At 39.6% G+C, this 72,089-nt stretch overlaps 1 protein-coding gene across 1 annotated transcript; it reads left to right on the top strand.

Annotated features, from left to right (window-relative positions):
* The first annotated feature begins 35,410 nt into the window (after positions 1–35,410).
* SNX2 (sorting nexin 2) lies at positions 35,411–71,745 on the top strand. Its single transcript, XM_074166916.1, has 15 exons — positions 35,411–35,567; positions 44,319–44,436; positions 53,850–54,013; positions 55,326–55,392; positions 55,603–55,646; positions 55,733–55,874; positions 59,222–59,300; positions 62,528–62,603; positions 63,910–64,023; positions 64,251–64,344; positions 66,178–66,383; positions 67,390–67,533; positions 70,197–70,277; positions 70,385–70,456; positions 71,236–71,745. The coding sequence occupies exons 1-15, from the start codon at positions 35,460–35,462 to the stop codon at positions 71,284–71,286; spliced, it is 1,560 nt and encodes a 519-aa protein (XP_074023017.1). The 5' UTR covers positions 35,411–35,459; the 3' UTR covers positions 71,287–71,745.
* Positions 71,746–72,089: the final 344 nt, after the last annotated feature.

Here is a 72,089-nt window from a genome sequence, read left to right as displayed (position 1 = left end):
GAAGAAACGTTTATTGACTTCAGAGAGATTTAGAGTTTATATGTCTGGGAACACTCAAAAAAACTAATTCAAAGTAACTAAAGGTGTGAATTTAAAGTTGTGATTACTTTAACTGCATTGTGTGCACATTCTCATTCAAAATTAAAGTGGCCCTAATTCCATGTAACTACATTTACTTCCGAAGTAAATTAATACATTCTAAATGAGAGTTGGCTACACAGAAATTTAATGTGGTTTAGCCAATCCATTTTTAAAGTTAATTCAGATTGATTTTTCTGCATGTTCTAGACAAAACCATCAGCTCTTAAATCAGCTCCGAAATAGAATGTGAAATCCTATTTCATTTAGGTGTGTAGTCTAAAATGTTACTTGCTAGCTCCTCTAAGGATTATTCTGCATGTCTGCAGCCTATGCTTTATACCTAAATATATTTTTTAGGAATCAAAATACTGCTTTTGTCATTGGAAGGGTTTCTACATTACAATTCCTTTGCAATAGAGGATTCCTACAGGAATGCCACTCAACTTCCTTGGACCTTGGATCAGTAACTATTGAGTGTTTTTAAAATGTATGTTTTCATGTCAAGCTTTGAGAGCTGTTATAACTCTTCAGAAGGAAGAAAAATTAACAAATTATAATTATATCATAAACCAGTGCAGAACAGAACTCTGGGCCGTAAAGAGTATGTGCATAAAGGAAGGCATACCAGGCTGACTTAGAGAAGTTATTCTGAAGTTAATACAGCATACACACATACAAATCAAAGCTCTTTCTAAATTAAAAATTAATGGTTGTGTCCTATAATGTGTAACACCAAAGATCCACATTAACTGCTGGGCCACTGTCAGAATGTCACACACTTTTTTGCTGACTCTCCTAGCAGCAGAATGAAATGTAGCAAGAAAGATGATCACAGGTGATTCTTGATAACAACCACCTCTATTAATACACAGTTAGTTAATGGTATTTTCTTAGAGCATGTTATCATGTAGTATGTTTCACCTCAAATTCAGAGCAGGAGAGGAATTATTATTTTTTACAAAGCTGAAGCATGCTTTATTCTTCCAGGGAGAACTGTTAGTATACCATTAGTTCATCATTAGCTCAAACAACCCCATTTGTTGATGGATTGATAGATGGACAGAACAATATTTATTATACGTATAACCTGTAAAGATAAGTTAGAGGAAGACTTATGAAGTGCCTCAATGAGTTAGTATAACAAATTTTACTGGCAGTCAATAAAGATTTGTGCTCCTAACCTTCTTAGTGATTTTGATGAGAAAGTAAAGATATATCTGCCTAGGAAAGTGCAATTGCACCACATCCTAGTATACCGCTTCTAATCTAATTAAGCGTCCCTTGAGAGTTTCTTTTCTGATAGCACACACTAAGACTGTGCTGCTGCAGTGACTGTTGCTGTTATCAGTGCTTGCTCTATGAGGCTGGTGTGGATAAAGTATCACATGTTACAGTCATACCTTCATTTTGTTGTGTAGATGAACCTGAAGAGAATAAAGTCTCTTTGAAGAATAGATTCCTGTCTAAATTAGGTTAAAAAAATTAAAAATAGGGACTGTGAAAGTTAGGGGTAGAAAGAATTTTAGGATTTTTAAAGTTTGAATTATTAAATGTGGGAAAGATTATTCTTCTGGTGTTCAGCTTGTATGAATACTTGATTTCATTTGCAGCTAGAATAATTTAAATACTTAGATTTAGTTTACAGGTATGAATGTATTTAGGGTTAATACTTTCACAATTTTAACATCTGCTTTAAAACCTTGTCTTTTTTTTTCAGACTATTTGGTATTTCAAAGATCTAGAGGTACTAAAGCTTCCAAAAATCAAATACGTAAATGCCTGGCAAAGTGCCACATGTTTAGATCTAAAGCAATCTAAATCTTATTGTTCAGCACCAGCCTGTTAAGCTCTCAGTTTAAAATTTAAGCTCTCAGTGTGTGCACCAGCTGCACTCAGAAACCAAAGCCAGTAACTGTGGTCTCAGCACGGCATTTTCAAACTTATTTGTGGCTATCTATGGAAGAGACATTCAATATTTAAGGAACTTCCTACCATCCCTTCCAAAGTCTTATAGGAATAGGAAAAATGAAACTATGTATGAAAAATAATGTACAGGTGATAAACCTGTTATTTACATTCGAGTCATATTTTGTGTCCTATCCCAAAGCACCTCATGGTATATATGCTTTCTCCAGAATTCATTCTTATGTTGATAAGATGAGGATAATTTAATACACGATGTAACACACTAAACAAATGAAAGAGCTTTAATTAACTATGGAGTAAATTGATCCAATTTTCTGTGTTTGGTAAAGGCTATTTAATATTCCTCCCTGAACATACCAAGATTTCTCTGGGACTGCTGAAAGAAAATATTGATAAGTAGAGCGCACTCACTGAAATGTCTAAACAGCACTCCCAACTCCATGACATAGAAGGTTTATTTAAAGTACTGCTGGTTACTTGGTCTGCCAAGTATATGGCTGTATGAGCAGTCAGCATGGTCTGGAACAAACACGTTTGCAAGCCTTATACCTAACATATACTGTATGTGTGTAAGCTGCAGTTAAGCTTCAATAAAGCTGTACAAAAAGAGGTTGGCATTAGAGCTCCATTTGTGAAACCATGCCTGCAGTTCTGACATGGAGAGCACAAAGAGGTCGGGGCTGGCAGACCTCCCATGGGCAGCTGGCAGCTCAATGGTGGCAAAAAGGGCTCCCTGAGCTCTCCCTGAACAGCATCTTACTTAATGTTTAGACCCTGCTTCGATGCAAGGGTGTTAATTTAGACCACTGCCAAATACAGTGATTTATCAGATTAGCACATATCATGGGACTGAGCTCAAGCTGACATTGCATCCCTGCGGGACAGGAATGAACGGTTACCTCTTCTGTGGTGATGGCATGGAGTAAAACTATCTTACGTGACTTGTGAAGTCTAACAACAGAGTAAGCCATTAGCAATGACAAATTAAGAATGAGGAACCCATTCCCATTAGGATCAGTGGAAAAAAGGTACAGATACTGAACTTTGAACTCCTTCTAGATTTTGTGACTTGACCTATTATAAAAAAGGAAATGAAGATGTATTCATTCCTCCTATCTCTGGCATCTATAAATAAAATTTAGGCCTAATTATCATTCTTCTTCAAAGAGAATTAATCAGTGGGATAAAGCTTGTTTACATCCAATTGTATTGCAAGCAATAATTTGCTCCATTTGTGTCATCTTAAACATCTTAAACACTGAACTCAACAATTTCCTACTTTTTGAATCATAAGTGGATTTGGAGGAAACTCCATGAAACAAGCAATTCTTTTTAAGGTCACTGCTCCCTTAGTCATCTGGGAAGCATGCATATACATTGCACCACCAAGGAGTACTCTTTAATAGCAGCTGTAGATGCTCTGTCTTGCAGCTCCCTGGCTTTTGGCCCCGTGAAGAGTCTGTCCCTTCCTGGCAGGTTCTCACCACATTTCTCTGCTGCTACTGCAGCTGCTCTGAGTTCCTGGCCCACTGACAGAAAAGGTTTGGGGATCTTACCTTCCAAACTTCAAAAGCACATTTTATTTTTTACCTCCGAGGGGACATAGCAAGTAACTTCTGATGGGTCCACTTGCTCCTCAGCATGCTCTTTCCTGCTGAACCTCCTTTCTCTATATCTTGTGTGTACATCCCAAGTTCTTCTCCGGTATAGCCAAAATTAAAAAAAAAAATGTTCAAGAGGGTATTTCTAGACTGCTCCACAGCACCCAGCCTCCCTAAGAACCTTTTATTATGGGATCCTTCTCCAGGCAAATACTTTACTCTATTTCAGAGGGTTTCATTCCTGTACTAAATAACAGAATCATAGAACCATCTAGTTTGGAAAAGACCCTGGGGATCATCGAGTCTAACCATCTACCCTACTCTACAAAGTTCTCCCCTACACCATATCCCCCAACACCACATCTAAGCGACCCTTAAACTCATCCAAGGATGGTGACTCAACCACCTCCCTGGGCAGCCTATTCCAGTGTCTGATCACTCTTACTGTGAAGAATTTCCTCCTAATGTCCAGTCTAAACCTACCCTGTTGCAGCTTGAATCCATTCCCTTTTGTTCTATCACTATTCTTCTCACTTGTGAGAAGAGACCAGCACCAACCTCTCTACAATGTCCTTTCAAGTAGTTATAGAGAGTGATGAGGTCTCCCCTCAGTCTCCTCTTCCTCAAACTAAACAGTTCCAGCTCCCTCGATCGTTCTTCGTACGATTTATGCTCCAGGCCCTTCACCAGCTTCATTGCCCTCCTCTGTACCCACTCCAGCACCTCGATATCTCTCTTGTATTGAGGTGCCCAAAACTGGACACAATACTCCAGGTGTGGCCTCACCAGTGCTGAGTACAAGCATAGCATCGTATGTTCTTCTCCTCCAGTAGAAACCACAGCATCTTGCTGGGTTTCAAGCTCATTTTTCAAATCCTAAAGTTGGCAGCAGATTAGTTTTGGTTAGCCTTTTTGCTCCTTTTCAGGATGGAGGGAGTCATTACCATAATGTAGTACGGTAGTCCTTCTGATAGCAGGTTCTGTAACAATCAGGTATCTTCTATCTGAGTCACAGCAAATCTTCCACAAAGGTATCTTATAGAACTTAGGGTGCCCAATCATAGATAGCAAGTCACAGCTCTTTTGGCACTGGATGAGTACATACAGCACAGAAAGACATCCACTACCCTTAGATATTTATAGTTTAAGACAATAAACAATAGGTAGTTTAAACAAATAGAAAAGACTAATGAAATGGTACACTAAACCTGTAGTCATGAAACATTAAAACAGAAATAGAAACATTAAAACTCTGTTTTTCTGAAGGTCTTTGTGACATCAAAAAAACCTCTGGATAGTGTCAAGAGGCTAATGTTGCAGCTTACATAATTCCTGGCTAAAGAAATGGTAGAGGGTCAGCTCTGTGGAAGAGCGGACTTCATTAAACATGAGGCTTCATTTAGGATACTGTAGCTGCACTCTCTAGCTTCCCTTCTCTTAAGAAGTCTGATTTTCGCTCTACCACCTTTCAATCATTCACATACAAATTCCTAAACACCAAGAATGAAAACTTCCCTGTATTGATTTTTAGTATGATTCAAAACTCATTCATTGTATTTACACAAACAAGCACCAGTAGGAAATCAGATTTAAATAATAGTCTCTAACAGTTGTTTCACATATACACAGAAATTTTTTAATATGACAGCTCTACTGATCAAAATAGAATTTTATCTGAGCGTTGAAAGAGACTACTGAAGCTTAAAAGATGTTCCTATGCTAGATATACATTTTCTGACTTCTTCGTCAGTGTTAAAGCTGGTAGGAAAGAACACTCAAGTGTTTTCTCTAACGTAGCAGTGGAAATACAATTTTATTTTATTCTTCTTAAAAGTGCATCTATTAATTTTGTTCAAATTTCCAAGAAAAACTTACTACTCATAAGAGAATGGCGTATTTCAGCCTAAAAGGTAAGAATTTTATATTGTTACAGGGAAAATACCTCTCCAATTAAAGACTGCTAGGGAGTTTATTTGTCTTAGAAGAATTCCTTCTCCAAGACGTTTGCAGATGGGGAAACATATATTTGCATGTGTTGTATATAGCACAGGCTTGGAAGGTTAGCTATGTCATTTCAAGGACTAGACAGTCAGGTCTAAATCTTTGACTGTGGCTGAAGAACATACCCAGTGGTTCAAAGGAGCTGGTGGTCTCTACACTTTTGCATGTTGGACCAGGCACTTAACAGTATTCTTTCCTGGTATTTCTTGAAGCTGAATAGCTCCTAGCAGACCTTATGGTTGAAGACAGTAAGACAAAGATTGTGGGCACAAACACTGGGCAACTTTGTGGGCATCAGTCATCCAGAGGCTGTCACCAGAGTTTCTCCACTCTGCTCTGTGCTGCCAGATCATGCTTACACTGGAGCACCCCACTCACAACAGAAAAATTTGCCTTTAGGAAGCCATCTGCACTGGGAGTAGAGCAATGAGGACATCCACTGTAAAGGAGAAATGACACTTGTCTCTAATACTGCTTTTGTTCAGAGTTATGCAGCAAGTTTAGAAGGCGTAGAGTTATATGGGAGTTTGACAGCCTCAAAAAAGCCCTCTCTGGCTCAGTCTTGTTCACTTAGACTGTAAGGCCTTTTGGATGGAGCCAAAACATATGGTGTTTGTACAGGACCTAACCCAGTGGGCTCCTAGTTGATGACGTGAGCTCATATATGCTATTGCATTACAAAATACTGAGAAGCTATTTGGTTATATTATTATTATTCAGTGGGTGCCAGAAAGAGCAAATGGTGCTTTTGAAAAGCCCCCAAAAAGTTAATCTAGCTCTGCAGTGTTGCAGTGCAATGAATAGTCACTTTCCAGCTAGTCAGAAGTCTAATTACAGCAGATTGCAAGCAGACAAATGAATTTATCTGTGGCCTCAGTTTGCAGTGCAGGCACATACATGCACATTGAAGTGCATGATGAATGATGATGAAACCATGATCCCCTTCTATATTCCCTTCTCAAAGCATGGGATTTGATATCTGTTCAAAGCACAAAACAGGATAAACAAGCATCAGTCATTTTTAACAAGAGAAGTTCAGTAAAGGGAAGCAAACAAAATCTATCTTCAAGTCAAGCTACCCATAAAAGAAACAAATTCAAATGTTGAGCTTTTGAGAGAAAGCAATGAGAAAAAAAAAACCCTTAAGTATAAAAAAAAACCCAAACAAAACAAAACAACCAAAAAACCCACTGCATCTTGACAGAGTCATTTTGGAGAGAAAAAAAGGGAAAAATAGATGAAGGAGACAATCACTTTGGTGTATCCTCCCCAAACAGACATAGATAAAATGGCCTCTTAACTCCTAAAACCACCTCTCTCTGGTCTGGAGAGGGAAGTCCTGTTGATATCAGAATGACCCTTGTGAGTATGGGGGGAATGACCTCGCTGCCCAGCAACTTCACCCGGTGAGATGCATTCCAGAGGCGGCTGCCTAATGCCAGGCTTACTCCTCACCCAGTAGCAGCCAGTGCGTTCAGGCTGAAGTGTTTTGACAGGTAGAAGGATACCGTGGCACAAAGCCATAGTACCAGCGCTGAAGAGAGAGGGGAGAGGCCTTGCCAAAATATACTCCCTCAAAGCTAGCTGCTTACTGTAATCGCACATCATTTATTGAATATGAAAGACAGTGTGATACAGCCAGGGTGCAATGACCTTGCAATTTATTTCACTTTTCTTTGTCACAGACAAGACACAGCTGTGTCAGACTGAGGTTCTTATCCTCTCTCTGACCAATATATGCTTTTTTTCCTCCCCTAACATTAGTTTTCTTTACACAGACCAATTAGAAGAAATTCCTCTTCAGAAGTTAGCAGCTCAGATACAGTGCAGGTGTTTACACTGACCCAGCTCAACTGCTCACTGCCAAATCTGTCCAGAGCACTATCCTGTATCTCAGTGGTCTCCAGATACCGTAGGGGCCTGCCTTGCTGACCTTGCCAGTGGTTGTCCACGGCGGGAGGGGAGATCACCAGGACTCCTCCCACAGCCATTGTAAATAGCACTTGTCCTTGCATGGTGCATCCTGACACTTACCAGCTCAGACTGCCAGAAAAACAGCGTTGAGGTTTTTTCAGATAACATTTTTGGGAACATCTTATGATATCACTCTGAGTTTCTCGCTACTGGAATGTATAGCCCTTATTAAATATGTCAGTGCAATTCCAGGCATTAGATGGTTTTCTTGAGTTTTAACAGGTTCATTTCTTTTGTGGCAAACAACATTACCACATGCAAGTTATTTATACACGTTAAGATGGAACATGCATAAAAACACTAATCTTGTTAGGCAGCTCCGTGTTTTAGATGCCACCCAGTGTTTGAGCTCTCCTTTTATCTGCAGGTCCTTTTGTTTAAATAATTAGTGTGTTTTGTTGACATTATTAGACTTGAAGGCTCAAATGACTTAGAAAGTTTAAAAGTCTACATTCACCTCCTTTCACTGCACCCAAATTCCCTTTCAGTCTCCTCATAGTGTACAAACAGTGCTATACACCCTGGAAACTTGACTGATTTCATTTAACTACAGACAATCACAATAAGTATATTATTGACACATAAGCAGATAACAGGATGTGGGCTACTTTTGGCAGGTGACCATCTAGTGACATGACAAATGTGCTGCTTTCATGCCAAGTGCCATAAACAACCATGTATGTGCTATCTTTTTATAATCCACAGGGCAAGTTACATGGACAGGACAGTTTAGAGGTCTATTCTTATGAAACAAATATGCTGTACGTAGTAAACATAGATTTATTTACTTAATAGTCTTACCTGCAGAAAGCCACTAGCTCTTAATACACATAGCAGCTTACAATCAGAAAGCACTGTATGTGTATTCATTCAGCTGGTCCTGTATTACTTTTATGGCAAATATCCCTTTAGGTCTGCTAATTAATATTCATACAGTGCTTACTATTATTCTCCCAGGGAAACACTGCATTATTTCAATTTGCCTGAACAGATCTCCCCCTTTTGTTAATCTATTCTTTTCTCTTTGTGTTTTACAGGGCATCAATATGGTTTGCGTGTGCTTGCCTGATTGCTTGATATGAGGTCACAAAATTTTGTAGTGAAAAATGTAGTCCAAGTCTTTTTCCTCATAAATGAAGTGAAAGAAAATATTCACCTCTGTAGTGCTCTCACAAATCAAAGAGTAAGTGAAGGATTTAGGATTCTCTCTAATAACAAAAGCTTATGGAGAGCACCGAGTCAGGGATAAAGCCACACAAGGCAAAGGCAAATAAGGTAACAAAAGAGTTGTGTATGCCCCTAGTCTTCACAAACTTTATTCCCAGGCACTTGGGATGCTGTTAAACAGTAACAAGAAGTGGCAGATCATATCACCTTATGATTGTCGTTCAAGAATGAAGGAAAAGTAGCTTCAATCCTACTACAGTCATCCAGGCACTTTTGAATTCCTTAGTGAGTTGGGATCCAACCAGCTTAAGGGCGGGCTATCCCAGATATCACATGCTGGATGTGGCAGAACACAACCTAGACATCCCTCCTGAGTCCCTTCTGTGTTTCGTAACGCTTAAAGCCACACTAAGAGATGTCATGCTCAAAGAGTTGGAAAAATAAACCCAAACCTATGTGAGAATGTGACTCGGGAAAATCAGTCCATGAAAGCCAAATCTGACATTAGTTTTGGACTTTGCTGAATTTATTTTTTGCACAATCATAACCACAGCTGTTACTCTGGGAATTATAATGTAATGTTTTTCTTCATAGGCTTTAGGCCATCAATTAATGAATTCTTGGAGATTGTTACTATTTGTACAATATAAAATATATCAAGTTTATCTGCTTTCCCATGGTGTCCAATGAGAGGATGATGGAGCCATGCTCCTGACTGCACTTTCATTCTAACATCAACAACCTAAATCATGATTCACAGGCACTGCTGGTGTAAATGTCCTGAGTACGCTCCATGTCAACTCACGGTGCTCCTTAGAGAAAAGCTTGCTAAAAATAATATTTCTAGCTGCTTTCTGATGAACTAGCTCATTACTTTCATCAATAGAGCCGTAGACTCCTCTACTCATCTTCATCCCTGTTTTAGCACATGCATTAGTAGACCTTTTGAGATGAGTGCTGTGGAGACAATATAAGACTGGTGAGAATCCTTTTGTAGCATCTAAGCTGGCTAACAGTTCTGAAACAGATCCACCTATGATGGGAGCCCCTATATATAAAGAGAATTCCTGTGATTTTTTTAAATCAGAGAAATACAAAACTTTTTCTTTTTTTTTTTTCTAGTTTGTCTTCTTCAAGGACCTACATGCTTTCTTTCTGGTAACTATCGGGGTTCCCTGTTACTGCAGCTTGTTTTTCTTGCCTACAGAAAGGATAGGTACCTTGCGTTAAGTCCTGATATTTTGGAGGGATTTCCCAACATCCTAGCTGAAATGCATGGGTGTCACTCAGACAATTGATTAGAGTAGATCAATATAGATCTTCCATTTATACAAGCAAATGTCAGATTGTAAGTTACTATATGTGCACTAAACTCTATCTTGTTCCCTACTTTCAGAGGGAATGAATCTTTGTTATCAGACATTCAGAAATGCAACATGTTCACAACTAGTTTAATTCTTTTTCTTGCAAATAGAGGATAAAATTAAACATAAAGTTCCAAGCCTCATGAGTTATGTTATAAATAATGCAGCGCTTGACATTTCTTCTTTGCACATAAAACTTTTTTTCTTCTTTTCCATTTTAAATCATGATTTATGAACTGGAGCTTCACAATGCAGCTGCTAGCCTTGGGGATCCATTCCAGAACAGCAGTGAAAAGGACAACAGGTCATCTGGAGCAGAGCCTATCATCGGTTCTTCCAGCTGGTCCCTCACCTGACAATGGCAATAGTTGCAGAACAATACAGATATAGCGACAGTTAATGAAAGAGACTAAGAAAGAAAAAAATTTGAACAAAGGAAGTTCAAAATTCATTACAAAAAAGCACTGCAAGAATTTATATTATTGAAATCCAACTTTAGCATATCTAAAAGGTTTGGTAACACATGGGGAGCCTGTACTGCATCATTATAGAGTTTAGAAAAATGGGATTCTGTTCTCCAGGCAGTTTTCATTAATTTTAAAAACCATTCTGTTTTACACAGTTATTTTTTGCCTTCAGATTTACATTGGGTGTGTCAGCACCTTCCAAGAAACAGGCTGGATTTTTCACTAGAAGATTTTTTCCAATAGATCAGATTCCCATAAGAAGTACCCAGGTGGGAGGTCAGACATCAGTTTTGGCCTGACTTTCAGTCATGCTGCTGGCATCAGGTCCATGCTGAAAGAACAGAGAAGGGAATCTGGTGTCCAGGGAAAACAACAGGCAGCTGCCAGAGAACCGAGGGCAGGAAAGAGCTGCTTGGATTCAACACAGAGTAATCATTGTGCACTTATATGGCATGTCCAGACCACAACATAAATGCAATCAGAGTAGGGAAAAAAGAGCTGGGAAAGTCTTGAGATGATTATGAACAATTACCAGCATCATTTCTGTGTTTATTGCATTTCCATTTTCTTCAGTGGAAAGATAGTGTGCTGCCAATGGCTCTTCTATAGCAAGTCATTCATTCAGTTCTCTTTGCACCATCATCTGTGAAGATAACAGAGGAAATAAAGGCAAAGGGTAGACAGAAGCTAGAAAGCAACAATTCTAGAAAAATGTGCTGTAAAATAGCATAAGGAGGAAAAGGAAAACAAAACACATAACAGAGCAAAATGTTGGAAGGGAGGATCACCATATTGTCCCAGGTTTTGCTTAGGCATGCAGTATTTTTCCCTCTACCTTGAAATTTTCATGCCAGTTTGTTCCAAAAATTAGAATGAAAAAGATTTTATGTTCTAAAAATGGTTCTGTGCATTTTTTCAGATAGGAGACAAATGAGCATAAGGCAGTGGGATGAACCAGAAATTTCTTGAGGTCCATTCCAACTTCATCTCCTACAATCCCATGATAAGGCAGAACATTATCATAGACAGATACGTAACTGACAAAAATAACAGATCGGGTTGAACAAATGTGAGAGACAAGATCATTTTTTTAAAGAATTCTTAAGAAAATACTGTATACACGATTTATATTGTGACAGAATGATCTAAGTGATTTTGGTTTATGTTTCAGGATTACTATCTTGCTTCACGTGAATTGGAACACATGTTTGTGTTGGATGCTTCCCTTTTAAAAAATCCCCTGTGCCTTCTTTTTCAGATATAAATAAAGTTGAAAAAAATATGTGAAGTGTGGATGAAGGAGGAAAAACAACAGATCCAGACTCCCTGGTACCATTCAGTGGCAGCAGATGCCAAACATAACAAATAAGTTTTACAACAAGCTTTACGCACTAGTCACCTTCTCAAGAAAAATCTCAGGCAAGAAAAAATGGGAGTTTAATTCTGTACCTCTTGATAAGCTCTTTTCAACCATCCATGAAACACGGGTATCTCCAACACAATGAGAGAATCCAGTGCTTGTTCTTGCATTTACGGCTACAGTCTAAAACTGAGCAAAAGGAATCAGTTGGCAGAAGGTGTGTAGGTCCAGATGTAACAAGATGCCACTCTGAGACCTAGAAGAAAGGCAGTGCCCCAGTCTGCTCCCTACTTTGACTAAGGTCACATATACACAAACCATTCTTGAAAGACATTGTTCAGACTACTGTGTAGTGTCTCATGAAAGTGTTGATCCATACATGATTAACTCCACACATACTAGAAAGTTATCTTATTATCTGCCCAAACCTTTACCATATGCAAATAAGCTTTTACTTCTTGCCACATTGAGTGAAATGCAGAGTGTTTCGCCATCACTTTTCTTTACATCAGTTTTTAGAACTTCTCATATATTAAATTAGTATAATATCCCTCATTATTTTCTCAGCTTTTCCCCACAGATCATGTTATTTAACCTCTTATCCTTCTTATTGCTGTCCCTTAAAGTCTTTTTAGTTTGTCTGCATCTTTCTTACTGTGCTCTGCAGACACAATGTTCTTAGCCTGGGGCCTGAGCATCGAGTTGAGTGAAAAAAAAACCAATCTGTCTCTGATGTCTTACATAAAATGCCCCTGTTAATATTCCCAGAATGGAAATTGCCTTTGCAGATGATGTCCTCAGGATCAACTTGTGGTCTGCTCTACACTCTCAATTTCCTGATGCAGTTTTGTTTCCTACAAATTAGTCCTTGTTTTGTATTTGTGCATTTCATATTTGCTTCCTGATTGTGATACTTTTTTATTCTTTTAGTTCTAATAGACAATTCTCATGTTCTTTAATTTCAGAATTTAATCCTCCTTCGCTCCTCTCACTTATTGATAAAGCATCTACACAGTTATTGTCTGAATATTTTTCATCAACAAAATCCCAACTGAAGCACCGACTCTGAATAGATACCAGTGGCATCAGCTTATGTCATCTTTGCATTTTGGCTGTGAAGCATTGACTACTCCTTTCTGATATGGCTTCTTGACTCCCTGTTGTTGTAGATGGATGAGACAACAACTTGCTGCCACTTCCCATCAGTTTCAGATAGCTTCTCTGGGAAGCAGGTGTGTCTTTGAAAATGCCTATTACGATAATTACTCAAAGCCACCGAGTGAAATGGTTTTTCTAAGGACAACAAACCACTTCAGGTTGCCAGTCGGTGATGTGCAATGGCTTTGATTCAGTAGATTAGCATTTTTCAATATTGCAAAGCCATTTCTTACTTCTTTGTTCGTTCATATATTCTCATCTGCTTGGATGGACAATGTGTGAAGCATTTCATAACCGGCTAGCTAGTACGCAGGTTTTATGGTGCTTTTCTGGTGTACATCTCTCTGACTTTTGTGACTGAATTTGGTATCCACTTTTTAAAGAAGCATGAAGACAGGTTTCAGTTACATTACTTTCTCAGTATATTTTGATGCACACAGTTCTCTACCAATGTAGATACTTAATCAACTTAGAGAAATGGTAGTCCCTGGACAGTGGAGGTTTGAAGTCAGCCACCAGAGGGAGTCTACCTAGCTCCAAATGTAACACAAAATACCCTGTGATCTCACAGGAAAGGACTATTTCAGACCATAAATTCTAAAAGAAAGTCTGAGAATACAGAATAAGAGGACATGAGTGGTAACCTTGAAGCATGTTCTGGGTATAAACTTGTGTTTCCAAGTGCAGAAAGTGTTTCCAAGTGTTAGAAAAGGAAGTCTCTTCATTTACTGAATTCATAAAGTAACATGCTGCTTATGCCAGCTTTGACATAAATGTCTGGGAAAAATGAAATCCAATGCACTGTTTTTCTTTGAGGATGAAAAAATACAAAATCCTTTGACTGAGACCAATGAATTTTTCCAGAAGTAACATGCTCATCTAAAATAATAGGTTCCATGTCAGCATACTGACTTAGCAAAGAGAAATATATTCTCAGCAGTAGCTTAGAGCTGTTATAAGAGAACAAAAAGCTCACTAGTCCAAAATAGAATTTGCTTCATTTTTTTATACTTCTGGTTAAATAACAGTATGGGAATTTCCTAAGACTGATGGTTTATGTTAATGATTTTTTAAGAGAAATGGTTTCTAAATAACATTTACTCTCTAAACCAGAAAACCCACAATACATTCCTGTCATACTGAAATCATAATTACAAATCCACTCATGTTTTTCATTTGATTTAATTTGGATTTTCTAATGCTTGGATCTAATAAGCAGTACAATGTCAACATTTAAGCTTTTCATCCATCAGAACCTCTAAGATGACTTTCATTTCCTCTATGTTTTAAAAGGTTTCAGTAAAAATGTGTAATCTCCTGAAAAAAATACAAAGGAATTTATCCCATGTAATATTCAAACAAGTTACACTAATCATGATCTTGACTCAGTATGTATAAATTGCTTAGATCACAATGAAAGATGAAGATAAATTAATTACTCATAATTGTACCCTGAATCCCACATTGTCTCAGGACATATGGAAAAAACTAAGAAAGTGGCCATATAGAATCATAGAATCATAGAATCGTCCAGGTTGGAAGAGACCCATCTTTATATACCTGCCTATTTTCTCATTGACAGCTTTCAAGGTACCTTCTGAATGCTCCAGCTGTATCCTCAGTACATCATAAATACAGGGGAGAGGATACGCAGTGCCTCAAGAAATGCCACCCTCCCCCAATACCCATCCACTCCTCTGTACCCAGTGAAAAGATGTAAGGACCACTGCTAGACTATTTCTTGGAGCCTGGAGGCGGAAGAGTGCCGAGCAGGGGTCAGATCCAGTTCTTTGAGAGATGCTTAGGCTTTATCATCCTTTCTCCATGACCAGTTGGTTCCTGAGCCTGGCAACCTGTATCAGACAGCACTGCAAATAACCTGTCTTCACAGGTTCCTGCTGCCTAAACTCCTGCGCAAAAGCTCTGATGCCAGCGCTGCGCTTGCATTTCTCCCACGCCCCCCAGTCTTCACCAGTTCTTCACATAATATTGCCTCTGGGCCAAGCCCTGCTACATGAGCAGCCTGCTCCACAAAAAATGATGTGCCAGCATAGTTTTTTCAGCCCTTTCTTGATGAATATGTACACAGAAGTCAGCCTAGCACACAGACTGGCCTGATGACAGGAAAGCACATACAAGGGTCACAAAATGAATAAACCTGTTAATGTGCTGTCAGGGACAGCAGTGATGGTGAGGACCATGTAGACTGCACCAAAGTCAGTTTCTGGACCAGGCACCAGCATCCTGTCCAGCAGGGGCAGCCAAGTGTCCTATCATTGCATGGGCTGTGCTCCATCCTTTCCTGCCCCATGTAACCAGCTCTGTCATCTGAGGAGGCGATGGGACATGTCCTCTGCTCTGGACAGCATAGATGAGGTGGCTGCTTACTCTGGTTACAGCTCCTACTGCACTGAGAGCCCCAAGTGGGTTTTCTCCTTGTTGGAGGCAGGCATCTTCCCAGCAGGTGCCTATTGATAGCACAGCACTGTGCACTTTTAGGAAGTCTCTGGAGTGTTTAGGTGAAAGTCAAAGAATAACTAAAGCTCAATCCACACAGGTGTACAAGTTTCCAACCATTTTGATTTCATCAGGAGACAGGTGCCTGAATGATCTTGGGGACATAAGGTAAATTTTAAGATAACTAAAAGTACGCAGACAGTTGCTGGTCTCACTGCATGCCTGTGCGAATCAGCGTTGTATGCACTGTCTTTCTATCTATGCTGCTGACAACATTTAGCCAAATGTAGGAACAGAGGGATCACCACAACAAGGCAGAACTACAGTCCTATCCTAACCACTAAAAAAGTTCTCCTCCCACATAATAAAATGAATGTAGGGTAAATCTTCCAAACATCAAGAAGCAGATCATTTATACTCTAAAACATGAAGACTAATTAACCTTATAAATATTTAACTTAGTTTAACTATGGGTGACAGTACACCATATGAATGTATAAGCCTTTCTCAAGGTTTCAACTACCAAGTCTATATTCAGATTTTTGTACTGAAACAGATTTATTTAATTTTTATAGATCAAAAAGTACTGCAACTGAATAATAGTTCAATCATTGAGAATGACAAAATAAATATTCTCTAAATATGAAACTTAATTCTTAAATATTGTTCCAAAACCATCATGTTCTTCACCACTTTTCACATGTGCTATTCATTACTTATTTGCCATGCAAGACCTATTTAATATTTTGAGTCCTGTATTTCTGTCACCAAGTACGTGGGAGCTGTTTCCAGGCCACCTGGGACAAAATCAGCCAGGCTAGTTCAGACTGCAAACCCAGCTGGATCCTGCCTGGGCTGGCAAAATCACTTCTCACTGCTCATCTCAACTGGCAGGTTGGAGGATCAGCGCAGCAATAACCTCCTGTAGGACAGGGCAACAAAAACCAGAGCACAATCGCATCCGCTGCTAACACTGAGGGAACTGGGCTAGACTTTTGGGCAGAGCCAGGTGACCCATCTGCACAGAGCAGGTATTGCTCCCAGACAACACCTTAAACTGCCCGTTACAACCAAACAGTTCCTGGCATGTTGATCTTACTCGTCTGGTTGTTCAACTGGCAGTTTCCAACAGGATTCACTCCCACCAGCACTGCAGACAGGTCGACTGTGGTGAGCAGTCAGCAACTGTGGACAGCCAGGTGAGCAGCTATGAAAACATACCTTTGAAACACCACAAACCTGAACATCTTTTTGAAAACAAATGCTTCAAAACATCACATATTTTGTAGAAACTGAATTGGTCTATGAAGAAGAAGGTGGGTATGTTTGTTGGAGGAAATTATTCAAAATAATTCAAAGAGCTCAAATATCTTGAAAGAATTAATTCCATAGACTGGTTGTGTTTGTTGTTCTGGATAAATCAGCTTGTCAGCTGTTTATGATCTATATTCCTAGCATCAGGAAGGAAATGTGAGGCTGAATTTCCTTCTTCCATTCTAATGTATAGAACTGCAAACAAGAAGGAGAAACTGAGATATCACTCCACTATCCTTATATTAATATGCCAGTATACCAGCAGCCAAAGGAAGAGAATTTAGTGATCTCCAGGACAAACAAACTTTTTTTTGTTATACACTAAAATTTTGACTGATATATATACATATATATATATACACACTAGTAGATATATATACATTGATAGATAGATATAGTCTATATAGAGAGAGAGTATAGATAGACATACAGAGAGTACACATATGGACAGAGTATACATGCTCTTTATAGAGTATATAGTTTCTATATACAACATATATACAGTATGTATCTATCCATGTGTAAATAATCTATCTAGATACACTGATATATACATAAATATATATACATTTTTTATCTCCCCACCCTTCCACTCTCTATTTATTGTTTTAAAGTGGCTTTTTCCATGTGGATCTACATATTTTGTATCTTGTCGTGGTTTCGGCCTAATTTACCAAAACCAGACCGACAGATGGCCCTTCTCTCCCCTACTCCCCCCCCAAAAGAGGAGAGAGGAAGAGAAAGAGATAAGAAGATTCAGAAGTTTAGAATGAACTAAACTACTTTAATGAAGAATTAATATTAAAATAAAAATAAAGAGGAAAATAATGAAATAGATACAATATATACAAAACCGTATCAAGCTCCCAGGATGACAATCACGTCACCAGCAGGCACTGGGGAAGTCCCAGACTGGACTCAGTGACGAATGGGAACTGGATTCCAGCGCTGGAGTCAGGAACACACGGATCGGGATCAAAGGCAGATGAACAGACAGAGTCCTCTCTGGACGTCGGCCATCACAGGAAGGGCTTGACCCTTTGATCCCTCAGCTTTTATACTGAGCATGAGGCAGATGGGATGGAATACCCCAGTTGGTCAGGTTTGGGTCACCTGTCCTGTCCGCTCCTCCCCACTGATGTGACCCCTCTACGTTTTTTCCATTTCCGACCCCCTAAGGGGGCAAATAACAAAATTGGCTGACCTTGGTTGTTATAGCAATAAGTATAAGCAAGGGCCTCCCTGCACACCATTCCTTGGCATGGAGCACAAACATTGGTCTTATCATTCTGAGAATGAGCAGTTTTCTCCACAATATGCTGTTAATTTCAGAGAGTTAGAGGAGGCCTAGCTAGGATGTAAAGTTACAGAACAGAAAATTCGTTCAGTTTTACTTCAAACCGGGACATATCTAAAAGATCAAACAAAAGCTAAAAGGTAGATTGTGTCAAAGAGGACATCCACCTGAGTTGCCCAAGGTAAGGGCCAAAAGTAAGGTAAGACTTGCTACAGATTTGTTGCTAAGTTGCTAAGCTGCTTTCCATCATATTTGAGAAATCGTGGCAATCTGGCAAAGTTCCTGACTGGAAAAAGGGGAACATAACCCCGATATTCAAAAAAGGAAAAAAGGAAGACCCAGGGAACTATAGGCCAGTCAGCCTCACCTCTGTGCCTGGCAAGGTCATGGAGCAGATCCTCCTGGAATCTCTGCTAAGGCATATGGAAAATAAGGAGGTGATTGGAGACAGCCAACATGGCTTCACCAAGGGCAAATTGTGCCTGACAAATTTGGTGGCCTTTTACAATAGTGCCACAGACTTGGTGGACAAGGGCAAAGCAACAGACATCATCTACCTGGACTTATGCAAAGCGTTTGACACTGTCCCGCACGACATCCTGGTCTCAAAATTGGAAAACCATGGATTCGATGGAGGGACCACTCGGTGGATGAGGAACTGGCTGAATGGCTGCACTCAGAGGGTTGTGCTCAACAGCTCAATGTCCAAGTGGCAGCCAGTGATGAGTGGTGTTCCTCAGGGGTCGGTACTGGGACCAGTGCTGTTCAACATCTTTGTCGGAGACATGGACAGTGGGATAGAGCGCACCCTCAACAAGTTTGCCGACGACACCAAGCTCGGTGGCGCCGTCAACATGCTGGAGGGAAGGGATGCCATCCAGAAGGACCTGGACAGGCTTGAGAGGTGGGCTCGTGCAAATCACATGAAGTTCAACCAGGCCAAGCACAGGGTCCTGCAGCTGGGACATGGCAATCCCAGGCACAAATACAGGCTGGGCGGAGAATGGCTGGAGAGCAGCCCTGAGGAGAAGGACTTGGGAGTGCTCGTGGATGAGAAGCTCGACATGAGCCGGCATTGCGCGCTGTCAGCCCAGAAAGCCAACTGCATCCTGGGTTGCATCAAAAGAAGTGTGGCCAGCAGGTCATGGGAGGTGATTCTTCCCCTCCCCTCTGCTCTTGTGAGATCTCACCTGGAGTACTGTGTCTAGCTTTGGACTCCTCAACACAGGAAGGACACGGACCTGTTGGAACGGGTCCAGCGGAGGGCCACGAAGATGATCCGAGGGATGGAGCACCTCTCCTATGCAGGCAGGCTGAGAGAGCTGGGGTTGTTCAGCCTGGAGGAGAGAAGGCTCCGGGGAGACCTCATAGCAGCCTTCCAATATCTGAAGGGAGCCTACAGGAGAGCCGGAGAGGCACTCTTTTTCAGGAGGTGTAGTGACAGGACAAGGGGTAATGGTTTTAAATTGGAAGAGGGGAGATTTAGATGAGATACCAGAAAGGAATTCTTTACTGTGAGGGTGGTGAGACATTGGAACAGGTTGCCCAGGGAAGCTGTGGATGCCCCATCTCTGGAAGTGTTTAAGGCCAGGCTGGATGGGGCTTTGAGCAACCTGGTCTAGTGGGAGGTGTCCCTGCCCATGGCAGGGGGCTTGGAACTCGATGATCTTTAAGGTCCCTTCCAACTCTAACCATTCTATGATTCTATGATTTCCTGCATGGTCGATAGAAAGAGATAAGGGAGATAAGTGAGGTTGACCTAGAGTAAAAAGGAATTGTTCTCTGAAGGTGTGTATCTCCTGCTAGCTAAATAGGGAGTATAGAAATGAGGATGCTTACATTACAGGCAATTTAATATCATGCTTAAGATTAGGTAAGACAAAGCTCTTTAAAATCTGTGTTTAGGTGAAAGGAAAAACGTGCCTAGGATAGAAAGTCCTCCTTAGAGTAGTGCTAGTTTTTTTAAGGAGGACTGGTTAGGTGAAGTTAGACAATCCCACCATGTGCCACTCTGGAATGTTCATGCAGAATTTCATTAGTAACACTAAGTTCATAATAAATTCATTCTGAACACATTCAGTGATTTCAGTGATTAACTTACTGGCAGAACCATACTTGTGACCTATAGTGTTGAAATGAGATGCTTGATGCCCTGTTTTTTGACATATGCAACACTAGGTTAATCAAAGCAAAGAAAATGTATTGTAGGATACAACATAAACTAGATAAACAGAAGATTAGTAAACTGCATGCAATTTTCTGTAGATAAACATCTGATTTATGCAGGTCAAGCACTTAAAAAATCCCTCCCAGGACATCAAGTGAATCTCAGTGGTTTATTTCTGAAGCTCTTACTTCTTTATCAATGGATTCCTCACTATCTTATGGCTGCATGCTCCTCTAAGGCCTTCCCTGAGCTCTTGAAGCTGTTTTCCTAGGGAGAAATTTGAAAATGTGAATATTAACTTGTTTATACAATATGTTGATTGCTTTCTCAATGCTCTTGAGAAATTTATCTTTTTTTCTTACTCTGTGTTTAGCATCTGTTATTACTTGAAGCACAAATTTGAAGCAAATAGATTTTCCAAGACCAATCTTATACCTCCACAGGACAAATTTATCTGGAGCATAGTGAAATAAAATTTGTCAAAGAAGGACAATGTTGTAAAGCCAGATTTTGGCTTAACATGTTTGAAAATATCCTGAAGGAAAACAAATATGTATATCAGATATACAAATATATGTATTAGATACTACACTAGCTCTAGTGGCAACAGTGCCAGACTCTTCTTTTGCACTGCTGCTCAGTAGATATTTGCAAGCTTTCCTGTTACTTATTGGGAAAGCCATAATCTACATTAAATTGATAAACTAATTGTTATAACAGCCAGAGACAGTGCTATTTGGTGGAAATCAATTATGTTAGAAGTTTTTCATTTTTCCTACTTATCTTTTGCCTGGTCTGGCTATAATGTAGACAGATGCCCCAAGTCAGTTTACAGCAAAATTGTAAATGATGCAAATTACAGCTGCATTTGGGCTGTGGAACTTTGAAATAAAGCAAATACTGGTTCATGCATACTTACTGTGCAATTTCAATGAAAAATTGCTTTCACATGCCCTTATCTTATATGTTCACAAAGTGGGAAAAAAATCTCAGTGGATTGTAGATTATGCTCTGAAAAAAATGACTGGAGACATTTAAAACAACTTTTTCTGGCGCCTAGCTCTCTTAATCCATGCAAATGCAAACATTTTGAGAGATATTTTTAAGTTTGAGTGTGTTTTTTGTTTTCTTTAATTTTAGGGCTCTATTGGGTTTTTTTTAAAGCATCAGTACATGTGCCAGTGTGTCTGGAAGGGAGGGAAGTAATTTTTTCTCAGACTAATTTTGGATTGAGAATTATTGATAGTATTTTGAGTAACGTTAATTCTGTAGCCACTTCGTAATTTTTATGAAGATAAATACCATAATCAGCCTACAAGCCACATTTAAGAATAAAGCTTAATAACTTAGTCTGTAATTTAGGATATATGCATATGCTTTGCTGAGTGAGATTTTCTCATCTAATCACAGTTGTCCTAGAGTCAAGTGTCTATGTATATATGTGTGTAAGCATCCTCTCCGGGCCATGGAAATAGGCACTCATCAGGCAATCCATCCTAGCATAAAAGTTAAAGACAGGTAGGATTCTAGAGTAATCATCTTTTCCTTTGACTGTTTCTTTCTGTAACCTACAAATGGAGCTGAATATCTGGGCCAGATTCCTGCCTTTTAGCCAGCTAAGTTATGAGGGGTAAACTATACCCAAAATGCATATGAAAATGCTAAGGGAGAACTGAAGTGCAGGGTTTTTGAGCTTTGTGTTGGATATGAGCATTCTTAAAATTCCAACAGTGGTTTCAAAGGGCAGCTTTCTGTTCTCTTACTTTCTGCTTTAAAATCAAAGTGAATTACCTCAAATCAACCACACACAGCAGGCTGAGAGGGGCAAAGTATTCTAGAGCATGGAACACCTACATAAAAGCAGATGCAACACCTCCCTCCTTTTGCACCTGCAAAATTGCAGCAGAGGAATGGCTGGAACCCGAAACCCTGACTCTCCACAAGGTCTTTGGAGACTCTCTTCACAACTCCCTAGCAATGGCTTCAAAGTCATGAGAATATGCAAAATACATTGTCTCCAGTGTCTGGAATATAAATAACAAATATGGTTCCCTATCTACCCCAAAGAACTAGTTGCAATGTTGCCTTTGCCTTTTATGCCCGTTTTATCAATGGATAAATTGGAGAAGAGAAGGCTGAGGGGAGACCTTATTTAATGCTTATAAATATCTAAAAGGTGGTTTGAGGGAGGATGGAGCCAGACTCTTTCCAGTGGTTCCCAGTGACAGGACGAGGGGCAACGGGCACAAGCTGGAACATAGGAAGTTCCATTTAAATATGAGGAGAAACTTCTTTATGGTGAGGGTGGCAGAGCCCTGGAACAGGCTGCCCAGGGAGGTCGTGGAGTCCCCTCCTCTGGAGATTTTCAAGACCCGCCTGGATGCAGCCCTGAGTAATGTGCTCTAGGCAACCCTGCTTCAGCAGGGGAGTTGGACTAGATGATCTCTAGAAGGTCCCTTTGAACTCCAACAATTCCATGATTACGTGATTCTGTGAATTAGCCAGCACTATAGTTTAATATTTTCAGAATGCAGATCTTCTTTCAGAAAAATCCTGTGATCAGTAAAACCTGCCTTGTTCCTATGGTAATAACTGAAAACTCTCATCCACATTAGGATACTGCAACACCGCCCCCTCCCCGCCCCCCCATCACTGGGATCCCACAGCACAAGAGTAGGCTGCTGTATGCGAGTATCACAGCCTCTGCTTTGTGCCAAGCAAGCAGGTAAATAAGCTTCCTTCCCACAGGCTCAAGACTAGGCAGAACAACACAGTGAACCCAAGGTTTACATTTATGGTGGTGAACTGGAGAAGCAGTAACACATTTTTGCTTCATGTCACTTCCATCTTCTATGCTGCTATCTTCTTGACCTTCAGGCTTTTGCCATGATTCTCCGTCGGATCCTCACACAAGTAAAAAACTTCTCCCTATTCCCTCCTCAAATCTTCTAAACTAAGATTAGCTCAAGAATGGTAACTCTGAAAGAGAAAGACATCTAAACTTTCCTCACCTACCAAGTGATAACACAAACCTATTTTGAGCTCTCATCTTACTAAGTCCTACACTAGATGGAGATAGTACTGCTGGCTGAAAGATGTACACTGAGATGCAGCTCTGGTTACAAGATTTTTTTAATAAAGTGTGTGCTTTCAGCAGGTGATTTTCTTTTTTCTTCTAAAAATGGTCACTTGCAAATGGACTGTTTTTTTTTTTTTCCCTGGAAACTATTTTCATTATGATTCTGACCCTAATGTTAATGTAGATTAAATTTTCCCTGGGGAAATTAGATAAAAATAAATGTTAATGTTAAATTCTGCCCTGGTGAAGTAATGATAGTTAGACTTAGGAGGCATTTCTGAGCAGTTCCTAATGCAGTATTAGAAGGTAGCTGCAGAAAAAGAGCAGCTGACCGTGTCTCCCAGCTAAGGAAAAGAAAATGGTTCACAGTTGAAGAAACTTGGAATCCATTAAAGAAAAGCTGCATAACAGCTACATGAAACCTTTTCTCTGGCCGGGGTGATTTTCAAATGGTAATTCTTGATGTGCAACACAGGGATGGCACAAACAGAGACTGTGCACTTATTTATCCCTGACACTGTGCCAAAGGTCTAGCCGCCTCCTCCCCACTGTTCTGTTTTTCTAGGGACCCTTGTGCCATCCAGTTTTGAATAAAAGAGTGAAGACAACTCAAAACATCAATATAAACTGATATCTCTAAAAAAGGAGTCAAAGAATATGCACTGAAATTAATTGCTACAAATACAACTCAGAGAGCAACTAAGATCACATACGCATTTTTAAGCAGACTGACTGATTCTCATGCTTCTACCTCTAACTGAAAGTCCTAGCAAGTTAGCGAATAATAAAAAATGGATGTTGACTTTATTGATTTGTGGTCAAAAGTCTTGTAACAATTTATTCCTCATAAAAAAAAATTATTAACAAAATGTTGCAAATATTCATACATTATATGGGACCAGCTGCAGACCTTATATGATTTCCTTACATTCTCTGAAAGTAGGAAAGCAGGTCAAAACAGCTTTATATTCACAGAATCACAGAATCACAGAATCACCTAGGTTGGAAGGGACCCTTTAAGATCATCTAGTCCAACCAACGGAAAAAAAAAAAAAAAAAACCCACCCACACACATCACACCACACACAACCCACACACACACCACCACACCACCCAACACTAATCCATATCCCCAAGCACCATGTCAACTCCTCTCTTGAATACCTCCAGGGATGGTGCCTCAACCATCTCCCTGGGCAGCCCATTCCAATGCCTGATAACCCTTTCAGTAAAGAAATATTTCCTAATATCTAACCTGAACTTCCCCTGGCCTAACTTGAGGCCATTACCCCTTGTCCTATCATCTGTAACTTGGGAGAAGAGACCGACCCCCACCTCTCTACAGCCTCCTTTCAGGTAGTTGTAGAGAGCGATAAGGTCTCCCCTCAGTCTCCTCTTCCCCAGACTGAACAACCCCAGCTCCCTTAGCCTCTCCTCATAACACTTGTGCTCCAGACCCCTCACCAGCTTCGTTGCCCTTCTCTGGACTCGCTCCAGCACCTCAATGTCTTTCCTGTGGTAGGGGGCCCAAAACTGGACACAGTACTCAAGGTGGGGTCTCACCAGTGCCGAGTACAGGGGGACGATCACCTCTCGGGTCCTACTCACCACACTGTTCTTGATACAGGCCAGGATGCTGTTGGCCTTTTTGGCCACCTGGGCACACTGCTGGCTCATGTTCAGCCTGCTGTCGACCAACACCCCCAGGTCCTTTTCTGCCAGGCAGCTCTCCAGCCACTCTGCCCCAAGCCTGTAGCGCTGCCTGGGGTTGTTGTGACCCAAGTGCAGGACCCGGCACTTGGCCTTATTGAACCTCATCCCGTTGGTCTCAGCCCATCCAGCCAGCCTGTCTAGATCCCTCTGCAAAGCCTCTCTACCCTCCAGCAGATCAACACTCCCACCCAACTTGGTGTCATCTGCAAATTTGCTGAGGGTGCATTCGATCCCCTCGTCCAGATCATTGATAAAGATGTTGAAGAGAACCGGCCCCAGTACCGAGCCCTCTGGGACACCACTCGTGACCGGTTGCCAACCGGACTTCATTCCATTCACCACCACTCTCTGGGCCCGGCCCTCCAGCCAGTTTTTAACCCAGCAGAGAGTATACCCATCTAAGCCATCAGCATCCAGTTTCTCCAGGAGAATACTGTGGGACACTGTATCAAAGGCCTTGCTAAAGTCTAGGTAAATAACATCCACAGCCTTTCCTTCATCCACCAAGTGAGTCGCTTTGTCATAGAAGGAGATCAGGTTTGTCAAGCAGGACCTGCCCCTCGTGAACCCGTGCTGGCTGGGCCTGATCACCTGGGCATCCTTCATGTGTTGCATAATGGCACTCAGGATGACCTGTTCTATCACCTTCCCAGGCACCGAGGTCAGACTGACAGGCCTGTAGTTCCCTGGATCATCCTTCCGACCCTTTTTGTGGATGGGCATCACATTTGCTAGGCGCCAGTCGGCTGGGACCTCCCCAGTTTGCCACGACTGTTGGTAGGTGATGGAAAGTGGCTCTGCAAGCACTTCTGCCAGCTCCCTCAGAACCCTCGGGTGAATCCCATCTGGGCCCATAGACTTGTTTATGTCGAGGTTCTGGAACAAGTCCCTCACCATCTCCTTTAGAATTACGGGGGCTTCATCCTGCTCCCCGCCCCTAACTGCTAGCTCAGGGGTCTGGGTCCTCGGGGGACACCCTACTCCACTGCTAAAGACTGAGGCAAAGAAGGCATTCAGTACCTCAGCCTTCTCCTCATCCTTTGTCACTATGTTACCTCCCATATCCAGGAGAGAGTGGAGGTTCTCCCGAGTCCTCCTCTTGCTATTAATATATTTATAGAAATTCTTTTTATTGTTTTTAACATCCAGGGCCAGGTTAAGTTCTAGATGAGCTTTGGCTTTTCTAATCTTTTCCCTGCATAACTTTACTACACCTTTGTAATCTTCCCAAATAGCCTGTCCTTTTTTCCAAAGGACATAAACTTTCCTTTTTTCCCTGAGCTGTGACCTTATCTCTTTGTTCAGCCAGGCCGGTCTCTTCCCTCAACAGCTCACTTTCCTGCGCACAGGGACGGCCTGCTCCTGCGCTTTTAAGACTTCTTCCTTGAAAAGTGTCCAGCCTTCCTGGACTCCTTTGCCCTTCAGGGCTGCCTCCCAAGGGACTCTGTCAAGCAGACTCTTGAAAAGACCAAAGTCTGCCCTCCGGAAGTCCATGATGGCAGTCCTGCTGGCTCCCCTTCTCGCTTCCCTAAGAATCAGAAACTCTATCATTTCATGATCACTGTACCCCAGATGGCCTCCAACCGTTACATCCCCCACAAGTTCCTCTCTGTTTACAAACAGCAGATCAAGTAGTGCTCCTTCCCTAGTTGGCTCACTAACCAGCTGTGTCAGGAAGTTATCCCCGACACACTCCAGGAATCTCCTAGACTGTTCCCTCTCAGCTGTATGGAGTGCCCAGCTGATATCTGGTAGGTTGAAGTCACCCACCAGGACAAGTGCAAGTGATCTCGAGACCCCTGCTAGCTGCTTATAGAACATTTCATCAACCTCTGCATCCTGGTTGGGTGGTCTGTAATAGACTCCCACCACAATATCAGCCTTGCTGGTCCTCCCCTTGATTCATACCCACAGGCACTCAACTCTACTATTACCCTCATTTATCTCCACACATTCATATTCCTCCTTAACATACAGGGCCACTCCTCCTCCTCTCCTTCCTTGCCTGTCCCTTCTGAAGAGCTTGTAGCCATCCATTGCAGCACTCCAGTCATTCGATTCATCCCACCACGTTTCCGTGATGGCAACTACATCATAGCTTTCATGCCGCACAATGGCTTCCAGCTCCTCCTGTTTGTTGCCCATACTATGCGCATTTGTGTAAATGCACTTTAGCTGGGCTAGTTTTCTTGCCACTTTTATGGGGGGGTGAGGCCCAACACCTCCCTGACCATGCTCAGACCCTTCTGTGGTTGCCAGCCTATCACTGTCCCTCATGTCATCACCACATGGGTTACGATCCTCCACCTCTACTGAGGCAACAGGCCACAAGACCTTGCTAGCACTTTTACCCACCGGCACTGGTAATCTGCTCCCAGGCTCCTTTTTAGTAATCCTGCTTTCATCCCCATCCCCCTTCAACCCTAGTTTAAAGCCCTTTCAATGAGCCCTGCTAATTCTTGTCCCAGTATTCCTCTTCCCCTTTGGGTAAGGCTTGCCCTACCAGTTGCCACCAGGTCTGATGTCCTATAGATCATCCCATGATGAAAGAAACCAAAGTTCTGACGGTGACATCAGCCTTGGAGCCAGGAGTTAATCTTCTAGCTCTTCCTGTTTATACCCTCATCAATTCCTGCAAGTAGTGGGATGGAGGAGAACACAATTTGTGCTCCTGATCCCTTAACCAGCTGTCCAAGGGCCCTAAAGTCTTTCTTCAGGGCCCTTGGACTACTGTTAGCTACCTGATTGCTGCCTACTTAAAATACCAGTAATGGATAGTAATCCGAGGGGCGGACCATGGTAGGGAGATTTTTCTTTATATCCTTAATCCTGGCCCCAGGGAGGCAGCAGACTTCTCTGTGGGAAGGATCTGGTCTGCAAATGGGGCCTTCCGTTCCCCGTAAAAGAGAGTCACCCACCACAATTACCTTCCTCTTTTTTTTTATTGCTAAGTCCTAAGGCGTGGGGGTGGCTGGCTGGCTCTGGGTAGCTCACTGTCTAGATCTTTGTCTTTATCCTCATATGCCTGGCCCTCGATTTCCAAAGCACTGTACCTATTTTGTAAGTGCAACTGGGAAGGTGAGGGGGGCTGGCAGGAGTTTTGCCTGCCCATCCGAGGAGGGACCTGCCTCCATTCCTCATTGTCCCTTAGGTTCCTTTCTTCTGCCTGGTGACAAGCAGAAGGGAGATCATCCACATCCTGCAGAGCCTCTGCCCCACTCCTACGCCTCAGTGTACGGCTCCACCAATCTATTTCGCTTTCACTGTCTCTAATGCTTCTAAGTCTATCCACCTCTTCCTTCAGTTCAACCACCTGCCTGAGCAGGTGGTTTATTTGATCACACCGCACACATGCGGTGTCTCTGGCTCCATTAGGAACACATGCCAGGCTGAGGCATTCACTGCAGCCAGAGACCTGCACAGACACGTGTTTTTGTGGGAGATCCGTCTGAGTTTCCACATTCTTCCTTGTGGGGCATTTTGCACATGTTGGGGCCATGTTCTTGTCTAGAGCCAGGAGGGGATCAACAACTGATGGCTGCTCCCACCCGCTGTGCGCTTGTGCGCCTGTGCGCCAATATACCCACCCTTGCTCTCACGCGCACCCGGCACGCGCTCTGACCCTGCTGCGGCTAGCTGCCGCTGCCACTGTCCGCGTGGTCTGTGGATACGGTCTGTGGATATTTACACAAAGTGTATGAAATTGACTTAGTCATGGACCATGGGCTTGCAGTTACATGACCCAAGAATTTTACTGGGGTGCAGTAGAACAAATAATTACTCAGCATTTAGGAACCCTTAGCTTTCTTTAATGTGATTAAGACTATGCTTCTCTCTGTGGTCATAAGCAGTTGCTTGAAGAAGTGCTAGCTTCGGGCAAGTGCATATGATGCTTCTTCCAAGTATTGTCCCACCTCCAACCCTTCTAGGGCACGGCTTCTACTTTGGCAAGGGATTCTCAGCATGACTCACTCCTGTGTTGGGACACAACTCCTTATGAGCTTTGAGAGACAGCGGTCAGTGAACAGGTGACTGAAGCCTAAAGCAAATCAGATTATCTCAGATGTTGCTGTGTGTCTCTTATTGAGTTGCAATGGCCTGGTTTAGATTTAAGGCCAGTAGTGCCAAAATAAAAACAAATCTTTGTTGGTAGGCATTCTCTCTCTCGTAAAGCATACGCAGTAGAGGATAATCCCGATAGCAGGTAAATGCACACCACAGTAACCAATGCTTCTTGCTTAGTTCTCACCTGCTTACAATGATGGAAAAAATTACTACTCTTCTACATCATCTTACTATTGTAACAGAGTAAACATACTCCCAGCAAATGCTACTAGAGCTCTGTATTTTAGTATACTGGAACAATAGATGAACTGGGTAACAGAAATTCCCATTCCATTAATTGATTGAAGGCAATACCTGTCACTACTCCAAAGCCAAATGAAGTATCTCACTGGTAGAAGAACTGGCCTCTTTCACATGTATAAAACCTTTTTTTCTCTAATAAATGAAAACGCTGACCATTCACTGACAAAGAACAAAACAAAGGTGACCGAATGAATTAAACTTTTTGTAAAACATGCAATTAAATACCCAGATGGAAAGATGGCATATGTTTCACACAAGAACAGTCATCATGATCTGAAGTGTAATGCTCATTTAGCTGACTGGATGAGTGGGCACATGTGTCAAACTCACAGATTTTGTAAATATTTGTGTTTTGGGATTTTTCTTAGGAAGACTGACTCACTGCAGAACTTCACTGCTGTGTGCAAGTGCAGGCACTACACAATAGCACATTATTCCTTTTTTAATATTTTATAAATGTGAAAAAATCAAATCTCTGAAGCCATCTGCACTAATTCTAAGCACTCTGGTGGCTGTTGTTCTCTCACTGCATTTACCCATTTCTCACAATATCTCTTAGTGAGGAAATATTCCTTCAGCATTTCTTGAACATTTATCTTTTATGATATTTTCATAAGGAAGCTAATGAAACATTATATGTTAGCCTAATATAGAGTAGGTACAAAACTGGTTAGAAAACAAAGTCAAAGACTATTTTCCAGTGATTACCATTTTTATGGAAGGATGCATTGAATGAAACATGACAGTGGTCTACCATAGGCCTGATACAATTTAATATTCTCATCAGTGATAGAACTGTGAGAATGCATATTGTATTTGCAAGTGATATCAAACAGCTGTAGCATAGCAAGAGAATTCAAAATGGTCAAAACAGATTGGAGTAAATGTTGGCAAAAAGAAAGACAAAATTCAGTGGGGAATGTGAGACTTTACCCCAAAGTCTGACTAAATCACTTCACAGATACAAAATGAGGCCAGTATCTGTTCTGAATACATTCACAAACTGAATGAGCCCCATCAGCGATCTGCTGCTACAAAGTCATACTCCCTGTGAGTAGGTATAACTGGCAGGACAGTGATGGAGTTTTAGAAACTACTTAAGTTTAGTTTTAGAAACATGTTTAAGAAAAGGTTTGACAAATATTTTCCAGAACATGGTCAGATAACCTCCTGTGGCTCCCTGCAGATCCAAACTACGGGGTCTGACCTCAAGCCTGTATAACTCGCTATCACTCTCTCTTCCCAAAATAGCTTCTTCTTAGTCTTGAGTTTCTGTCAGTTTCATTGATATTTCAGTTGTTACAATGACATGATATTGCAGTACCTATTACATTAGTACAATCCTAAGATAGAGTCAGTGAAGTCTGACATATGTAAGAAGTTACAAAAATCTGACATATTTGATTACAAAACCTGGATTCACATTTCTTACAATTTTGTCATCTTTATTTTGCATCTAATTTAATTGTTTTTGGACAGATGGACAGAAGTATATCCAGACAAAGTAATAAAGAGTATATTGCCTGTACCCAAATAACTGCTTGTAACTATTTCAGCACTTCAGCACCCCTGTAGCCTGAACTAGGAAAATGACACAGAGCCCTAACACTGTTGTATTATTCCTTTTAAAAGCCCTTTTAAATTGGCAAGATTATATTCCTCAGTGAAACCTGCCTCTGCATGATAAAAGGAAGTTTTTTATTGCATAACAACTCCCAAGCATGTTTATGCAGGAGACACTTCTGATTTCCATATCTCCTCAGAAAGGATGGATGGATGGAAAAGGCTAGCAGAGCCTCCTGTGAAAAACAAAAACAAAACCAAAAAGCCAACCAACCAACCAAACAGTGAATGCTGTGTGCAGCAGATGTATTGACTTGGATGAACTGCTGGCTCTGCAAAAATGACCATTTTTGGAGGAATTGCAACTTCTCTCGGACTATTCAATAAAGCATGGGACTTGACAAGGGCTGAAAAAAGGAAAGAAATAGAAGTCCACCCCTGAAAATGGGTGTTGGTAAGGCTAGTACTGTGATATTGAGACTTGCTGCTTAGGTGAAGAAATTGTTGACATGTTAGGTATTCCAGAAAAAAACAAATCCTAGCTGCCTCACATTGGTCCAAATTAGTAAACACTTCAAGTTTTAATTTTTCAGTTTCTGATCACTGCCTGTATAATAGGCAACACACTCCCACAGGTATTCTCTGAAGATAAAATTAATCAGTGCCTCTGAAATGCTTAGATTTGGTAGCAAGGAGCCTCAGAGAAAATCTTGTGAGGAGATGAATCTTCTTGTCTTCAGATTAGGGTTGGAACTACATATAAGAAATGAAGTATGGCACTAGCTGTTAAGAAATGATATGGAAAAACAGTGTCTGTAGCCATATGGTCAATGCTCCTTTGGAAGAGTGCTCCTATAGAAACATTAGCATGTAACCAGGCAATTAAAGCAGGCACACAGCATGTACGCAAAGGCCTGAAAGAAGTTTCAGGTGTAAACTTAGGCTTGATGCTTCTACTGTTCAGGTTCTTGAATTTGCAATCTTAATATCTTTCTCACGCAGTGTTACAGAGGTAGGTTTATTGGCTGCAAAGGAAGGGGTGGCTGCAGTGTCCATTATGGTACATGGGTAGCTTCATCTCCTCACCCCTAGATTCTGACCTAGTAGCATGAGGTAGAGTTGACAGCTATTACATATTTGTTGAATGACACACAGGTTAATACCCACACTGACAGGGATGAGGCTTGGCTTTAAGTTGAGGTTTTGTTTTTTGCAGTAACACGTCACGATCTCATATGTGACTGACTTTTTTCAATCATCCCAAGTTTTCCTGCAACATTAGCAGTTTTCCAATTTATTTCCATGATTTGTTTTCTCTGTTTTGGATTATTTTTCCACCCAGATTTACTAATCCACAGTTTTTCAAACTCAAATTTCAAATAGTTAAAAATCCAGGTCCTGTAGATACCTTTGTATTACTCCTTGACCCCTCTCCCACAAAAATATCTGTAATAGTTTCTGTGGCCACAGATCTCAGAAGCATTGGAAAAGTAAGTGAAAAAATCTCTGACCTATAAATACAATGTTAAGTTGAATCACAGAAGCTAAGCTCTTTACATACCTTTCTTAATGAGTGACAAAAAAAATTTAAAAATACCACAGCTGACATCTTGTTTGCTCTTCATTTTATTCTGCTTCTGTAGCATACTCAATTGGTGTGATAGATGACTACTTCAAGGTATTTCAGAGAGCTGATTTATAGTCTAGCCACATAAGCATTGAAGGCATGGGTGTGAATCTTGATGAAGTCAGAAAACTAGTCAATCTAGTGGAAAACTATTAAACACCTAAGTACTATGCTATATTGGTACACTTGCCAGAAATCTAAAAAATTTAATACATATCATATGATCTTTTTAATCACAGTATGGTGAGATATCTTAATGTATAATGTCAAAGGACACAGACTTATTACTGAGGTGACTGATTCATAATTTCTAGATAAAGCATGTACATGCCAGTTATTTGAAAAGCTTCCATGAACAGCATAGCATAACAGGAATACCACAAGAAATTGGAAAGGCAGTAAAGATGTAATGACAGTTCCATCCACAAAACAGTAGATGCCAGACAACTGCACTTCTGGATAGAAAATGTTTGTATATTTTTAATAGATATTTTTCAGTTTCTTACTCTGCATTTTTTAAATCTTAAAAAGACCTCTGAAGTTATTTAGAGATCTACTGAACAGCAATGGGCTGAGTTTAGGAATAGAGTAAAAGGGTGAATAGTGTATATTTAATCTCATAGTCACTGCAAACAACTGAAACGTCACTGGTATTCATGTTTCGTACAGAAAAGGGAAACATGGATATGCTGGAAAATGTCTCATTCCCATGAAACTTAAAAATGCTATGCAACTTGGTAAATGACAAGCAAGTAATTATAGCTACAGCTTATAGTAGCTATGTCGGTCTCAAGATATGTCTTTTACCAGAGTAGCAGACAGCTTTTTTCAACCTGAGGAAAAAGGGAAAGCTTGGTTATTCCTTTTACAGCTACTTCTATATGTCTAAGAAGAGATATTGTCAGCCTCATTGGAATTTTTGTTCATAAATCTCCTCTATTTGATAGCTTCTTTGTTTTTTGCAATTGGAAACTTGGAGTTCCTGAGATTCGACATAAATTTAGCTCTCCTGAGTGGGAGATTTACAAGGTCTTACTCAAAGCACTGAAGTATAAAATGTCCTCAGACGTTGGCAGGGACGAGGGACACTCTCTCCTAACTCAGCATTCCATATCTCTGAGGAGGACGATCTCCACAATTTCTGACGTCTTGACCTTGAGCAGCACAGCTAAAATTATGTATGGCACTTCAATGTTTCCAAGATAACGTGCATTTCCAATTACATATTTACAACCTTCTCATGATGTGATTGGGAAGAGGCTGAAGGAAAACAATATGTAAGACCGTATTCTTTCCATTTAGTCTTTGCTAGGCACTCTCCAGCACCAGAGAGGTGCCACCCTTGACCCAAAGAGCTTATAGCCTGTAGAAACAGACTCATTCTTCCTATGCAAAGAGTGCTGTCTCTATTGGACACAGTTTAAAAATTAACTTCAACACAGCAAACACTAACAAAGTCCTCACAAAGCATGAGCATGCTGAGTGGATGAAAATTGTTCTTTATCAATACAGAAAATCAAGATATTTTTTGAAACTTGTTTTCACTCTAGCAGAAGCAACAATAGCAGCTCAAATCAAGTGTTAAGTATCCTAGGTAATGCTTACTGTATAGACACTGTAGACATCTGACTTAATCTTTTTTAAAATTAGTATCGTAACTTAAAAATTTGGAACAATTTATATCATTTGTGAGCTAACTCACAAATGGAGGGAGGAATGAAAAGCAATTTGGAAACAGTGAGTTAGGCAATGGGCCTGCAAACACTTTATTAGCATGAGAAATATTACTTTAGCAGTTATGAATATTATTGCACTCCACCAAATGACTGCTCTGCAAGAGTGGGCCGTAATACTTCAAATCCTCACTCCCTAAGAGCAGGTCCAGAGGAGGGCCACAAAGATGATGACAGGGCTGGAGCACCTCTCCTGTGGGGATAGTCTGAGAGACTTGGTGTTGTTCTGCCTGGAGAAGAGAAAGAGCCGGGGAGACCTTATAGTGACCTTCCAGTACCTAAAGAGGGCCTACAAGAGAGATGGGGAGCGACTCTTTATCAGGGAGTATAGTGATAGGACAAAGGGTAACGGTTTTAAACTGAAATAGGGGAGATTTACATTTTAGATTAGATACCAGGAAGAAATTACTGTGAGGGTGGTGAGACACTGGAACAGGTTTCTCAGAGAAGCTGAGAAGGCACCATCCCTGGAGGTGTTGAAGGCCAGGCTGTGAGCAACCTGGTCTAGTGGAAGGTGTCCGTGCCCATGGCAGGGGGGTTGGAACCAGGTGGTCTTTAAGGTCCCTTCCAACCCAAACCATTCTGTGATTCTATGATCTCTTAAACAGTGCCATGAGAGGAGTTTTCTCCCAGAAAACCAGTTCCTAATTCAACGACTTGGCATGAAATGGAAAATAAAGTTTCTGGGAGTTCCTCCCTTGCAATGGTGCACGTCTCAGCCTCGCCGTGCTGTCTGGGTTCCTCGCGTAAGGAAGACAGCCAGGAATGCTTCAGAGGGGAGAAGCCGGGGAACGGCAGGGTGAGGAGCGGGGAGGGAAAGGAGCTTCTCCTCCAGCGGGCCCGGCCCTGGTCCCGATCCCGACCCCCATTCTGATCCTGATCCCGGTCTTCATCCCAATCCCAGTCCCGATCCTGATCCCGGGGGCGCGCGTGCTCCCGCCGCCTGCCGGCCGCCTCCAGTCACGTGGCGGGAGGGGAGGGGGGCGGTCCGGTCGTCACGTGAGCGCGGTGGGGGTGGGGGGGGCCGGGGCTGGCGGGGAAGATGGCGGCGGAGAGGGAGCCCCCGCCGCTGGGGGAGGCGCGGCCCGCCGACTTCGAGGAGCTGGAGGACGGCGAGGACCTCTTCACCAGCACCGTGTCCACCCTGGAGGTGAGAGCCCACCTGCTTGCCGGGGCCTCCAGCCCCGCCGCCGGGCCGGCACCCGGCCGGGCCCTCCTTTCCCTCCCCGCCAGGCCGCCGGTGCCGCCCTCCTGACCGGGGCCGCCGGCCCCCTGCCTGGCCCCTGGCCCTTACCGGCCCGGTCCCCAGCCACAGACCCCCGCCGCCTGCCACAGTTCCGGGAGCGGCGGCTGTTCGGCGCTTCCCTCCCGGCGGGCGAGTGGCCTCGGCCGCGCCGGGGCTCGGTGGTTCTCCCCAGGTCTTCTCCTGCTAAAAGGAACAGAAAACTCGTTTCTCCAACTACCGCTGTGCCAGGTCGCCGCCTTCCCCCCTCCCTCGCCTTATTCCTTTCCTGTACTGCCGGGGTAATAAATATTTCCACCTTTCCTCTTCATGCGACGGCAGTTTCGCTGGTTCCCCCCCCCCCCCCCCTTAGACTTTGCGTGGATGTATAACAACGCTTTTTTCTTTGTTTGGCCTATTTACGAGGCTTGACCTCCTTCCAGTTTGCAAAAACTTGTGGAAACTTAACTCCTTTCTCATCCTTCCTCCACCGGAGCCGGCGGAGCGCCGGGCTGCGGGTCCTGTCGCCGAGCGGCTGCCGGGGCCCCGCCGGCCACTCGCCCCGGGCTGCCACCGGCCACCGAAGGCAGAAGTCAGAGCTGGGAAGAGCCTGAAAACCTGCAGTAAATACCTTTCTAAACCGTGGTTGATTTCCATGGCAGGAGTCTAGTACAAAAAACCAGCCAAACAAACTGGGTGCATAAATAGGTCCTTTTTCTGAAAAAATGCTTATGTGTTTATTTGTTATAGTGGGAGGTTTTCTTGCTGAGTTGTTGTGGTCGTGTTTCACCTGTGTGTTTTGCCAGTGTCTTCTGGAAGAACTTTGTTCGTCCTGTACACAGTCACCCGTTTAAAAAGAAAATTGTTCCTGTTCCTTTTTTCCTGAAGAGTTTCCTGTCCCTGACCTTTACAGGAATAGGATCAGTGCATGTTTCTTTGTTTTACTCTGGCTGTTGACAGTCCTTAACAAAAAAGGCCAGTATACAAAGAGGTTCTTAAATGTATTTTAAAGTCACTTGCCTTCTCTCAAGTCACTTTACTTTTTTTCTTTTTTTATAGATGCATAATCTGTGCATTGGTAGAAAAAGATCTGTGGAAAAGTGCTGTGAAGGAATAGCAAATGATGTGAACTTGCAGTTGACAAGAATTATTTGTGTCAATAGACTTCTGTGTGATACAGTGTGCATTATTGGAGTCTTGTTCTGTCCACTCAGATTGCAGTATAACATAGTGTATGTACTGATAATGGTCTACAGTTAAAGCTGCAAGAGATAAGATAGATTTAGCATTTAAATCACAGTTAAAATGAGAAGTCCGCATCTTAGTGATTAAAAATAACTACTGAAAACTCTTCTAACTGCAAAAACTGGCAAAGAAATGCACTTCGTATTGGGTGGTTTGCCTGACAGTTCTGTTGTGCTGCTTTGTTTTTGTAGACAGTTTATTTGGAAGAAAGCAGCTAAGTAGAAAGGGGAAGCCTCTTTGCTTAAAGAGAAGCTTCAAAAAGCTTTGTCAGTAAAGCTTTTTTTGACATCTGATAAGCTATAGCATTTAAGGAAGAGCCCATATCTTGTGATTTTCCTGCAAATTTGGAAGGCAAAATCGTGAAAATTGACTTTAAACTTCTCACTAGGTTGAACGTAGATTGTTTAACTCAAGTGCATAGGACACCTTAGTTCAGAGCAGAATTAGTATCTCATGGTGTGGACCTAATTAAACGTCTATCTTGAGTGTTGCTTTAATCCTGAAGCAGCTGTTTCTGAATGGCAGTGGAAGTTCCGTAGTGACAAGAGAATGCTGTCATGCTTTTCGTAGCTGATCATGTATTTGTTTACTGATACTAGAGGAGAGGGCATGGCAGGAGACAGTGAGGTCCAAAGCCAACTTATATGAAGGCTGTGATACTCTGACAGAGTTTGCAACTGGTTTATCTTGGAGCTGTCCATTTGCTTTTTTGGGTGATTAATTTCAGCTCCCTCACTGTTTTTTCTTCCTTTCGTTCACTTTGCAGCTCACAAAAGGTGTGCTGTTTCTTTCTTACATATGATTTGGTTATGCAGTAGAGAAGCTGTAAGATTTTTAATAGGTTTTCCAAATAGCTTCCATGTTAACAAAGTCTCCATTTAGAAAATGCATGCTAACTCATCTAAGTTTCTTCTGACAAAATATAAATTCAATGTATGTTATGAACAGCAAATATGAAATATTTAAATACAGGAAGGCGTATTTTTTATTTAAATAGAGGGACACTAAAGTGGTTTATCTGTACAATCAAATGGAGAATATTGTTTATTTCAAGTTGAATTCTCTAATATGAAGAAAAAGAAGCTGGAGTTATAATTTTAGTTGTGCACATATTAAAAGTTAATTAATTAAACCCTCTTAGTTGTAGAAAGTAAAACGTTAAAAGATCTCATTGAGCTGTAACACCTGGCATTTCTGGAGTGCGGTGGAACACGTTCTAAGACTTGAAAACTTGCAGGGTGGCAGAGAATGAGAATGCTTCCCATTCTGTGAACGTAGGGCACCTATGAACTCTGGGCACCGGGGCTGAGCAGCAGCTTGTCTGAGCTGGCGGGGTGCTCATTTCCTCACTGAATATCCACAGTGCCTAAGAACAGTAGAATGATTACTTGGTTTTCATTGTGTCAAATGTCTGAAGGATTGCCTCCATTAAATTCATGGCCACGGAGTGGTCTCCCTTCAGCTGCCAGCATTGCTTTCATCAATGAGACCAGCCAGACTGAATCAGACAAATTGTCTAAGCCAAGACTGTGTTTACAAAAATGCTCAATGGTGGATGCCATGTGAAGAGTTTTGCTGATATGTATGTGCCAGTAGTCACCTGCAGTGCTCTTCCAGCTGCCAGGTTTTTGTAGCTGAAGGACTTCCTGAGTCCTAGGTAGCATTACAATATTAATAATCTTCCATGGAGTTATATGTTTGCTACATTTTCAAGTGCATGGTTTTTTTGTTTTGTTTAAAAACAAAAAATGGTGTCCATGATATGCACAACAAGAAGTTCTGGAAGTTAGCTGTGCATTATGAGAAGAATCATCCCCTGTTGCAAGTTTGTCATCAACAAATTGTTAATTTGCAGTCTGTGTCCTCAGTCACTACTAGGAGAGACCACAAACAACTGTATGAAAGTCACTTTTGGTGACATATATATATGAAAAAAGCATGTGTCAGATTTTCTGAAAAATTGTACATTTAGTGTTAGTCTCGTGTCCTCATTTCCTCCTCCTCCTTCCTCTTTGCCCTAGTCTGTTTCTCTGCCACCTCCCTTGTTTATCTGTTGCACCACTTCCTAATTAATTTCCCTTAAACTTCTCACTCATTTCTGTATGGCTTGTCTCTTGTCTTCTGTAAAACAGGTGCCATGTGAACATGTAGCTAAGCTGACACGTACTCATTTCAACTGGTATTTATATTCCTGGCATTTTTTTGAAATGGAAGAATACATGGAGGCACTTGAAAACAATGAGTAAGCAGTAGATGTGCTAATCTATCAACGACTGTCATTTAGGGCAGGGTGTGTATATAATCTCACTGCCAGTTTATCAGTTTATGTCAAAGATCTGCAATAGGCAAAACATTAGATAGGCACAGAAGTCCAGATGTCATTAGTGATATCCATTGAATTTAACAGTGACAATTATAGAGGAAGCAGTAAAGACCCCATTGAAATATCTGAGAGGAAAATATTAAGTCCTTCAACACTGTACTGTACCTTTGCAACAAACTAACTCTGTGTCCAAGATTAATTGGTGTAATTCTACTGGAAATGTGTGTATTGTTCCTTGTTGTTAAATCCAAGCCGTAATGGAATAATATAGGCACTTCTTCTAGTGTCCTCTTACTTTCTGCTGAAAATGTTACTATCCTACTGTTGGATCTATTCTCTCTGCGCATGCTGTGATTTGTGAGCTTCTGTAACCTTGTTTCAGATGATGAGCTGGGTTAACTTGAACAACTAGAATAGTATGATGGTCAGCTTTTGTCAGCCTACTGTGTTCTGACTGAAGGAGGCTAGGAGGGGTTCAGACAAGTAGTTGAACTGGTTTGAGGGGGGTACCCTACTATTAAGAGAAGGTAGGATGTCCAAACATCTAGGGCTATAATTTCAGCCAACAGAAAATGTGAGAACTTATTCTTATTTCTTCATAAGTCAAAGCTATAAAATATATAGTTATTGCCACTGAACATAATGCACGATAAAAAGAGAAAATTGAACTTGTTACTGGGGTGAGTCCATAGGCCTCTCACCGGAACTTGTAAAGCAAGAAATTTCACAGGCGTGTACCTTTCAGGAAATGGATGTGTGACATTTTGTGAATCGTTGGCATCAAGTAAGTTTAAAATTTCCAAACAGCTATGCTGTCCATGTTTGTCTGGGCCATCAGGTTTTTTGTTAGTCTCGCCTTCCATTTCTTCTCTGATACTCAGATTTTCATTGCGCTAACTACTAACTCCTCTGACAGCTATTTTAATCCCAATTTTAGCTGTGCTTCATAGAGATAAAAGAGTAAATTTGGAGTCCTGTGTTGTAGCTTTCACCTATAGCGGGGTATAACTGGAGTTGCTTAATATGTTAATAGTTGTTTGGGTGCATGGGTGCTTTTTTGCGAGGCTGAATAGCACTGTCTGACCAACTGACTGTGTAAAATAATCAGATTATTAGGAATTATTGACTGTAGTTTCTGATATGTTCAGGACTGTGACTTTCTGGGTTTTCATAGTTCCCTGAGGACTGTGGCTGTTTTGAAGATAACTTTTGAAGATAAACTAAACTTCATTGCAAAACTCTCAAAAACAAGCTGATGCTGTGTTCAAGCCATGAATAATTTTTAAGAAGTTTCTACTCCATGTCTTCTTCATATAAAGTGCCAACTGTTTGTGAAGGTATTTAGCCCCATCCTTAAATTATCTTGTCTGAGAATGACAGCTGTTTAAAAGTACAGAAGAGCCGCCAAAAGATTAATAGGCCAAGAAATACCTTACTCAGCTTGTTGTGGTTTAACTCCAGCTGGCAGCTGAGCCGCGCACTGCCGCTCACTCACTTCCCCCAGCAAGATGCGGGAGAAAATTAGAAGGGTGAAAGTGAGAAAATGAGTGGGTCAAGATAAAGACAATGTAATTGGTAAAGCAAAAGCTGTGTGCGCAAGTAATATATAATGAAATCACTCACTCCTTCCCATTGGCAGGCAGGTGTTCAGACATCTCCAAGAAAGCAGGGCATCATCGTGTATAATGGTTACTTGGGAAGACAAATGCTGTAACTCCAAACATCCTCTCCGTCCTCTTTCTTCACCGAGCTTTTATTGCTGAGCACGGTGTTATATAGTATGAGATATTCCTTTGGTCAGTTGGGGTAAGCTGTCCCAGCTGTCTGCCCTCCCAGCTTCTTGTGTACCCCCAGCCTCCTCACTGTCAGGCCAGTGAGAAACAGAGGAGGCCTTCACACCGTGTAAGCACTGCTCAGCAATAACTGAAATGACCCTGTGCTGTCACAGTGTTATGGTCACAAATCCAAACCATGGATCTATACAACCTATTATGAAGAAAATTATCCCAGCTAAAACTAGTACACAGCTGAAATGGTATTTTAAAGGGAAGACATTTTGCCTGTAATTTATCCACAAAACTAAACTTTAATATCTGCTATTCTTAAAAAATGGAACTTGATATTTGTGACAAATATAAATTTATTATATCTCTATAAAACAAATAACAGAACTTCCGTTTCACTGGATATCTTCCTATAAGAGTCACTTCTAGACTTTGTGCCTTGTATACAAATTATACCAGCTGCATGAATAAGCTTTGCTTCTTGAGCTTTCTGAGGTGCCTCTAAGGTCTATTTGAGTCCTTTTCTTTTGGAAATATTCTTCAGTTGTGGTTTGTGGAAAACAGGGTATATGAAATTTGGAGAACTGGTACGCTAACTACAGCTGGTGAAGTGAAGCCTGGTACAGAATTTGTCACTTTCTTTAATGGTGCCAGTGAACAGGATCTTTCCAACCTCAGTAATAGAAAGAGATCCATAATCCTACCAGGACTTGATGGCGTGTATTTATAGCTATTCCTAGGACATCCATTCCTTTCCTCAAAGCCGGAATAGCTTTGTATTGGCCTCTGGTTAACTTCTTGCTTTAGGCATGTAAATATTTGGGGTTTTATATTATACCATACGTTGATCAGGTTTAAGTGCTCAAGGTGAATTTTGTGTCTGGTAGGGTTTCTTGTGAGCAGAAGCCAGATACAGTCAAAAGTAACCATCAGTAACCAAAATAGCTACCTCAGATAAAATTGAAAAGATAGACTGAGGGAGTAGCTTGAAGATGTGAGTATTCTCCAAGGGATCTTTTCCATCATTCATTAATCAAGAGCACAATTAAGGGATAAAGCAGAAAGCCCTCTGATGTGTTCAACAAGTGTTTGGGAAGGCCTTTTTTCCCTGTGTCTGGCTGTATCACGGCTGTTTTTCATGGAGGTGAATTGTGTATCATTCTGCATCTGTGGTAGTGTGGGGTCCCCACTATGTCCTAAACCTCAGATCTGTCAAAATGTCAAGTGAGTTGCTATTCCAAGTTGAGTAGCAGCAAAGCTATGGAATGAGTGTCTATGTTTTCGTGAGGAATTGCTCTTGCTGATAAAACTGCTTGAACCTCACAGGGAAATCGAGCATTTCTGTGCTCTGCTGTTCTAGCTGAAGTACAAGATCTTGAACTCGCAGCTTTATACAGCGCTGCCTGGAGAGACAGACCGTTTCTTCTGGAATAGGCTCCTTCTGAGTTCCAAAATCACTTAAAACTGTTGACTATTAAATGTGACACATATTATCTATGTTATCTTTTGTAGAATTATGAAGCATGTCAAGAGGTGAGGTTTTTTTTAAATTTCCTAGTTATTTTTGTCTAAATTAGTTGCAAGTCTTGTGATACAACTTAAGTATCATGCTTCATAGAGTGAAAAAATACACCTTTATTACCCCAGAGCATGCTACTTGGCATGGGATCATTTTGGCATTGGTTTAGTATGAGATGAGAAGTGTACATGTATGTGACTAGTGGATTGGTTCCTTCTAAGGCTGTAAACTCTACTACCTACATAAAGTTCCCACGTGTTTCTGCTTTGGCTTTCTTTTCAGGCTCTAGGGCAAAATCAAACAAGCAGTTTGAGTGACTGCTTCTTTCATTGTTCATCACTTTGGTTTGTTTATTGGTTTCCCCACAGTATATATGGGCTTTTCAGAGAATGGCAGCCTTTGGCAAAGGGAAGGGGAAACCTCTCCTGACATTTGAATGGAGTAGTTCTTTGTTGCAACCAAAATCTGGTTTAGAGGAACATAAATTTTCTGGTGTTTTTGTGTTTGCTTTCATCTTCCTTCTGTCTTCTGCAGGGAAAACACTGAGGAAAATGTTTCTTGTTTACTTCCTCTGTGAAGATTTTCAGGTGTCTGAGATCTGGATAGATGTGGGGGCCGGGATCTTGCTCTGTGCTGCTTGAAGTAAAGCAGCAGTGCCATGCTCCATGTCAGGATGTATACTGTTCTTGGAGAGCCAGCTGTAAGGAAGGCCTCTCCATTAGAACTGTTGCCCTGCCACATTTATGAATGTGGAAATACAACCAGACAGACTTTTTCCGTGGCTTTTCAGTATTTTTCAGGCTTTTTAAAATCTTTTGTAGTCTGTGGTATTTGTTGAAGTGTAGCCTGAAACGTTTACTACCTGTTTTAAATTCTGTTTCTGAACTTAAATTATGATAACTCTATGCAAAAACTAGGAAGTAGTGATGCAATTTACAGATGTCACTTTTAAAATGCATGTATTCAGGAGTAAATACGCTGTTGAAAACTCCTTAGCGAGCTATCTTGGATGAAGTTTTGAGAAGCGAGTCTTGAAAATTTTTGAGTACTATGGCAGTAAGCATAGTTGATACTTATTCAACAAGGATTTTCTAAGTGAATCACTGATCTTCAGTTAGGTGTGTATTTATTTTGTGAGTAAGCTATACATTTTGCTGTAGTTTCCCGAGTGTCTTCCAATATTTCTCTTTTTCAAGTTCTAGTCTTCAGTGAGCTAAATGAACCATATCTGTGACAAGCCTAGCTTCCATGTACAGTACAGTGGGACCCTCCCTGGCAATGATCCCCAAATTCAACCTGTTGCAAAGCTATCAAGTTTCTTATGGCTGCAAGCAGCCTTGAATTGTTTGGTTGGCATTAATGCATTCTTTTAGTCTCTGAAAAACTGGTATAGAGTACTTGGGGATTTCTTTATGAATTTTTTTTCTATGTACAAATCCAAATTTAAATACAAGCCTTTCCAAAAGGAACTTAATAATTAAATTACGTTCAGCAATACTGATAAACTTATTCTAGATATTTCTGTAGCAGCTTTAGTTTCATGTTAATTAAGCCTGAGGAAATGGGTGACTTTTTTTCTCTCTGACAAAGAAATGAAAAGAGCTGTTGACTAGCTCATATCCTTTGTTTATTGTTACCATGCTAGGGGTAGGAAATGGAAATAGCTGACAGGGTTTCCTTTTTGTACATCTTGCCTTGTCTTTGCAATGAAAGAATGTTTGTTGCAATAATTCCTATATACTGACACATGGCAACTGGTTCTCTGCTAATTATTTGACTTTTTTCTTTTTTTTTTTTTTTTTAAACAGTCAAGTCCTTCATCTCCAGACCCAGCAAGTCTTCCTGCAGAAGACCTCAGCACAAACTCCAATGGTCCAAAGCCGGCAGGAATCATGTTAGATGATGACAGAGAAGACCTCTTTGCTGGTAATTGCTCTTTTTTTCTAATGTGTCTGCATAAACTCTTTTATTTAGAAAGAAACACGGTTTTCTGAGAAGGAGGGTTAAAGCCTTTTAAGTAGTTTGACAGTGATGTACAGTTTTTTTCTTGTGGAACTTGATAATGTTAGTTAAGTTCGCTAAATACAAGTTTCTCAGTGGTGTGTGCTGTCTGTGCATAGTGTGGCATTGTCAGCTGGTTAGTAACGTCTTCTACTGACAGGAGTAATAGTACTTATCTTTAGATAATTAACAATATTCAAATTTGTTTGTCTGTAAAAACATGGCTTAAGTTGCATCCTTGTTTTCTTCTTAATAACCATAGATAAGCTGTCCCGGTTCTTTTTCAATTATAAAGAAAGATAATTCAGATCATATTGCAAGCAGAAGGGATTTCCTTTTCTTAAGACTCTTGTTATAAAGGTAAAAAACTGGCATATGGGACCAGTCCTATCATTTCACTAGTGTGTATTCTGTCTCTGATACTTGATAGTAGTGCATGTTTTGGGGAAAGATGTGTGAAAATTCTGATAAGTAATTAGTCAATAGGCCACACATTTCTAATGTTTCATTAATTTGTCACTACTTTGGTGTTGGTTTTCGACTATCCTTACATGGGTTAATGGTTGCTGTCAATTACAGGTATAGGAGCGTTAATTATTCAAGAAAGGAGATAGGGCATTTGGAGTGTATTATGTACATCAAAAGATGATTCTGAGCGCTGCTTCTCAGTACTATCACTTCTACTATTCCTACAAATTAAGTGAGTTAGTTGGCAGCCTTCTTTGAATACAATCCCCTGCTTTTGAATACAATCCCCATCTCATGTTCATTGATTCTCTGATGTAATCATTCAGAAAGAAACTTTAGCCTTTAGTTCTGGGCTATTTTGTATAGACACATGCGTATACCTGCCCATTATATATGTTCTGAACTTACTAAATTTGGTTTTGTGTACATTTGAACTTATATTTGCTCATGACACACTTAGAATGTATTGACAAGTTTACTCTAGTAAATGACCAGTTTACTGTAGTAAACTAGTTTACTCTTTAGCTCTCTGAAAGTGTTTTAACAGAAAAGGAGTATCAAGAATAGAGAGGTAATCTTACTTTTTTTCTATTTGTATTACCTGCTCTAATGACTTATGAAGTCCAGCAATGCTCCAGCAGTGAAGCTTTCCAGTACTAGTAATGTGGTTATTTAGCTTTAGTATATAAAGCCAGCTTTTTATAACCATAGAGCCATCTGGAATGGATATTTTAGGAAAGGCAATTCTCCTTTGGATAATATTAAGAAAAAAGGTGGCTGGAGTAAATATTGAGGGGAACCAGACAGAAGGAACAAATGTTAGCGGCCAGATTGTTTCAACTAAAATGAGTGTTGTGAGGAAAACACACAGAACTGATTTAATGAGTTTGAGTTTTGCTATGGAATACATTGTCTTAAATGCATGCAGCACTGAACTGAAAGCATCTAATATACTGCATGTCTAACACAACTAAGACTGGTCTTTAAAGGTCAATTTATGTACAGACTGAGGCTAGCACAAACTCTGAAATAAGGAAGAAAACCAAGAGTGATTTATGGAACCTAAGACAGAATGTATCTTTCACAGTATCCTGTTCTAAGCAGGAACTTCGTGTAATACAGTTGTACCCTAGTGATGAACTTCTGTCTTTGTATCATTGTCAGCATGTGTCCTCAAAAATGATGTGTAATTTGTGTTCCAGTGCTGTGCACTCACTGCAAGTATAACTGTTTTTTTCTTTCTTAGGACTGTTTTGCTAGACAATGATGTTAGTCCATCTGATTAACTTTCTAATACTGATTTGCAATAAACAGAAACAATGTGAACATGAGGTACCTATTTGCTTGTTTCCAGCATGATTGTTTAAGCCTGGCTTTCTATGAAAGCAGGATTTAATTTACAAGTGAGTGTGACTGGTTTTTTTTCTTGAACATGTTGAAATTCCAAAGAAACCTATCTTGGCACAGCTTATAGGAATGCTTAACTGGAGATGAAGAGAATGAAGTTCCACAGCTTTTTAACTTAGGCTGTTCCTTCATATTAAATTATTAGACACTGTAAAATCCAGGTAAAGGAAATCCTATAGGTGGCTTCTGAAAGGAGGGCCTTTGAAGCCTCAGGGGCATAGACAATTCTAATTTTGCAGACTTATTTGTAAGAAATGTGATGGTATGCGTCTCTAGCTATTGTAGTCTTGATAAATCTTTTTCATTATTTCATCTAATAATGCAACCTAATAGAAAAGGAGGTGAGGGAGGAAGAAATTATATGATTTCCTGTACTGTTTTAATGCAGTTCAGAACCTGGGATTTTTTTAGGCTTTTTTGACTATACTTTGTTAAGCTCTTTGTTAGAGGTTAACCTCTTTAACCTCTTTAACCTCTTTGTTATTGTGTTTCTGAGGCAGCTACAGGATAGTATGTGCAATAAAATGCTTTAGATATGCATTACCTTGTCACTGGTGAGTCATAAGTGCCTTGGCTGAACTATTAAAACTGGGTTTCAAAGGTGGAAGAAAATGAGTTTTCCAGCTGCCATTGGAGACCACTAAATTTTGCTACTGTATTCATTAGTATTGTAGTTCTTGGTTCTGTAAAAATGCAACTATCTTGCTAAACTCACTTAAGCACTTTCTAAGGGTGAAAGTCAGTGTGTTGATTATTTGGCGAAAAAAGAATTATTTTATCTTACCTTGTAGAGCTCTTACATGTGGAGACCATAATGGTCTCCAAAATCGGGTAGCATTAAGAGTATCTCGAGGGGCTTTAGGGTGTGTCTTAAAACCTGGTTGTCCTTAAGCTTCTGATGTAGAGTGAAGAGCTGGATATTGAATTAGCCTTCCAAAATGTAGGCTTAGAGTTCTGTGTATAGCTGCAGAAACACGCCATGGTCTGCCTGTGCAAGACACAGCTGTCTCTGCTTTCTGCCTCTATTACTCATAGGTGATGAGCAGGTCTGTGGAGTTATATAGTGCTCTGTCACCATTTTTGGAAAAATGGAAAATTATAAATTTTCCTCTCCTCAGTTTGATAAAAGGTGACTTTTTATTTTCTTTTTCTTTTTTTTTTTTCAGCTCTGAAAGATATTTGGGAATCCATCTTATGCAAGTATCTAGCTACTGTGTCCTGGGGGAATGTCAATGCTTTGGGGTAGGGAGTGACATTTGCTTTTACTGGGGTTTTGTTTTGTTTTTCTTCAGGTTGTGATAGGTTTGTCTTAGACTTTTTTCCTCGGAGTTGATACAGAAAAGGAGATGCTAATTCTGTGGACCAGATAAGACATGTACTTTAGGCCCAGGTGAACAGGAAAAGTTTCTAGCTGATGGTGTCTGTCAGGCTGTTGTCATGATAGAACTGAGTTCAGTGCAGATGCCTTGCTGCTTTTTAGAAGGTGATTGATCAGTTCTAGGTCTTTTCTGCAAGAAAGAAATGCACAAAAGCATGTGAAACTACAGTTTTGAAGTCAGAAGAAGGCCGCCTTTGTGGCTGACTTCTGTTAAAACTATTTCTGTTCCCATTAGTATTACTTTAGTACTCCTGATATAACAGTTCACAATCAGTTCTGTTAGGATATCTGTCATTGAAATAAATATTGCTACACCTGGAGAGTCCTTTTTTAATACCTTGTCCTCTGTTCTGGACAACAGTTTCTACTTCAGTTTACCTCCACATTTGTGTTTTCACCTGAGTAAACTTTCAAAGATAATAAGCCAATTTAAACACCTAAGCTATGTCAGAATGTTAGAGGTCTGACATTTAGAAGTGTGACCAGTAAAAATTACTTACTCAGCTGAAGTGAGCTGCTAGTAAGGAATTGCAAACTCGCACTTTCTAAGCTAATTTTTGACAAATATGGTGGTGAAGAGTAGAGAAACGAGCTGTCTAATGCTGAGATTGAGCCCCATGTTTGAGTGCTGATAGAAACTTGGTGTCCTTGGCTGTAGAATGTTAATTAAGCATAAATATTGCCTTCTGCAGCAGGAGGAGGTGTTTTTGTGTTCTTTTGGAGCTAAGTGTCTTGACAGTGATCCATAACAAAGACTGTTAATGGATTGTGAAGGAGGTATTTAAGTGTAGAAGTCTTACACCATTAGATTGCTGGGAGTGCTTAGTATGGGCTGGTAACTGCCATAGCTGATGTGAGTGTTGGATCTCAGTGTTTTCCTTCTAAAAGCTGGGCAGAGCAGTTGACTCTCTATGCAAGAAGAGCTTATCATTTTGAGAACATCCCGGGAAATCAAGACATCTAGATTTCAGTTTTCATGCAAATACTAATACAGAATATTTAAAAAAAAAAAAAAAAAGAAAAACACAACACCCACCCCCAAACCACAGTTGGATCCCTAAGCTTTATGGGGAAATTATAAAGTGAATAGATCAAGCAAATGTTTCTGAAAGTGCCATATTTTCTACTCTGAAACCTACTGAATTCATCTTTCCATGAAAAAAAAAACACCAAAACCAAGCCACAAACAGAATTGTCAATGAACTTTTTAATCTAGACCACATCATCTGATTTCTCAAAGTGAAAAAACGTATGTAAGAAGCGTAAGTGCCAGAGTTCATCAGAACAAATCTATTTCTTGGGAAATAGATCTTCAGTTTATGTACTGCTCAAAGACTGCTTTTCTGAGGGGAAAAAAGAGGTAGAAAATGTAAGAGCCTGCTGTTGCTCTTACAGAGCAAAAGAAAGTTGATACTTTTTTTTTCCTTTCAGAATCTTTTAATACTTTTGTTTTAAACTAAAAGTACATCATCCTTGTCTCTGTCCTGCTCTGTCTTCCACTCTCTTTTCCATTTCATTCATCTAGATTTACATAATATCCAGGATGCATGCAAACTTGGGGGTGAGACGTAACGGGAGGGATGATGGCATAAATTCCCCTTTTTTCTTCCTAAAAGAACTGACCTGCTGCTACCAAGCAAACAGATACTATTTCCTCTGGGTAAGTTAATCCAGGAAAATAGAAAAGGGGGCTAGTAGGCAGCACCTCTAAAAATTTGCTCGTGCCCCACCGAGCTAGTGTTGCACAGCTTTAGAAATACTGGTGTGGTCAAAGTCTAGTGTTACTGGTCTTGTTGAAAGGAAACCTTCTTGCCTTTCCAACTGCTTGTTCCTGCCACTTTGTCTTTTACAGAAATAACGTCCCAGTTTAGCAGTATCTTCAGCTACCTGCTGAACAGTACCAGGGGGCTAAAACTGACTGGAGGGCCGGGCCCAGAGAGTGGTGGTAAATGGAGTTAAATCCAGTTGGCGGCCAGTCATGAGTGGTGTCCCACAGGGCTCGGTACTGGGGCCGGTTCTCTTTAACATCTTTATCAATGATCTGGACGAGGGGATCGAGTGCACCCTCAGCAAGTTCGCAGACGACACCAAGTTGCGTGGGAGTGTCGACCTGCTGGAGGCTAGAAAGGCTTTGCAGAGGGATCTGGACAGGCTGGCTGGATGGGCTGAGACCAACGGGATGAGGTTCAATAAGACCAAGTGCGGGGTCCTGCTCTTGGGTTACAACAACCCCAGGCAGCGCTACAGGCTTGGGGCAGAGTGGCTGGAGAGCTGCCTGGCAGAAAAGGACCTGGGGGTGTTGGTCGACTGTTGGCTGAACATGAGCCAGCAGTGTGGCAAAGAAGGCCAACAGCATCCTGGCCTATATGAGGAACAGCGTGGTGAGCAGGACTTGAGAGGTCATTGTCCCCCTGTACTCGGCACTGGTGAGGCCCCACCTCGAGTACTGTGTCCAGTTTTGGGCCCCTTACCACAAAAAAGACATTGAGGTGCTGGAGCGAGTCCAGAGAAGGGCAACAAAGCTGGTGAGGGGTCTGGAGCACATGTCTTATGAGGAGAGGCTGAGGGAACTGGGGTTGTTCAGCCTAGAGAAAAGGAGACTGAGGGGGGACCTTATTGCTTTTTACAACTACCTGAAAGGAGGTTATAGAGAGGCGGGGGTCGGTCTCTTCTCCCAAGTCACAGGCAACAGGACTAGAGGAAACGGCCTCAAGTTGCGCCAGGGGAGGTTCAGGTTGGATATTAGGAAGAATTTTTACACTGAAAGGGTTATCAAGCATTGGAATGGGCTGCCCAGGGAAGTGGTTGAGGCACCATCCCTGGAGGTGTTCAGAAGATGGGTTGACATGGTGCTGGGGGACGTGGTTTAGTGATGATTTTTTGTCAGAGTTAGGTTGATGGTTGGACTACATGATCTTAAAGATCCCTTCCAACCTAGATGATTCTATGATCCACAACCTAGATCAGTTCATTATACTAATGGGTGTGTGGATACAAGTCTGAAAAAGAGGGGTGCTAGGAAGGGGTGTGCTTCTCATCTGGTAGCAGTGCTAGTTTGTTACATTGAATTCACGCTTTTTTCATGAAGTCATACTTTTACAGTAACAGAAAAGTTTTCTGAGATGATGAAAGTTAAGAAATCTCTGTGCTTTGAATTGTTCCATGACTTGTTTTATAGGCCTGTCTAAAATTTGAAGGTACAAAGAGGTACTTGGTGGTGATGAATGGTTGGTTCCTGTACACATGTGCTGGAATACAGCTGGTGATAGAATATGGAAGAATAGAAGTGGAATGGCCTTATAATTTTTTTTTCTATTTTATATCATATCGTATATATATCTCATATTATATTTCATAGGTGTTTTTTTTTCTCAGAAGTGTTTCTGTGAAGTAGTCATTTGTATAATATATAACAAATATGTTGAAGGCTGTTAGCCATCAAAGGAGAGAACTACCTCTTTTCCATGTTTAAATGTTGTTGTTCTACCCAATCTAAAAGATTTTTTTTTTTTTTTTGCAACTGCCTCAGCATGACTTCCCACCTGATCTGATGTTTTGAATTAAAGTTCTTTATTGGTTTAAAATGCAGTACTCTTCCTGTGGCATTTGAGGGCAGGAAGCATCAACAGGATTCTTCAGAAGGATTTAGCAGTAAGAATAAAGCAACAGTAGGAAAAGAAATCTTTTCGAAGAAAGCTTTTAGATAATCTTTGTTCATATTAAAAATGGAGAATATAAAACAGTGCTTGCTTTCAAGTTTTCTTTGAAAATACTATGAAACTCTGTAATTTGGAATTAGGAAGAGCATTGCCAGCAGGTTGAGGGAAGTGATCATTCCCCTCTGTTCAACCCAGGTGAGGCAACACCTGGAGTGCTGAGTCCTGGTCTGAGCTACACAATACAGGAGAGATGTGGACAGGCTGGAGTGAGTCCAGGGCAAGGCCATGAAGATGATTAATGGCACGAAGTGTACGACATCTGAGCAGAGACTGAGAGAGCTGGGGCTGTCCAGCCTGGAGAAGAGCAGGCTTGGGTGGAATCCTACAATGTGTATAAATACCTGATGTGAGGGATTGGAGAAGAGGGAGCCAGATTTCAGTGGTGCCCACTGACAGGACAAGAGGCAGTGGGCACAAATTGAAATACAGGTAATGCATAAGAAAAAGAATGGTGGGGTTTTGTGTGTGTGTGTGTGTTTTGGGTTTTTTGGTGGTTTTTTTTTCTTTAATTAGTGGTGAGGGTGATCAAGCACAGGTTGTCCAAGGAGGTGGATTCTCCATCCTTGGAGATGCTCAAAATCCATCTGGGCATGGTCCAGAGGAGCATGCTCTAGCTGACCCTACTTGAGCAGAGGGATTAGACTAGATGATCTGCAGAGGTCTCTTCCAAGCTTGGCAATTCAGTGATGTACTCCAGAACATAGTGATGACAGCAAACTTTGTCAGCCTCAAGCCAGGATGAGCATCTGCTTCAAACCAGGTTAAGGCATAGTGACCTTGAAGTTTGTTTTTTGATTTATTTTGAGCTTCAGTATCAAACAAAATTTAGGCACGCAGTCATTTTGTCCCTGAAATAAGAGAAGTGTGGTTTTTTTTCATTGATGCAAAACATAAAGAATTGGCAAAAAAAGTATTACAGAAGAATGAGAAACAGAATATCTCGAAGTGGCAGCAGGGATAAAGCTGAGTGGTTTTGATATATTGATTATGAAAGATTGTAGTAGTACTTTTTGCAGTAATAAATAATATTGTTTATTGGACATTATTTCCAGGTCTATCTTTAGATTGCTAGGAGCTTTGTAAAGAGCGTTATTATGGGCTTTTCTAAAGAAGCAAACAATCCTACATGGGACAAAAATGAGACTTTTTTTTTTACATGCAGTAGAACTATTTCACAAATTTTAGAGTAGATCTTTAAAATTCCTCTTTTCTTAACCGTTGGGTAAGAACTAGTTATATTCATTATATATACCAGGCTTTAAAAAGTTTTAAAGAGAGATTGAATATTTTCTTTTGAAAATTCAGTGTTTCATATAGACAGAAATTGCAAGCACAGGTCTTTTCCAAATTGCATAGTGAACCTTTTTGGTGATTTTGTATAACTCAGGGTAGACCTGTTTTAATGACTTTTTTACCTGCTTGGTAAAGTACTTCTTACAAACCAGACTTCCTGTGGCAAGACTTGAGATCAGTTGGGAAGTCAATTTTGGTATCAAATGACTGTTCTGTGGTCAATGTTATCTTTTAAGGAACTAGAATTCTTGAAAATGTACATTTGGCAAGAACCACATCATTAGTTATTTAAACTAGAGCAGGAACTTCTCTGTACCCAGGAAGTGTGTAGTTTGCCAGCGGTCAAAACCGGTTAGTGGAGGAAAGCATGTCGGATTTGTGGAGCAGAGATTTACATCCCCTTTAAAGGTAGATGAACTGTCTACAGTCTGAAGAAAGTATTCCATTTCTACTGAACTATTTTAAGCCCCGAAGAGACTGAAGATAGAGACTAAAGATAGTTGGTCTTACTAGTCAGAATGTCTCACTTGCTAATATTTATGGTTTACAGGTTGTGGGCTTTTGGCAGGGGCGGGGATGTGTTATGGTTGTGTAACTTCATCTAACGTATGGCTTGGTCTGCTCAATACCAGCCTAAAATGCCTAAATCAGCTGTTGTTCAGAGAGCAAAAATTGAAATGGGTACAGGTGCTGAAAAAGAGCTGCTTGTGTGGTAAAAAAAGCCTTCATTAGTTTCCACAATACGTCATGCAGAAATAAATCTTATCACTTGCAATAAGGTTGCAACAACTTATCACTTGTGACTACTTTAAAAGACTCTTTACCTAACAGTATATTAAAAAAATAATTGCAATATTAATCTTACTTTAACCCGTTATGCACTACAAGCTCAAATATCACATCTAGTTTTAGGTATGTATTGAAATAGATTATCTGGCATATATGGCTTCTATTTACAGATGATCTTATTAAATTTGTATATTGCTATTTTTTAGTGTGTATTTTTGTTTCCTTTGTGATGCATATCCATCTCTAGTGCATAAAAACTTCTTTGCTTCTTAAAATGTGTCTAGAAGCAACAGAAGAAGTTTCCTTGGACAGTCCAGAGAGGGATCCAATACTTTCACCAGAACCTACTCCTGCAATCACTCCTGTAACACCTACTACGTTAGTAGCTCCCAGAATGGAATCAAAAAGCGTAACAGCCCCTGTGATTTTTGATAGATCCAGAGAAGAGGTATGCAGTAAATTCTAAATTATGGAAATGTCTTGGTTTTTGAAGCTTTTTCTTCTTTTAAAATTACAGTTTCTAGATGTTGTCTCACAGGATCATTGTTTGCTAAGGGGAAGTACGTAAAAGAAAACGTATTCTGTTTATTTTGCATATAAAGTTTAATATGAATTTGACTTATGAAAATACCATAAGAATTCATTACTTAGGTCATCATGTTGGAAATCTGTAGTGTAAGTAGTAAGAAGACCCATTCCTTCAGAACAGGTAAGTGTATGTAGGAGCAAGCTGTGAGCTTGATACAGGAGAACTGTTAATGGTGTATAATACGTCTTACTAGCACGTTACAGGTCTCAACTTGGATTTCTGAGGCTGTTCTTAATGGGGAAATGGAGGAAGCAGTTGTTAGCATTATCCTGTATGCTAACAAACAGCTGAGGCTAATGGTACTTTTAACATTGCTCTTTCCATTTGGCATTCTGTTCAAAGCCTGGGCATTGCCAAATGTCATTCATTCTGGAGTATTCTCTTACTAGACAGTGCCTCTGCTAAATGAGTTTGCAAACAAGACTTGCTTGTGACTCGATGATGGCTGCTTCCCCAGGTACCACAAGATGGCATTTTATCCTGATTTCCCGACCCTTCCCTCCCGGCTTTCAGCCCTGGTACATTGTGCCTTCTGCCATGGTGTTTCTTAAGATCTCTGTTTTTATCAAGCTTATGTATGTTACATGAAGATTACAAAATTCTGCATGATTATCGCTCAGGCAATTAGCAGAAAATTCTCAATCTGTTACTTTTCCCTTCCCAAGCTCTTCTGCTACAGATACCATCAATAAAAAGGAATGTCTGTCCTTTGATTAGAGGCATATAGAATCATCGCAAATGAAAGTGGTTTTTGAACCATAGTTATTATCTGCTGGCATTGTAGGAGATACATACCCCTAAGATAAATATATATTAAACATTTTTAGGCCAACAAGTCCTGACAAAAGGCTGCCATATTAAAAGCTTTTGCAGGAAGGCTTAGATATAAAACCATAGAATTATAAAATCATTTAGGTTCTAAAAGACCTTTAAGATCATCAAATCCAATGGTAAACCTAATACTGCCAAGTCCACCACATGAACTTTCTTGCAGTGACAAATCAATGTTAGAAATTGTATTCGCTGAACATTGGATGGAGGGTCTGGAAAGGGTTTTTAATTATACAAACATAATGACTTTTCCTCCTCCTTCCTCTGTACCCTTATCTTTGTAATCATTCATAGTACGAATGCACGTTACTTTGTAAAATATGGCATATCTTTTTCCTAGATTGAAGAGGAAGCAAACGGAGATTTGTTTGATATAGAAATCAATGTTTCAGACCCAGAGAAAGTTGGTAAGTTCCTTGAGCCTAGTAAGTCAGATGGTACACTGTCTTATCCCTTGAAGATTATGCTGAGATTTTAGCATGATTTCTTACTCAGTTATCTTTTGGCAGTTTGTATTATCTAAATGGAAAGCTATTTAATGTATATTTTGGAACAAAAAGTGTGTGGAGGGATTAAAATAACTTGCCCTAGGATAAGTTTTCTTAATTTTCTTACAGGAGATGGGATGAATGCTTATATGGCATACAGAGTAACGACAAAGGTAACCGGTGCAACAAACATTTGCAGATAACTTTGTATCATTTCTGAGTAGATGGATCAGTAATTCATAACGATTTTTTTTTTAAGACATCACTTTCCATGTTCCACAAAAATGAATTCTCTGTTAAAAGAAGATTCAGCGACTTTCTTGGCTTGCACAGCAAATTGGCAACAAAGTACATGCATATTGGTTACATTGTGCCTCCAGCTCCAGAAAAAAGTATTGTAGGTAAGTGTAGTTCCTGTAAGGTTGAATTTAAGCATGCAATTTAAGTACTGTAATACCAATTAAGTATTTTAATATCTGTTAGGCTTGTAAAATGAATAACTTTTCTGTACAGATATTACTTACTGCTTATCAGGTGGTCCAAACTATTAAATATTCTTCCTGTTCTGTATTTTAAAAAAGTTCAGGTTAAATTGGGAAGGTATGTACTGGTCTCTTCCTAGCTGAGACCAGCATTGATAACAAGAAGTACATTTGTCTTAATACATGGCCTTCTGTTCTTTATCTATCGTTCTTTCTTCACTGTTGCTCTTCAAGAGCTGATTAGTCTATCAAAACAAAGATGTTAAAGTTTATTTTTAACTTGTGCTGTTATCAGTTGCCTGCAATATACAGAGCTTCATATGTACTCTACCTTTCTAATACTTCAGTCTGTTTCTTTTGGCTATGGTGAATGCTAAAACCTCAAACCTTCAAAGTTCTAATTTAGAAAACACCTTTGAGTGATGCTAGCCTTCATGAACGCCTTGAAGGATCACATCCTTTCTCCATGAAGTAAGAAGCATGCCTAATGCATTGAAGCATTCAGTTTTATGAGCTATAAGTAGTAGACATTCTTTCAAAATAACTAAACCTTTAAAGCACTAAAATCTGTTGAAGTCTTTTGGCTTACCCCTGTAAATAAGTGATTGGACTCTAGAATGCTGTTTGATATGTACAGAGTGGTAGGACTTTTTTTTTCAGTAGTTTAGTCTGTAAAGTTAATCGGAGCAGCACCTTTTCGTGTAAGTAGGAATGATACTAGGTAGGCTGAGTGGATGTTGGCAGCAGAAAGTTTAGGAAAATCATGCTTTTAATTGTGTGGAAAAGCATTGCATTTTTCAGTTTAGAATTGAAAATTTGATCTGAATTTTTGGTAGTTCTTGAAAGTAATGTATAATTCTGTAATAACCAATTATTCATGTTTAATTGCAAATGCTAACAGGGCTTATAAAGGTGGAATGAGGCTTCTATTCATGTCCTTCGGATGATACATTTTATGACAGTGTGCAATTACATGGAAATGAAGTGCTTACATCACAGTCAAATTAATCTGTAAAACAAAGCTTTTGGGGTTTTTTTTGGTATTTTAGGTACTGCTTAAACAAAAGCAGTATAAGTATTGATGCACCTGGAAGTGTGTAAAATGGTGGGACTTAACTGCAGGTAAGCAAGCACTGGCTGTCACTTTAGATCCGTGAAGACACACTTTGTTAAGCTACAGATAAGTTGGGAAAACTCACAGACTCACTAGGATATTTTCCAAAGAGAGTGAAATTCACGCTTTAAACTCGATCTTCAGTGCACAGGTGGTATTCAGTTCTTCCAAAAAAATACACAGTCCATACATTTCTAATTCTGGAGAAAAGAAGGGATACTAGGCTGATTTAAAATGAGGCATCTTAAAGCAGAGAGCTGGCAAAAACGGCTGAAAGTAAGATGATCTACTGAGTTTACATCACGTGTGTTTATTTTTAAAGTCTTAATATAAATATCATACATTCAGTGTTATGCAGTGTATATTGTACAAACTCTTTAATCTGTTCATACTCTTACACTGTTGATAACACCTGGAGTTTTAAGCTCCATCTTTATTTTGGTGGTGTGGGTGGGAGGGGCTGGCATTTCAGACCTTAGCCACAAATTCAAGTGGTCAGTTACTTACTGTGGAATAACAGGATAAAACTGAGTCAGTGGTGAGGTAGAGTTGGACATTCATCCGAACTGCCTCGCTACTTGCATATGTGTTTTGGAAAACCACGTTTTCTGTTTTCAAGAAAAAAAAATCTACTGAGTCATCGATCCTTTCCTGTGAAGGATTAGAGTGCTTGGGCTACAGAAGGTGCCTTTACACTTGCATTTAAGTAGGGTTATATTAGCAGAGAAAGAAACCTGACATGATATCTAGAAATAACTGACAATATCACAAGTTAGGAATTCCTCATATTGGTCATTTGATTACATACTCAGTTTTTTCCCTATGAACTTCTTTTGCTAGGAAATGTGAAGGATCTTTTGTATTAAACTGCAGCATTTCTGCAGTGAAATATTAATGAATAGTCATACTCTAATGCAAAAAGATGAGGCATGTGAATTACCCAACTTTATTTGAATACTTTAATCCTTGTACTTAAAGACATATTCAGTTCTACAGATAAAATTTGTGGATTTACAGTTACGTTACGCTGTGTAGTATACCGTTGAAAAAAATGCCGATCAGATTTATTTTCGTCATGTTACAGAGAAGGGATAAACTAAGACTTCACTGAGATGGTAAGGGTCCCTCCTTGTTCCTGTAAGGATGCTCTTTGTCCCTTCCATGGGTTACTGTGTGAAACTTCTAAAGCCAGAAGGGAGATCGGCTGAGGAACAACTTTGGGAACTGTTGACCTGGCAGGTCACAGAGTTCATATTCAGCATCTCAGACTTAGAACGTTTATCTGGAGAAGTACAGAACTAACACTGCAGGAATACACATCAGGTAGAAATAAGACGTTTGGACTGTCTTAGAACATACCTTGCCTGTATTTTAGAAAACAGGGATAATTATGAATGTTCAGTGTTTCATGGTGTTTTTGATAGGACTCAGGTTCCTAAACTGTCTGAATTTGGGTCTTTAGCATGAAAAATATTGACCTCAGCCTGTCAGTTTGAGTTCTTCTGTTGCTGAGGTTGGATGTATTTCCCATACCATGATACACTAATAACTCTGGCTCCCCTATCATAGCTTTTTGGCCACTCTTGACTTGGGCAGAGGAAGCGATGTAAAGCTGCATACATTTTATTCTGCTAATTTTATTCTCCATTTAGTTTGTAGCTGTTCATATGCTTCAGAATTTTCAGACCCTGGTTACTTTACCTTACTTGACTAGGAAACTCCTAGTTTTATAACTTTAAAAAGTAATAGAATGAGAATATTGATAATAAGCTTACCAATTAATAGGCTTACAACCTGAGATTTATTTTCCTTTTCTGCTTTATTTGGGTAACTGTTTTCTTCTTCTGAACACGAGTGACCAGTAAGACTCCGATCTTCATTTAGATTGTCTTCATAAATGTACATTAAACTATTTTTTTGTCACTTTTAGTCACAATTAATATGTTACAGGAAATTACAGGTTTCAGGTGCTGCTTCCACAAAACCATGCAGCATGCAGTATTGATGCTTTTTCTGTTCCTGTGTAGTGTTTTTCATTGTAATTTGACTTAAATACATAAATCTGGGTGAGCTTTATCTTCTAATCACATCACTTATGTTAATGATTTATTTATGATAAAATAAAATCAATATGATGCCATTTTCTTCAAAGGCATGACCAAGGTTAAAGTAGGCAAGGAAGATTCTTCATCTACTGAATTTGTAGAGAAAAGAAGAGCAGCTCTAGAAAGGTAATGTATGTATCTAACTAAAACTTGTTTAGCCTCAAAATGACTTATAACATACTATGTCAAAATGACTTGTAACATACTACATGGGCTCTGGTGTCTGGGTCATCTAAGGCTCTGGAGGCTGTATGCAGCTGCCAAATTTTTGTGTAGAAATGAAATAATTCCAATTAACAATGGGAAATGTAGCCTTATTCATAGACAGTATTATAGCTAACTCTTTTCAAACTGATTGGTGCTTAAAATTGAGATCGCAGAGATTCAGTAAGTAAAACTTCATCAGCTTATTTAGGCATTTTGGGTTTAAGGAATTAAGGCACTTCAGTACCTCTGTTCCATAGAAAATCAGCTCTTGGTTGGGGGGATAGGTGAAAGAGACTCTCCTTCAGTCACTTGAAAGTAAAATGGCCTTCTGACGACTTACTGTACATTGATGTGGCTAGCTGAATTTTGACATAAGAGATATTGGATAAGAGATATTGTCACCCGGCACTGGTATACAACTGAGGTTGTTGAAAATATCTTTGCCATGGAAGGGTACTGTCGCTGATATGCCGCACCATTTCCCACTGTTGACATTGCTAGTAAAGCCTTTAGAAAGTAACTAGTAGAATTTACAGAAGTATACAGCCTTAATTTTGGTATGATTTTGTACTATGCCCATTTCTGTGATGCAATTGCATCATATGAGAACAATATCCCATGCAACAGTTTCAGTTAAACTAGAAAATTACCTAAAGGTTTTAGATTGTATATTGAAAGACCTAACAGATAATGTATGAAGCTCTTGAACTTCTGGAGATACAGAGCCAATCTTAGACAGAAAATATCTCTTCAGAATCCCATTGCTAATATCTTTCCACTTCCTAAATAACGGAAGAACATCTGAAATCATACTGAACCTCAAAATACTGATAGGTTGTTCTGTCTTAGTTATCTGTTACTGAAAATTGGCATATAGTTTAACATTTGCCAGTTAAAATTGCACCCACAAGTTACTGAAGTTCTTCTGTCACTTGGATTGGAACTGTGAAACACGTTCTAGTTATACAAGAAGTTCATTACTAAAAGAGTGGTGCTGTGAGGTAGGAAGACTTGGAATAACAGTCGGGATTAGAGTAATTGGACTTGGATAACTGAAGAAGTTATAGCAATGCCTGTAATAGAGATGACTAGTTCCCCTCTTGGTTGTTTACTTGAAAAACAGAAGTAGGATTAGAAAAAGTTCAATTCACAAGCCTGTTTGTGTACTTTAAGTGCTGCTTTTTCCCTTACTTGTTAAGGGAGCTAATCTAGTGTACCGTTTCTAGTAGATGTTGAGTGCTTCTCCCATACTGGGGAATGGACACCTTGGGACTTTTGACAACATTGGGAATGCTACACAGTATATTCCATTTGGTTGGTTTTTTTCGGAAGGACTATGGATATCTCATCTGGCAAGGAACAACTTTTCCATCATGCCAACTTTAGCTGCCTTTCCTTTCAGAATCAAAAAGTTACCTACCTACCAAGGTGTTCAAATGATATTTAGAGGCAGTGGTTCTGTTTCTTTTGCCTAAAGCTGCCGAAAACATATTAGTGTTCTCCAGAAAGTCAGACCAAAGTAATCTGCATTTTTTTTAACTGAGGACTACAGGAAAAGTAGACAGGAAAGCAATATACCCTGTTGGCAGGGTTCACTAAAATTTATGTCCTAGAATAGTGAACTTACATACTATGAGTCTGCCTGTCAGATGTCCTTGAGCACATTGCTGGTTGTCTCCAGTGAAAACGTTAGAAGTCTCCCTTGAAGTAAAGACTGTTCTCTAGCAGCAAATTTCTAAAGAAAAATCTCTTTGGCTGCTTTCCACATTAACTTGTACTTGCTACTGAATATAGAACAAGGAAGGAAAAGCTGAGCAATCTAATGTATAAAATAGCTTCATTGCAACCCGTATCTTCTTTAGGAAGAAAAATAAGGATCTGATGACCATAGAGGATGGAAAAAATACATTGTGTTTACAATATCAACATACTCAGACTTTCAGTTAAAAGTCCCAGTCCACATCACTTTCTAGGACAGTGTCTAAAAAACTTGTGAATGTAACAGGGTTGTTTTGCTACTTCACTACTGAGGCTTGAGCAAAACTAAAGCTTTGCAACAAGTAGAGTGCGCTGTTGATAGTATTCTGTCACTGCATCTTAATTTGCAGTATCACATACTTTGTTATATTCCTGGGATCTTTTGAGGTATTAGTTTTCTATAAAGCGTTCATGTAAGCATCACACTTTTGGTTAACATGTAATGTTAAAATCAGTTATGACAAACTTGCAGCAGTTTTTAGGGGAAGAATACTCTTGAAATTTCTCTCTTCAACCTATATTTGTTCAATCAACAGTTTTTACATCTAAACAGAAACACAAAAAATTGCAAAGGGAAGGAGTTGCTCTGATGTTTTTATTTTTTTGGGGGGGGTAGGGTGGATGAGTCCTTCAAAACTAATATGCGTTGAAGGCTTTAGTCTAGCGAGCAAATAAGTTGTTCATACCTAGAATATAAAAGAAATCTTGGAAAGTGAGTTGATTAATTCTAAAATAAGTCAGTCAAAATCATCTCTAACAAAAAACCTGTCCACTGCACTGTACAAGAATGTTGAAATGAGCTCATCTATTTTTATCTGGCATAACTGGCTGTTATTAGAGGGCGAGGACTTCACTCACCAGTTGAAGATAGGAGGTCTAATATTTTACCGTTGTGCAACATACGTTATGGCAGGTCCCATCTTAAGGAGTTTCTGGTGTAAACAAACATGTTGGAAACCACTGCCCATGCCTTTGGTGTGTGACGTTGTGGTATGGAGTGCATGGGGCTGCAATTACTTTCAGTCAGAAGTTCCAGATTTTGTGGCAGCCTTGCTGGAGTAGGGCTTCAGTGAATGTTTCAACAGCTTAGTGGTCCTGGCTTGTAACTTTGTGTAGGGCTTAGCCGAAGTGTTTGTTGGAGGAAGGTGATAGAATGCATAAATATAGTTTGAAGAGTCAGCAGAGAGGGAAAGGATTGAAGGGGCATGAAGATTCAACTGTCATCTGACCCTTTAGAGGTGACTTTTAAGAGTGTTCAAGCTCTATTAGATAATGAGGGAGGTTGTGTGCTGCGTTGTACCCATTCTTTAGATGAAGGACAGTTTTCAATGCTGTCAGGGACATTAAGTCTGTTTTTTTATCTAATATTTTCATTTTTAAAATCATAGGTATCTACAACGAACAGTAAAACACCCAACCTTGTTACAGGATCCAGATTTAAGACAGTTCTTGGAAAGTTCTGAGGTATTGTAAGTTTTTTTCAAGTTCTCCTATTTGTTTCTAGATATGGTAACCTACAAAGCAATATATTCTGTTCGTATTGAGACGTAATCCCCTAAATACATATGAAATCAAATCAGATTGTACCCTTCAAGGGACAGAATGGCAGAGGCTACTTAGGTAATGGTGTGCTTCTGCCTCTGATAACATTTAGAGTGGTAGTGACCAAAAGCTATTTGCTGTTCAGTGACTTCTCAAGCATGTTGCTCTGTCCAGTTCTGAGTGAATGAAGCTCATGTGAAAGTATCATACGTGGTGAAAATTTGTAATTGATGCTACTGATTGTTAAATAAGATCAAGAATTAAACTGGCTTGGAAGCAGCTGTCTTGCTTCTAGGAGTCTAATTTTAGGTGTATTGGTAGAATAATGTGAAAATGCTAGCAGCGCTGCTGGCCGGGCTAGATGTTTTGTGCACAGGGAATGTCAGTCACCCATGCTATCAGTCTGGCACCTTTCACAATATTAAATATATTGTTAAAGATACATAGTACCTCTTTATAAATGTACGTAGTGGATTCACTATAATACTGAACTGTCTTTTGGTCAATGTCAATATCTTAGTTATACTAATAAGTCACAGAGACCTCACTACTGACAAAAGCATCATTGACAGATAACTTACAGTGGATTTGTCAATGCTGCTGACAGTCAAAGCATCACATGAAGGGTAAATGGTCTGACATAGGGACCACCTTGTATGGCATATTCAGGCTAGCCTGAATAATAATATCAATTAAATTTGAAGTTTGTTAACTTACCCCTGAGGATTTCTCAGTACCTAAGCAAATACACAGTTCTGTTGATACGCATGAGGTAGGTTTTGAAATCTGGCCTATATTGAAAAGCAAAGAGATATCAACCTTTTATAATCAGCAGGCAGTGCGAATCTTGCATTATAATTAAATGTTTTACAGAATTTCTTTCCTCTAATTTGTTGCAAATCTATGCTTTTCTGTTCCTGTAGTGGCAGTTTGTTCTCTGTAGTGTACAGGTGGCTAGTTAGGACCTTTGCCTAGTTCATAATAACTTTGGACAAGTGGGTTGTTTGTTCCATTTAAATGTAAAGATGTAGAAGAAAAGTAAATAGTCTATATTTTTAAGTTTTCCTCTTGAGAATGTACAAGTAGTAAATCTGAGAAATTAGATTCCACTATATTGAAACACATAGGAGTAAAGAAAACACTATATCCTTTTCTTTCCCCCTTGTGCCCAGTTAAACCTCCATCCTTTTAACCAGTCTGTTTGCCCTTATTTGTCATTCAATTCCAGCTGCCGAGAGCAGTTAACACCCAGGCTCTGAGTGGAGCAGGAATATTGAGGATGGTGAACAAGGCTGCCGACGCTGTCAACAAAATGACAATCAAGATGAATGAATCGGATGCAGTAAGAGCTGATTTTTCGGCTTGAATAATGAGACGAATTAATGAGCCTCAACAATTGCATTTTAAAGCTGTAGAAGTAGAAAATGGGTTATTAATTTGCTTATTGGCTTGAATTCTTTGCTGTATCAGTTGACCACCCTGGCAGTATATGGATAATTTGCTTCTTTAAAACCAGAAATGTTGCTGGTAATCTAATTTGTAATGCTTGACTCTTTCATCTTTTGTCAGTGGTTTGAAGAAAAACAGCAGCAATTTGAGAATCTGGATCAGCAACTTAGGAAACTTCATGCCAGTGTTGAAGCATTAGTCTGCCACAGAAAAGGTAACTTTACTTTTATGTGGCTTCATGAACTGAAGCGCTTAGACCACTAGGAAATAGTGATGAAACGAGCTTAGTATGTTAGGGCTCTTAACTAATTAATAGATTAATACGGTATATTTTAATGCAAAAATCTTCTAGTTGTACCTTTTCATTTAAACTGCTGTAGTTTTTTTGTATACCATTTTTTAATCTTAATTTTAGCCACCATATCTATCATTCTTAAAGTTACTCTATTGATTTAGCATAATTTTTTTTTCTTGCAGAGATTCAGTACCATATCTAGCAAGTGATTCTACTACAGTAGACATCCATAAATGTATCTCTAGGTCTCATGGCAAGAGTCATTTCCTTCTGAATAAAAAGTGGCTGCATAAATCCATTTAAACATCTTTTCGTTCAGTATTGCTCTGTTATCTTAAACAGGATGTTACTATTCTTAATTTGGTCCACATAATGCTACATCATCAACCTACTGTTAAGGTAAACTTATCTGGAAAGATAAGTGGTCTCAGAATATCAGCTTTTGGTTTACTTATTTTTAGAGAGAAGCAAATCTCGTCAGTTTATATTTTATATAATAAATTATTTAATTTTAATATTTTAATCTTTATTTGAAGATTGCTTTCCATCAGATGACTTTCAAACAACCACTAAAACTTTGATTTCTACTTAAAAGATGACCATAAATGTGCCTTCTGACACTACTGTATTATGTTAAAACGTGAGGTCACCTTTCAGCTTTACACTTTAAAAATATGTGAAAATGTCACAAGTTGCTCTCTCGTAACTACCTTACCTCTCGTAAGTTACCTCTCGTAACTACAAGTTACCTCTCGTAACTCGTTACTCTCTGTAGTAAAAAATCTTTGGCCAGATATCCTCAAAACTAAAGAACTATTTTAAGAAGTAATGGAAAATCGAAGTGGTTTTTTACTGTTGATTTGACACCTGCTCATAAATTTGAAGAAGCATTTATTTTTTAAAAACAGTTGTGTTTATATTTTAAGGGTTTCAAATATCTAAAGACATTTTGCTTCTACAAATATTTCTCACGTTCTGATGATTCCACAGAAGCAGCAGATTTGCAAACAAGCCTGCTCTTTTAATGCTGAAGTAGTTTGGATTAACATTTGTTCAAAGGTCCTTTATAGGACTTAACTTTGTACAGGATGACTTACATGGGATTTGATGAGACAATGGTCATAGTATTTGTTAATAAATAAGCTAAAAACTTCACCTTTGAAGTTGCCATCTATACTGGCATGTTGTTTTGTGTTTTTTTTTTTTCTTTTAGGGCTTGTCAGAATGTGACAATACATTGCAGTATGACTGTATACAGTAGAATCAGTAAAACAGTCCAACAGAAATAAATTCCAATCGTGGGTGGGGTGGTTTTGTGAAACAGTTGATTTTTTTTTTCCACTCTGAACTGTATGGAACAACCGTGCTATAGACCTGTTAAAATTGTTTTCAACTGGTGCTGTAGATGACTTGGCTGTGGGCTCACATTTTTTCTGAACTAGGCAGTTCGATAATACTGAAGTGATGGTATTTTCCATGTCTTCTGCTAAATGGAGTGGTCATGACATTAGCAAGCTTAAGAGAGTATTTACTGATGGAGAGTTTTTTTTGGTGCAGGAGTTTTTTTCCTAAATGTGTTTCATTGTGATCTCCTTTTGTATTTTATCATGATCTTTAGGAAATACAGCATGTATTTTTCAGTTGGTGAAATTAGGTTTGACATAGGGCAGACGTCTCTGCTCCACTGATGTATGCTGCAGAGTGATGTAAGAAATTAACTACATTGTACTGAACGTTACTCCTGTATTTCAGAACTTTCAGCCAACACAGCTGCTTTTGCTAAAAGTGCTGCCATGTTAGGTAACTCTGAGGACCACACTGCTCTATCTAGAGCTTTGTCTCAGCTTGCAGAGGTTGAAGAGAAGATAGATCAATTGCATCAAGAACAAGCTTTTGCTGATTTCTATGTGTTCTCAGAACTGCTCGGTGATTACATTCGTCTCATTGCTGCAGTGAAAGTGAGTACTGCTAGGAAAAATACTGATTTTTGTGTTTAAAGTCACATTCCTCATCTTGTACATTTAGGGTAAATGAATGTGTGCACTTGCACATGTTGTAACACAATTAAGACTAAGTTTCTGCCTGAAGTCCTAGCTGAGTAAAATGAATGCATCCATGATAAGTTATTCCAATGATGAAAACAGTTGTGATCAAGAATGGAAATGGATTAATAAGATCCAGCCAAAATGTAAATGGTGAACATCTACTTTGAGCAGTACTAGTTATGCACAGTATTTGGGGACACTGTACACTACTGTATCTAAGCATACTGTACTTGTTTGTTCCAGGCCAATACTTTTTACAGTATTCTCATCAATTTTTGAGAACATAATTTGGCCATATTTGGTAGATAGCCAATAGTTTCTGTAAATGAGAAACAAATACAATTTGTGGATCTCCATCTCATTAGAGAGAAGATTCAATTTTGGTGTAAACCATGCTGCACAGCATAATTAGGTTTTGATATGGGAAGGGGTACCTATAAATTTTATCCAGAAATATTTTTAACTTGCCAGGTTGTTGGCAGTATATATTTTTCTGTTTATTTTATTTTTTTTCACTATGTGTACTTTGATTCTGCTACCTTAGTCCATTGCTAAAAATGTATTGCTGAGTAAGCATGTAATCCATATGCATGCACTGTAATCTGCATTAGAGAAGTATTTGCATAACAGCACTTTGTAGTGGTTCTTTTGGTAGTCTTTTGATGGAATGAGAAATGTAAAATGGTTTGGGGCACTAATGTGTCTGCTCCGGAAATTCTTTTTGAATATCATGCTATTTGTGGAAGGTACTGAGCTGTGCAAGCATGCTGTCAAATGAAATGCAAGAAGACATGGTAGAGACAGTGAGGTTTCTTTGAGTATACTTGTTCCAGTTTTATCCAGAATTACCTTTTCCTACTAGGAATTTAGATAGCTCTAACAATTCCAGTTGTTTAATAAATTTGTCTGTCCTTGCAAGGGTGTATTTGATCATCGAATGAAATGCTGGCAGAAGTGGCAAGATGCTCAGGTCACTTTACAAAAAAAACGTGAAGCTGAAGCAAAGCTCCAACTTGCCAACAAACCTGATAAATTGCAGCAAGCTAAAGATGAGATAAAAGAGGTAACGTTATCAAACGTTATTTTGGAGGCCAGACCTTCTGCATTAACTCATTCATTCTGCATTAATGCACTACTCTATATCATTTTTATTTACAAATCATGTACTCATTTTCTGTTTTCCATATTTACTGAAATTGTTAAAATGAATTTATTTAAAATATTAAATGTGTGCAATTGTTACTCATTGTAAGATCTGTAAGGCAGTTACTGCTGTCTCTACAGAGTCTGGGAGAGGGGAGGAGGGGAATATGAACAAGTTAAATAATGCTTTGAAGTGTTAGCAGATCACTTGGGTAGGCAGAGGAGCATCTCTTGGCTTCTAAAGCTAAAATCCAGTTAAGATGACTAATGGACAACTGTTGCCGTGTTTTGCTTAATTATGCAGCATATCTACCCATATATATTTGTATGTATATATGGTGTAATTTCAGTAAAAATAAATCTAACATGTTGAAGTGTCATAATTTATACACTTTTTCTGTCATGCTTCACTAAGGAAATTGAAGAGGTAGGACAACTTAATTATTTAACATTAATGCATCCTAATTATGCACCAGTATTCTCCCATTAAATAATGGGAGAACATCATTGCAGATTTCAAGCTCTTTTATGCAGTTGCTTTGTTTAGCATCCTCACATGCTGCTTTGTTCTTTCTGCCCTTCAATGTATTTTGCATTCAGTGTTGTTGAAGTTACTCATTAACTTGGCTTTCTTTTTCTTAAAAAAGGCCTTTGTTTACTGGGAAAACTTAGTGTCACTCTTGCGTGACACGCTTGTGTGGTTGTCTCTCTTGCTGTCACCCATCACGATGCAAGTGAGCTGGAACTCGTCAAAAATGCTTCCTGAGTACTGGAAGTAGTAGGAAATACTCAGTGATCCTCTCTGTCACAATATTAAAAGAATTAATTATGTTGTTCCTGAAGGATTTATTTTTCCTCCTTTATTGGATGATTAGAGAAGGTTGTTAGTAAACCCACAATTTCAATGTGCTGATCAAAAGTTATTGCTGCCATTGAAATATGTCCAGAGTTGCTGAATTTCTGGCAGAGAAATTGCAAAGCAGAAGCCTATGTATCTTGAGCTTCATCCATGACTCGGTTGATTTTTGCAGATAAAAGTCCAAAGAACAGTCCCAGAAATTCATTATTGAACAAGGAGAAATTTCTCCTTGTCAGAAGCTGAAAGATGACAGACTGTTATTCAGAGATAATTTGTGTAGGACCTGGCATTTGGGCATGATGAAACTTGGATGTTGGATCCATTAGTCCTACAGAGGCTTTCACAGAAGTCTCAGGTACCTCTACGTGCTGTGGTAGGAAGGCACAAGCAGTCTTAATCTACCTTTTCCTTGGATGAGTTTTGTAATGTTTCAGTTATTAGTTAACTCTTCAGGCTGTTCTTCTGTGAAGGACATCCTATTATGACTTATTGCATAGCTTCATAACGTATATCTGAAAGGCACTAGGGGACCAAAAATATAAATACGTAGGTATTTATTGGAACATACATGATGTTGATCTCATATCACAATAGTAACTTGACATTGCACCACAAAATGCTTTTGTGAATAAATAGCACCAGTGGATTGCTAACAGGAATATGCTTTACTAAATAACATAGCTTCTCTGTGGCCTTTTCTGAGGAAGATAAGTGTTAGTGGATGTATTGACTCCCGTGCCTCTGTTAATATGTTGAGATGAACAGATACAGTTGTATTTTAAATATCTGTTAGTCTGCATGTGTCTGAAGTGCGAGGCTGATAGCTTTTCTTTCACAATATATCTACACAACTAGTTTAAATTTAACAATATAGCAGGTGTGTAAAAGCAGTTATAAGGTAATGTAGATTATGACAATCTGTTACTGTGTAGTTGGATGCATTTACCAATAAACTAAGGAGAAACATAACCTACTGTCATGTATTGTTACGTGAATAACCACACTCCCTATATGGCAACCCCCCCCAAGAAACATCAATTTCTCTGAATTTTCCTTCTGTGCTCTTCTTACCTGCAGTAACTTTTATACTCCTGCTTTCTCTGAAAACTGTTCCCAGTGGATAAGAAAGCATGTGCTTTGGATTGCCTAAGCAACATGCGTTCTGACTGAAGAGACACTGAACACATCCTCATCATCTGCAATGGATATATGATGGAGATAATCATATACTTGGCCATAGGCAGAGATGAAGATTTAATCTTCTCTTCTGGGATTAGGAAAGTATAGGGAACTAGCTGTTAAGACTCTTCCACACTTGATTGGACAGGTAGTCACAGAAAGCATACAGGTTTAGATTTTTTTACAGCAGCGTTTGTAAACGGAGTAGCAGATAAAGCTTTAGGGGTCCTTCTTCATTTCTAAAGAATCTTTAAAAAATGTTATTAAGTGTTCTTTAATGGCAATACTAAGATGTTTTTAAGTTTAATCTACAAATCGCATTATCTTAGAGATACCGTTGTTTTAACTGATCTGATGACATTCTATTATACAAATCGTTTCTTTGAAATTGTTACTGTAAAACTTGTTATTAAGTATGCCAAAAAAACCACATAGGTCCCTTTCAGCTCTTGATTGACTATCACTAATACACTAAAAAAGTCCAGATACTGATAGACTGAATGGACAACACAAAGTCTTATCTCTGTATGTCTTTCCTTTGCCAGTGGGAGACAAAAGTTCAGCAAGGGGAAAAAGATTTTGAACAGATCTCCAAAACCATTCGTAAAGAAGTGGGAAGATTTGAGGCACGTATAATTTTGTCCAAGTAAATGACAGTTTTACTTTAGATAATATTGACATTTCAAGTAAAATCGGTTAAGAGGTTAATATGCCATAATTTATTTATTAACAGAAGGAACGAGTGAAAGACTTTAAAACTGTTATTATCAAGTACTTAGAGTCGTTAGTGCAAACACAACAGCAGGTAAGATAAATTTTAAGTTTTGTACAAGTTGATATTCAATGCGTTCCATATTAGGTTAGTTAAAAAAAAAAGGCTTTAAGTATAGCAGATTCTAATGTATAAACTACTTACTTCTAGTCTGTACTGTACTGGAGAATAACATAGTGAATGCACTTTCCCAGCTAGTGCTGTGCTTCCTTGCACAGTTCTAATTCAGGGAAGCAAGGGAGCAGCTCCCTTAGGGGAATATGCATGAGTGGAGGGTCTTGTCATCTTTGGAAACTGAAATAATACTTTCGCTTACAGATTGCCATAAATTGTAATAAATATGTACTTAGACTTACTGAAGAGACTTGAATGCTTAAATGTTTGTTGCTGTTTTTAAAAAGTTTAAAATATTACTGAACGTTGTAAAGCAGGAAAACAGTTTCCAGTAACTCGGAAGTAACCTTGCTCACAAAAGAATGTCTGGAGTCTTTCCCTTGTTCATTCTGGAACCCTCCAGCTTTGTTTAATTAAAAAAAAAAAAAAAATTGGTACCCTTAGAGTTAAGAATAGCAAACTGAGCATGCAAACAAATTCTGTGTAACTGTATTCTGTAGTATTGTTGCTATGAGTAGATTTGTGTATTTATTACTTGTATTTTTTCTTCCATTATGTAATAATGTGAATAGATAATATGAAGCACCTATGTTCTTGCTTTGTCCGGGGGAGACAAGTTTACCACAAGAGGAGGAAGGTATATGTGTTTTCTTTTCCAACATTTAGTACTTAATGAGTATTTTTCCCTTCTCTTCAAGCTAATAAAATACTGGGAGGCATTCCTACCTGAAGCCAAAGCCATCGCCTAAAAGAAGAATATTCCAAATGACAAGACACTCTGGATGTTTGTCCTGGATAAAACTAAATTCCACAGTGAAATCACTTTAAATCATCCAAATAAACCACTATATATTTTATGAATTAACATGTGGCTTTTTTTATATACTACAGCATTTTATTAACAAGCTGCATGTCCTGACCCTCTTTGAAGTGGACTGTGGCATGATGTTCTGCAATACATTGCTGAATTGAACACTATTGTGTCTTAATACTTGCACTAAAACGTGCACTGCAAGGCCAGAAAGCTGATATTTTTGTTCTTTACAATACAATGATCTGTAGTACGTTTACCTGATCTTTATGAAACAAATTTAATTGCATCGATTAATGTTCACTTAAACATTCCTGTACAAAATCATGTTTTTGTGATTGCAGTAATAAAGGGATGTACCTTGTGAAACATTAAACAGTCTGGATTTGTGTCTGTAGATATTTACTGGTGTTCTTAGAAGTAGCACTTAGAACAAATAGAGATTATATCAAAGGCAGAAAAAACATTAAGTAAAGAAAGCTGGAGATGGTATTAAAGATACACAAACAAAAACCAGAATAGTTTAGCAGAAATACTTTAATTCTGAATCTCTTCATTACAGGTATTCTTTTCACCTGAAGTTATCATGGCCTTGGTAAACTGTAATGCATTAATAGGGTCAAATGACTGATGCTTGGGCAACAGGCAGGCATATACTGAAATCCCTTCCAAGTGTCCTACAAAGCTTCTGAAGGGTTAAGCTCACCTGCATGGTCAAATACCGATCTTCTACTGGATGGC

Source organism: Numenius arquata, chromosome Z, assembly GCF_964106895.1.
Source record: "Numenius arquata chromosome Z, bNumArq3.hap1.1, whole genome shotgun sequence".
NCBI lineage: Eukaryota > Metazoa > Chordata > Aves > Charadriiformes > Scolopacidae > Numenius > Numenius arquata.
The sequence above is the reverse complement of the archived record's forward strand: the minus strand, read 5'-3'. Positions and strand labels throughout refer to the sequence as shown.

Bases quoted from the DNA above. Each gene is read 5' to 3' on its own strand.
- SNX2 (XM_074166916.1), top strand. From the start codon at position 35,460: ATGGCGGCGGAGAGGGAGCCCCCGCCGCTGGGGGAGGCGCGGCCCGCC. The intron at 55,393-55,602 runs GTAAGTTCCTTG...ATTTTCTTACAG, and splicing joins TTCAGACCCAGAGAAAGTTG to GAGATGGGATGAATGCTTAT. The intron at 64,024-64,250 runs GTAAGAGCTGAT...ATCTTTTGTCAG, and splicing joins AGATGAATGAATCGGATGCA to TGGTTTGAAGAAAAACAGCA.